At 38.4% G+C, this 72,089-nt stretch overlaps 1 protein-coding gene across 36 annotated transcripts; it reads left to right on the top strand.

Moving 5' to 3' along the window:
* Positions 1–18,391: 18,391 nt before the first annotated feature.
* On the top strand, positions 18,392–63,306 carry LOC306867529 (receptor-type tyrosine-protein phosphatase C-like). 36 transcript variants are annotated; one of them, XM_079413207.1, is made up of 40 exons: positions 18,438–18,591; positions 18,670–18,764; positions 27,940–27,960; positions 28,071–28,133; positions 28,862–28,918; positions 40,789–40,809; positions 40,931–40,993; positions 41,440–41,502; positions 42,669–42,782; positions 42,885–42,995; positions 43,074–43,130; positions 48,861–48,917; positions 49,020–49,130; positions 49,234–49,251; positions 49,362–49,598; positions 49,879–50,073; positions 50,605–50,715; positions 50,852–50,983; positions 53,981–54,118; positions 54,273–54,422; positions 54,675–54,883; positions 55,035–55,095; positions 55,530–55,632; positions 55,732–55,763; positions 55,846–55,949; positions 56,030–56,120; positions 56,225–56,292; positions 56,486–56,522; positions 56,744–56,841; positions 56,959–57,084; positions 57,156–57,313; positions 57,427–57,562; positions 58,870–59,016; positions 59,133–59,223; positions 59,381–59,511; positions 59,654–59,788; positions 60,598–60,720; positions 60,805–60,971; positions 61,060–61,195; positions 62,404–63,306. In XM_079413207.1, the coding sequence occupies exons 2-40, from the start codon at positions 18,710–18,712 to the stop codon at positions 62,701–62,703; spliced, it is 4,227 nt and encodes a 1,408-aa protein (XP_079269333.1). In that variant the 5' UTR covers positions 18,438–18,591; positions 18,670–18,709; the 3' UTR covers positions 62,704–63,306. The 36 variants fall into 36 exon arrangements, with proteins under 36 accessions (XP_079269348.1, XP_079269333.1, XP_079269366.1 ...); XM_079413240.1 differs by having other exon boundaries at positions 42,885–43,130; XM_079413239.1 differs by having other exon boundaries at positions 42,669–42,995; positions 43,080–43,130.
* The last annotated feature ends 8,783 nt before the right edge of the window (positions 63,307–72,089 follow it).

Raw genomic sequence — 72,089 nt, 5'->3', positions numbered from 1 at the left:
GAGATGAAGGATTGACTGACGATCAAACCTATATTCTCTCAATAACTGCGCATCATTCATAGTCTCCAATGGATCATTTCGATCATTAAAAATGCGCCTATAGGTACTTGTTCCTCTTCTATGAACATGAAATCAGCCATTGTGCTAGAGTAAAAGATGACTTAAGGGAGCTATTTTGGTCCCTTAATTTTTTAAGGTGAAACGGTTACTAAGGACTTTGTAGCAACGCATAACAGAACTTAAGGGGAACACTTAAGCAATTAAGGGAAATACTTAAGTGACAGCCTTAACTTCCCTTAAGTAAGCCCTTAGGTTTTTTTCTTGCAACCCATGTTTCACTAAGGGTACCCTTAACCTTATTATTAAGGGTTTTCTTATCTTAAGGGTTTTCATGCAACCGGGCCCTGAGTTCTATCCACGTACTGTCGCAGTGCGCGTACAGGACAGAGCAAAGCTAGGGCTGGGCCTGCCTCCTCCAGGGGAAGCGCTTGCAAGTTCACTACCTGGTCCCTGAAGGGAGTGTTAGAAACCTTAGGCACATAGCCGGGCCGGGGCCTCAGTGTTGCACTGGAGTCAGCCGGCCCAAACTCAAGGCACGATTCGTCGACCGAAAATGCCTGCACGTCCCCCACCCTCTTGATTGAGGCCAATGCAGTCAGGAGTAGGGTTTTCTTTGAGAGAAACTTAAACTCGACTGACTGCAAAGGCTCAAAGAGGGCAGTTTGTAGGGCTCTTAGGACCAATGCCAAATCCCAAGAGGGTAGGGAGGGAGGCCTAGGAGGATTTAACCTCCTGGCCCCCCTAAGAAGCCTGACAACCAGATCGTGCTCCCCCACCGACTTCCCCTCTACGGGGTCGTGGTGAGCGGAAATGGCAGCAACATAAACCTTAAGGGTGGAGGGAGACAGCCTACGCTCCAACCCTTGTTGCAAAAAGTAAAGCACGGCTCTGATCGAGCATCTCCGGGGGTCCTCATGGTGAGAGGAACACCAATCGATGAACAGGTTCCACTTTAGAGCATAGGCCCGTCTTGAATCTCCCATCCAGGGACCATACGTGGAGTTTCCACAGGTCCGGACGCGGGTTCCAGAGGGTGCCCCGTCTCTGAGAAAGCAGATCCTTCCTCAGTGGAATCGGCCAGGGAGGGGCTGTCGTGAGGAGCATGAGTTCCGGGAACCAGGTCCTGTTGGGCCAATGTGGAGCCACTGCTCCTCGTCCTCCCTGATCTTGCACAGTGTCTGTGCTAGTAGGTTCACTGGAGGGAACGCATATTTGTGCAGGCCCTGGGGCCAGCTGTGCGCCAGTGCATCCGTGCCGAGCGTTGCCTCGGTTAGGGAGTAGAACCACTGGCAGTGAGTGGTTTCCGAACCGACTCCCCTGGAAGTGCTGCTCGAGACAGCTCGTCGGCTGCCCGATTGAACACTCCTGGGATGTGGATGGCACAAAGGGACCTCAGTTGCTTCTGACTCCAGAGGAGGAGGTGGCGGGCGAGTTGCGACATGCGACGGGAGCGTAAACCGCCTTGCCGATTGATATATGCAATGGTCGCTGTGTTGTCCGTACGGACCAGAACGTCCTTGCCCCGAAGGCGCCCTCTGAGGCAGCTCAAGGCAAGGTGTACTGCCAGCAGCTCGAGGCAATTGATATGCCAATGCAGTTGGGGACCCATCCATACACCTGACACTGCGTGCCCGTTGTACGTGGCTCCCCAGCCGGTGGCCGAGGCATCCGTGAATACCACAGCATGCCTGGATACCTGCTCCAGAGGAATTCCTGCCCGAAGGAACGAGGGATCTGACCATGGGCTGAAGGTTTTGCGGCAGGCTGGCGTAATCTGAACCCGGTGAGTACCGCGTTTCCACGCCCACCTCGGGATTCGGCCATGGAGCCAGTGCTGAAGCGGTCTCATATGGAGCAGACCAAGCGGAACTATTGGCGCAGCTGCTGCCATATGCCCCAGGAGCCTCTGAAAGAGTTTCAGTGGGACCGCTGTCCTGCCTGATAAAGTCTTGAGGCAGTTCAGCAACGACTGAGCACGTTCCTGGGTGAGGCGTGCTGTCTGGTTGACCGAATCCAACTCCATGCCGATAAAAGAGATCCTCTGCGTTGGCACGAGTTTGCTCTTTTCCCAATTGACCCGAAGGCCCAACTGGCTGAGGTGCCTGAGCACCAGGTCCCTGTGTGCGCACAACTGCTCTCGAGACTGTGCAAGTATGAGTCAGTCATCGAGATAGCTGAGGATGCGCACACCCCGTTCTCTCAGGGGAACAAGGGCCGCCTCTGCGACCTTGGTGAAGACGCGAGGCGAAAGGGACAGCCCGAAGGGCAGGACCTTGTACTGATATGCCCGACACGCGAACCGCATGAATGGCCTGTGTCGCGGGAGAATCGAGACATGAAAGTACACGTCCTTCAGGTCGATCGCTGCAAACCAATCTAGGGGACGGATGCACCCGAAAATGCGTTTCTGCGTCAACATCTTGAATGGCATCTTGTGAAGTGCACGGTTCAAAACTCGCAGATCCAAGATCGGTCGTAACCCACCGCTTTTCTTGGGCACAATGAAGTAAGGGCTGTAAAACCCCGACCTCATATCGGCTGGAGGGACCGGCTCTATCGCGTCCTTCGCCAGCAGGACTGCGATTTCTGCATGCAAGACAGGGGCATAGACAGCCTTGACTGAAGTGAACTGCATGCCCCTGAACTTGGGCGGATGCCGGGCGAACTGAATCGCGTAGCCGAGTGTGATGGGACCATCAGGAGCCACCGAGACGGACTGGGGAGCGCTAGCCAGGCTCCGAGAGACCGTGCCAGCGGGGCCACAGACGTACCCACAGACGTGAGCTTTCCTGTAGCTCAAATAGTAGAGCATGGCGCTAGCAATGCCAAGGTCATGGGTTCGATTCCCAGGGAAAGCAAGAGCTGATAAAATGTAAAAACTGTAACTTGAATGCAATGTAAGTCGCTTTGGATAAAAGCGTCTGCTAAATGCATAAATGTAAATGTACCCGCGGAGGGACAGCGAGGTGGAACACAGGGACCCGCCCTGGGGCCTGTGATGGCCTGGCCTGTGACAGCAGGGGGTGGGGTCTAGGTGTGTAGTGTAACACTCACCTGATTCCTCCTTGTGCGGGAGGAAACACAAGAACCTGGCTTGAGGCTTGTGACAGCCCGGCGTTTGACGACTTGAAGCGGAGATTCGAGTGCTCCCGCCCTTACCTGGTTCCACGAATGGGCAGGGGGGGTGCTTTTGTGCAACCACCCGCTGCCTGGCGAGAGAGGACGAGGGAAGTGATCCCGTGATGCACGGTTCACCACTCTCCTCCTCTTGAGACCCAGAGATTGAGGATTGATTGCTCTTTTGATGTTTTGGGTACCGCTGGCTGCTGGGCCAGCGGCGGAACAAAAGCAAAACGAAACAAAAGATTCTCCACCCGGCCCTCCTCCAGCAAAGCTCTCGACAGCGTCGCCGAAGAGGCCGGTCTGTGACACGGGAGCATTCAGGAACTGTACCTTCTCCTGCTCCTTCATGTCAGCGAGACACAGCCAGAAATGACGCTCCTGGACCACTAGCGTGGACATCGCACGACCCAGAGACTGTGCGGTCACCTTCGTCGCTCGCATTTACAATTACACATCCACCACACGTGTGTGTTTGTGATGGGGATTTTAGTTACATTATTCCACCATTAAATGGTGACAAGAGAAAGCCTTAAAGGAACACTCCACTATTTTTGAAAATAGGATGGCTCGTTTTCCAACTCCCCAAGAGTTAAAGTGTTGAGTTTTATTGTTTTTGAATCCATTCAGCCGATCTCCGGGTCTGGCGGTAGCACGTTTAGCGCAGCTTAGCATAGATCATTGAATCTGATTAGACCGTTAGCATCTCGCTCAAAAATGACCAAAGAGTTTCGATATTTTTCCTATTTAAAACATTGTGTACTAAGACTGGAGGAAAATGAAAAGTTGCAATTTTCTAGGCCGATATGGTTAGGAACTATACTCTCATTCCGGCGTAATAATCAAGGAACTTTGCTGCCGTACCATGGGTGCAGCAGGTGCAATGATTGTTCCCTAGCTGGGGACGATTTTCAGGCACTGGTTAATATCATTTTATATTGAAAGAGGCTGAAACAAGGCTGTAAACAAGAAAGTTATTTTCATTTTCAACAACACCTTGTAAGACACAGCCAACAAATGCACCGAGCAGTGCTGTCATCGGAACTCACCCTTAACAGATAAAAGGATAGTACGACAAAGATATTCTCAGCGGACATTCCAACTAACGTTTTATGATGAATATGAGATTGAGCTGAAGAATGAATGCTGTATCCAGTGTAGGTAATCACACTTGCTCAGTCCATCTCTCATAATACCCTACTCTTTTAATGAAACAACTCAACATTCCTTCATTACTAGTTCTAAACTGATGCTTTCAAATTAGTAATGGTATACAAATTAGTATATATATATATGTATATGTAAGAGGAAAGTTTAAAACTGGTGGGCAATCTGTAAAATTTATCCAACTGGATAAATTACTGGCAGGTATAATTGAGAGCCGGCATCCCTTGGGGACCATAACAGATAATGACCATGACCATTTCCAGGAGGAAGACTCAAGCTACTTCCGGACTAAAGTGAAGCTTAAATTAAACCTACCATTATGTTGTACCCTAATATTGGGTTTCAAAGAAGGAGACAAAATAAGTCCTGAAGTAGCTGTAGTCTTCATCAATGAACTCATTAAACTCTTGACTAGACTAGGTCTAGGACTATTTAAAACCATGACAGAGAAAGCAGAATTCTGTTAATCTGGTTTTAAAGGTAAATTTAGTCCAGGATTTGACTTAAAGGGGTCATATAATGCCCATTTTCCACAAATTTATATTATTCTTCAGAGTCTTAAAAATTTCTCATTGGTAGTGTAAAAAACACCTTTTTTACCATGTCAAAAACCGCTCTTTTCAGAGCAAGCCGTATTGTGTTATTCTCCTTTAAATGTTAATGAGCTCTGCTGACTCCAAGCCGCTCTCTGAGGGATTGTTTACTTTAGCCGCATTCATCGTGAAACTTGCTAATTAGCACATTATTAGGAAAGGCGATTTGCAAGGATTAAAACCCTTATACTCACTTTTTCTGGTGGTGAAGCTGGATCGCGAATGATTCGCGCGAACATAGATGCATTTATGTAGATCGAGGGCGCGTTCCCTTCAGAACCAAATGCAATCCTCTTCAGCCGCTCAGATGTCGGGAGTAAATGACGACTGCTATGTTTATTATTATATCTAACAACAAAACACCTCAGTCGCATAGGAGTCATTCTTGTCTACATATGCTCCGGCGGTGAAACAACTGATGACAGCTCAATTGGATATATGCGCAGACTTCCGTATTCTGCTAACCTGGTCTCGTTGCTTCCGGTTCACGCATTTTGCATATGCCTCGTTAAATATGAAGCTGTTTTACTCAAGATGCCTTCAAAGTAGACACTAAAGATAATCATAACTAATGTCTATCACATATGTGGGTTGATTAATAAATGTTTTTTTATTTTTATTATTTTCACTAACATTTATATATAAGTCGAATAAAGTGTCAATAATAAAAACAGCTAGCTAATTTAACTGATTACCTTAAAAGTCCATTGATATCACTATTATTTAATACTGTTATTAATGCACTCTCCGAGAAGCGGAAGCGATGAGACCTGTTTTCCGGGTTTCATCATGTGACGTTCAACATTTACCGCATCAGGGTGGGTCTGAGGTAAGACACCAGTGCAGTCTGTGCTACAACACTATGTCAATCAAACTAAGGGCCTTCGTCCGTGTGACGTCACACAGAGATCGGCTCGATTTGAGAAAGGGGTAAAGATTTTAGTAGATTAAAAAAAAAAAACACTGGGTGGATTTTTATCATTATAGGGTGGTTGTGTACACACACTGCCAACACATTTCAGTTCAAACCACTTGTAAAAGTGCATGTATATGACCCCTTTAAGCTCTGTCCGGGAAACTGCCTACAAAAAGGCATAACTCAATTTTTATGAGATTAAAGTTTTAAATATAGGCCTGGTTTCAAAGACAGGGTTTAGACTAAACCAGGATTAAGTCATAGTTCAATTAGGAAATGTAAGTAATTGTTGTAAATATGTCTTAGTAAAAAAAAAAAAAACATTACTGGTGTGCATCTTGAGACAAAACAAAGGTACTGATATTTTTTTAGGATCGGTCAGTGCACATTTCTTTAGTCTGGGACTAAATTTAAGCCTTGTCTGTGAAACCAGGGGATTAAGTTTCAGGCTACAGTATATATGAAACTTAAACTGCCAGTAGGTGGCAGAAAATCTTAATAAGTGAATCATAGAATCATTCATTTAGCATTGTGTGGATCAGTTTGAAGGGGAAGAGGGAGAAGTCACCTCTGATTGGCATGACTGTGTGTAAAGTCATCAAACGTGCCAGATAACATTTCACTGAAATTGTAAATGATAAATTTAGATGAACCCCTCAAAACTGTATGACTTTCATGCATAAAACAAGGGAAGCTTTGTAGAATGATAAGCCATTTAAAATCTGAATCACTGTGTACTTTATTTGTATGAAAAAATTCATAGCATCTATCGGACAGTTCCAATAATTACCCTACCCCAGTGGCAGTTCTAGACCGCAATAATGGGGGGCCAGGAAGTTTTGTTTATGATCATTGGTATCATTGTCATGTATTTATAAAAGCTGTATTATGCAGTTTTTGTGTTTCCTTGGAACATCCCTGTTGCTCACTCTCTCAAATGTTTCTTGACCAATTTTAGAGTGGAGAAGCTCAGTTTACAAGAAGCTGTACTGATTGGAAATACAACAAAGATTTTGCCAGGTTTAACACATGCAACATCTAAAATAAGCAACAGCTGACATTTGGATAGTTTATTATTATTATTATTATTATTATTATTTATTACTATGTAAACATGACTGAAATTAAATATTTACGTCACCTGTATCTTTTATTTTTGGTACCTCTGATGAAGATGTGAAACTCTCTGAAGCACGTCTCGCTTTGAGTAATTTCCTCTTGACATAAAACTTTTAGCACACTTACTTTTTTTTATCATGGTCACCACAGGACAAACAGCGCATTGCATCCAAAATCGTTAAGTTCCAAGTCAAAGTCCAAGCAGGAGGAGGCTACTAAAAGGGCCTGGAGGTCTTCTATTCTCTTGATTGGTGTAAACGCTCAAAAGGAGCTTTCATTAAGGCTCCTAGGACCAATGATAGGAGGGAGCTCATGACTGCCAGATAGACCTCAGCTGTCTAGCACCTCACAAGAACCGAGACACCAAGGGGAGTATCACAACCTAAGCTCCATCCAGAGGAATATGGGTAGCAGAAATAGTGACAAATATACGTTCAAGGTAGTCGAAGCCAGCCCTACTGAGAGATATTCTTGAAGGAACTCCAACACTTGACCAACCAGACAGATAACTGGGTTCACCTGTCTACACCATATCATGAAAAGTTGCTACTTCAGGGCATACAACATCCTGATAGAAGGAGCTCTAGCACCGAGGATTGTCTTAGTATCTTTGTTCAAATACTATGTACTGGTATTCTTCAGGGGCCAGACCTAAAGCTTCCAGATCTCTGGAAAGGTTGAAATATCGTCCCCTGCACTTGACAGAGAAGATCTCTCCAGAGAAGTTCTCTCCAGACTGGGATTTTCCAGGAGATGCCATCCAAGAGAGACATTAGGTCCGGAAACCAAACCTGGGCCAGCCAGAATGGAGCTGCTAAGAGAAGGTGAAGTCAGTGCTGGCAATCCCTTGTTAAAACTGCTGGGAACCGAGCTATCGAAGGAGAGGCTTACAGGTAGCCACAGCCCGCCAAGGTGGTTGATATATGAAGTGTTGTCTGTCCTGACCAACATGTGGTAGTCCCTTAGCTGTGGAAGGCCATGTTTAAGGGCTAGAAACACTGCTTTCATCTTAAAGCAATTTATGTACCATGAAAGATGAGGGCTTTTCTAATGCCAGACCTCTGTTGAGGAACCCTGGCTTTTTCCAAAGGCATAGAGCATGTAGCTCTCAGCACATCTTATCAGTCTTATCATCTGGGAGACATGATTCAGAGGATGAAAACCTCTGCTTTTGAGCCAGAACTGAAAAGGTCTCATGTTAAGCAGACCCATGCTTGCTGCCAGCATGAGACCTAAAGGCCTCTGAAATGTCAAAACAGAAAGCTCCTGGCCTGGCTTGAAGTCTTTTACAGGCTTCAGAAATGAAATCACATGTGCAGGAGACAAATGTGCCCGTATCATGGCTGAATTCTGCATTACCCCAGAAAAACTTGATTGGGAGAATGACTATATAATTCAGTACACAGATGCCCTGGAGTCACAGAGGAGCCAGAGCAGCACCCATGCACTTGGCGAATGTGTGTGGGGACAAGACTAGGCTGAAAGGAAGAACTCGATATTGGTAAGCTTCTCACCCGAAAGCAAACCTGAGAAACTTTCTGTGTTCTGGCAGAATTTCAACGTGAATGTAGGCCTCCTTTAAGCCCGAAACACACTGCACATTTTTCGGCTGTCCCAGATGAAAGATTGGCATCGTGAAACAATCGTGCCAATTTCTGTGATCATGGCTCGTAATTGGTGATCCTACGTCACACAGTGAGACAGGTTAAAAAATGGCCGTTATCATGGTCTTGTGACCAAAGATAGCCTACGATAGTTCTGACTGTCAGAAATTTAGCATGATCATCACACACCCAGAGCAGTGGGCAGCCATTTATGCTGGAGCACCCAGGAAGCAATTGGGGGTTTGGTGCCTTACTCAAGGGCAACTCAGTCGGGGTATTGAAGGTGGAGAGAGCGCTGTACATTCACTCCCCCCACCTACAGTTCCTGCTGGCATTGAGACTCAAACTCGCAACCTTTGGATTACGAGTGCGGCTCTCTAACCATTAGGCCACGACTTGCCTTAAGAACTAGCTCTCCCCGTCGGGGAATCGAACCCCGGTCTTCTGCGTGACAGGTGGAGATACTATCCACTATACTAACGAGGAGTTGCGCCATGGCGCTAAAACTTAAAAGTGCTTACCTCAAGCTCTTATTCCTTCCTCTTTTTCAGCATGCATAAAAACTACAACTGCAGAAGTGTGATTCATCAAGCTCTTTTTGTTTACCACTAGCGCATACTGATGGCATTTTATTTTTCTATATAAACATGCATCATAGCCTATGAGTCACAAGGTGTCATCATTGTACATGAATGTCATACCCAAGTTTATTAGATCCATGTCGCACAGTGTGATCTGCAATGACCTTATAGGATTGCTAAAATCGTGCAGCTTGTAGAAGGCTTTTAGATGGGTCATCACATACTAATCCCTGAATTGAATTTATGACACTGATTCTTGATTCTGTATATGGTTCAGGCCCCTCAGATTGTCCTTTTTGGGTACAGTAAGGTACCAGCTGTAGAAATCTGCCTATCTCTCTGTGGTAGGGGTATATGTCCTATGCTTGAGAAATTTCCTGTCTCCTATCTGATGGACTTTGATTACTACGATGCCTCAGAAGAGGGGTGGACGGGAGGCTAACTAAATCCTGTAACCTTTTCTTATGGCCTTCAGGACCCACTGAGAGAGGCTGGACAGAATTTGCCACACTATCACAAAGTCTGACAAAGGAATCATCACACAATCTGGTTTTCTACATACAGCTGCTCAGTATCAGATCAAGAAAGCATGAGTTCATTGTTCTGGTCTAAAGAATTTCCGATCTGAAAAGTTTGCATCAAAATGTCAAAACCACCAAAAACCATCACTCAACCTGTTTTCGGATCCACCTGTGGTATTATTGTATATTCCAAAACTAGATATTTTGTTTTATTAATCAACCATAAATTGGCAAAGAGCATACTTTCAGTGTGCAGTGTAACTATGGGACATTAAATATCAGTGGTGTTAAAACTATTCTATATAACCATTTCTCCCTTGTACTGTATGTCATGATCACCAGATGATCTACAGCACGCAATCTTGGTTGTTTTTGTTAATCTATTTGAAGAAAGCACAAAGATCCGAAGATCGCTGGTGTGTCAGCGGCTGATGAAATCTCTATTTTTAAACTACGAAGCACTTAAGTATGTAAAAATGAGGAGGTGTGGCCTAAACGTGCTGCAGCTGTAGTATGAGCGGGAGGGGCAGGTCTGAAAAAACACAAAATTAAGCAAACTGTGCATTCTTCCTCTTTGCTCTGCTTCTCTATGGTGAAATCTTTGGATTTACACTGTGGAAAGTAAAAATGTTCAGATAAATGTTCAGCTATTGGTTCCCACAGGATCCCTTTATGTTGTCAGATTGAATGACTGATGATTGGTTTAATTTTATTTTATTTTATTTCATATGAGCTTCATTTCTTACCTACCAAAGACATCTGTCAGTTCCTGACAATGCAGCTGGCATAATTATGAGGTCATGTGGAGAATGGAGGTCATGACGGGGCGTAAAACATGCTGCGACGCCCCCCCACAACCTGAGCACCAAAAAGTCACAACAGCAATTCAGAAAACGTCTGTCAAAGAATATAATATAATATATATAATATATAGTATGAACAAAATATGTACATACCTCATGGAATAGTAAAGTGTCTATGGGCATGATTACGTTTCATCTACTGTTTTATGAATACTGTGAATTTGGACATACTAGTTCAAGTTCAAGTTCAAGTTCATTTATTTATAAAGCACATTTAAAAACAGCCACAAGACTAACCTACTGTAAGTGCTGTACATTAAAATCAAACCATAAATCAGAATCAGAATCAGAATCAGAATGAGCTTTATTGGCCAGGTATGTTTACACATACAAGGAATTTGTTGTAGTGCCAGAAGCTCCACAGGGCAACAGAAAGACAGCAACAGGACAGGACACAGGTAATAAAAACAAAATAACAAGAAATAGCCAATAACCAATATACAAAGCAGCAAAAAAACAAAACAATATATAATATAGACAACTATGTATGTACAGGTCAAGTATGTGCAAATTAGAAATGATAAAAATAAAAATAAAATAAGTGAGTGTGGTGAATGGATAATGTATTAGTTGTGTGTTCCACGTTTATTTTTGAGTGTTCCTGAGATGCATTGACTGAGGGAAGAATACATACAACTGAAAATACATACAACTGAAATAAAAAACATGAATTTAAAAACCAAAAGGAATGACAGATAAACATTCTGAAGACAGAGTAATAATTAAGACCATAATACAATGTAATAAGAATGGGATATTAGTAGGCCAGATCGAACAAGTATGTTTTTAAAAGTGACTTGAAAATGGATTGGGAAGGTGCCACTCTAATCTCAAGCGGCAGATTGTTCCATAACCGAGGCCCAACCACAGAAAAAGCTTGATCCCCTCCACGTTTAAGTCTAGACTGAGGAACTAAAAGGAGATTCTAATCACTGGATCTTAGACTTCTAGTGGGAGTATAAAAATGCAGCAGCTCTGACAAAGCTCTTACCTAGTTTGACAAAGAAGTTTCTGTCAGATAAAAATGACTGAATCCACTTAAGGACCGTACCTTTTAGGCCCACGTCTGACTCTAATCTAGATATCAAAATAGTGTGGTCCACAGTATCAAATTCTGCCGATAAATCTAAAAGAACCAGGACCACAGAATCACCACAGTCGGTAGCTAAAAGGATATCGTTTAACACTCTGGGAAGGCCGTTTCAGTACTATGAGCAGATTTAAAACCAGATGGAAAAATTTCAGTCATACAGTTAAGATTTAGAAAGAACTGCAGTTGGTCGAACATCATTTTTTCTAAAACCTTTGAAATAAATGGTAAAACAGAAATGGGACGGAAGTTAATCTTTAAATGAATGATTAATTGATTTAAATTAATCTTTAAATCTTTATATTAATGAATATATTAGTAATCGTCTTTATTATCAAAATGTAATCAATCATTTCGATTTTCCTTTTTTGCTGACATCACCCATTTCTCTTAATTTTCAAGTTCTCTCCTCCAATGACCTCCATTTGGATATGAAACAGCCACTTATCACAATCCAATCAAAAACCAGTAGATAGAATCATGTGTTGCCCTACTTTCTTTCTTCTTTTTTTAATATCTTGTTTCACTCAGAAATCATCTCTGTTAAATGTGTTGAGGACATGTTTTCACAGTGTCTACAACTGAATACAAACCCGTTTTCCTTACCACAATGGTTTGTGGGCAATATAAACCCATAAAACAAGAATGAATAAAAGTCCACAGCAAATACAGTAGTTTGCTATCCAGGCACCTCTGCCTTTGTTAAAAAAAGTGCTTAATTGTATTCAATGTGCGCATGTTGTCTACTTCAAATCTTGAAAGTACATATATTTTTTAAATTGTTATAGCAGATAAAGTAATAGTAATGAAATAAAAGGTCACTTAAGTGAACTTAAAATTGTATACTTTCATGATTTAAGTGCGCTTTTTAAAAAGAGCACTTTGTAATAATGTCAAATTAAAACTTGTACTTTAAAGTACATTTTAAGCCATTGGGATATAATAATCTTTTCTCATCCTTTAAAGAAGTGCATTGTATGTTGATGTGTTGGCTAACATACTAGAGCACATGTAAAGCACTTTTATTTTAACTGTAGTGTGTTATTCAGTATTACGTTTAAAGTGAATATATTTTAAATGTAGTAAATTGCAACTTCATCACACATGTGCAATTATAAATACAATAATTGTATATTATTTAATATTTGATTAATATTTAATATTTAATAAATGACATTTTAATTGTTCTAAATATTTTTAACTGTAATACATTTTTATTGAATTGCAATTAACACGCAGTTTAGTATCTGAAAGCATGCTATTTTCATACTATGATTTGAGCTGCATTATCCTTAATCGTGCATTCCATATAGCCAAGAATCGGGATGCAGCCATCGCTAGCACACGGCACTAGGCCCCTGACAAATTTATGTAAGCAGGTGGTACACCATCATGTGGACCAGTGCCAGACAGCCACAAAACATGAGAAATATGGTTGCAAGTGCAACAAAGAGATCTTTGAGGTCAGAGGACTGGTTCTGTCCTGTAGCAGTCCCTCGAAAGGTGCTGGAGTAGGTCGAAATGTCGGAGAAAAACGGAATGTAACCAGCAGGATTAATCAGTACATGTGTAGTTATTTCCTGTCCACACACAGGTAACAGCTTTCAGACCAGGTCATACAGAATACACCCAATCAAATCTGCATTTTGATCAAATGGTACTTAGCTTAGCATAATTTGTGCTAGCCTAGAATTGCAGAGTTCTTCTCATTTATTTATAAATTGAATATTAAGATTATTTCTGTCAACAAGGTACTTAAAATAAAGGGTCTAGATAATAAACTATAGTATGTAAAGTTGTACAGATGCTAAAACGTGTATTAGCGGTGATTGCTAAGGCTAGCCTCACTGTTACTGTTGTAATATGAGGTTAAAGATTTGAACTAAACGTTGTTGTGTAACTCATCCCACATTGTTTGCATCACAGACATAAATAAAACCTCAAATCATGCAGCTAATTGAGTAGAAATGCTAATACTTAGCAATCAGATTAGCTGTTGATAAAATAGCTAAAATACCCCACAATAACATGATTAACATTGTGCAGCTGTTTCAATGAATTTAATTTAGAGTCCGAACTTTACTTAGTGCCTGATTTAAAATCTCAAGAAATGTTGTTATGACCACCATGTCCTCTGAATTGTCATATGTACTAGTATATAACCAAAGCTGTAGACTGTGAAATTAAACATTTCAGATTCATTTAGATTCTTTAGCTTATGTTTTGCATACTGTTTGTTGTAATTTATCTTACCGCTAGCTGATTAGCCTGCTAGCTTAGCCTATATAGCATCCAAATAACGTAATTTGTATTTAAAAATGATATCTTGTGATGTTCAGTGTCATATTTTTATCCATGTTATTGTGTATAGTCTTTATTTCGTCAGGCATTAAGAGTGTACCTCAGGCATTAAAATTTTAGTGACCTAAATCTGCAAAACGCTGGTGAGTTTTGCCCATTCAACCACTCACATTTTCTTTCTAAATGTAAAAATATACTTTTGGCTTATTGTTACATAAACAAACAGTGAAAAAACAAATGATGCAAATGTTGCTGCATCTCAGCTGGGGAAAAAAAGAAGCTAAAACTAGCCTAAGCAGAGGTGTGTTTCCCAAAATCTAACTATGGTCGTTAGTTCCATTGAACTCTAACGGTAATGACGGAACTTGCGACCATAGTTACTTTTGGGAAACACAGCCCAGGTTGGCTGGTCTAAGCTGGAAGTAGCTGGATTTAGCTGGTCTCCCGGCATGGCCAAGCTGGTTTTACCTTGTTGGTCAGCTGGTCTCCCAGCCTGACCAGCTAATGAAATGGTCAAAACCCATCAAAAACCAGGCTAGAAGACCTGTTTTTTTTTTGGGGGGGGGGGGGGGGGGGGGTGGTTCAGGAGGGTCATCAGGCATTATAAGTTTTGTTATATCTCCTTGTGGAGTGAATTATACAGGGGAAACACTCCTCACATTTTCTTCCAAATTGTAATTTGGATTATTGTTGAATACACAATCAGTCAAAAATCAAATGACAGTGTTGAGGTGCTTGAATATGATGCTGTAATGTGCCACTTTTACATTGATTTTTAGCAAGTACACTTGTAGTGGGTCGAAAGGTATTTTTTTAAGTCTTTAATCTGCAGTACTGGAATTACTCATCGGCTATAGCAATTTGTACAAATGTGGGTGGAGTTTATGTGCCTGAATGTGCATTTGCTTGTGCAAAATTGCAAATGTGCATTTGAGTGAGAGAACACACTTCCGGAAGTGGTTGATTACCCTTTGAGCCAACTACCCACCACCTACTATTTTATTGTAATGTCTGTTTGTGGTTTTATACCTTGTTTTACACTTTAATAGCATGATTTTATTTCCCCATTTTAGCCAGTTTTGATGCATCTAATGTGAGGAAACCATTTAAAAACCCGAACCTCATCAAAGCAGATATATTTAGCCTGAGAACATTCTCACTAATACTTGCTATCATTGCCACAAGTTTCACAGGAAGCTGTTTTATAAACTCTGGCATGCATCTTCTGAACAGTGATGTGACTGACAAAAAAAAAAAAAATACAAAAATGACTAATTTTACTTACAGTTTCTCTTAAAGTGCTAAAGAGAAGTAAAGAAAAGAGGAATGTACATATGCATTTTGATTCACTATGTTTTGATACACAGGGATTTATAAGAATTCCCATCTTGAGTAATCAGCCTCTTTGAATTCTTGTCTTACTGTGTTATCTGTGTTCATACAGTCAGTAGATTGTCACTTTGAGTTTTCATCTTTGCACGCCTCTCTGTGCTACTTCCTCAAACAGGCGGGAAACCAAAAAAAGAGAGGAGAGAAAAAAGAACAAGCAAGGAAGTGGTCTCTTGCAGCACTGCCTACATGCAGAGTAGCTTGGAAAGTGAGAAATAGTCAAGAAACAAGTTTTGTAAGCCATGTGAGAGAAGAAAATGTTTGAGTTTTAACAGTCATTCATGTAAATTGAGGATGGAAAATCTATATCATAATGATACCGTTTCGTGTGTACGTGACCCATGTTTAAATCCAAAAAATGTCACTTCTCATGAGACATTCACATATTATAGATTAGTTTGGTCACATTAAGTAAGCAAATCAGTGCATAGAAGATATCAATCATGCAAAAGAGATCCTAAAATAAATAAAAAAATGTAAATATACATTAGCAGATACGTTTATACTATTATGGGATACAAAGCCAAACCCTTTGGCCATGGTTGTATTCACAATATGGCTTCTAGTAACATCGATTTTATAACATTATTACAATGTATGAAACCACTGAGGTCACAAAGTGACAGCAAATTGTTAAGAAAATGTAAACAGTCTTTCTTCTGTAAAATATATGTTAGTATTAGCGGTGTGTGGTGGACTTACGAAGCTTTGGAGTTTATTCATTTTTATATTTTCAGACCGTGAGTCAAATCCTCGCAGGCACAGAGGTGTAGTTTTAATTTTAAAGACTAGAGTGTTCGCCACCTTGCCCACAGATCTTTTCATAGTTTATAATTAATTTGTTTATATTCGCTCGACTCATTGAGGCTGATGCGGTATGTCGCCTCCTCACAATCTTGCCAAGCCTTAGAATATCATTGACAAAAAACACAACAACAAAATGTGTTTTTTAAACATCAACTGAGCTCATGTTTTGTTATATTTCTTGTTGTATTCTTGGCCCCTGTAATGCCCATTTTCTTATCCAAATTTTTTATGAGCCACCGCCCCTGTAGAAGATGGCCTATTCTGGTACATCATGGACACATTATGTATGTGTGTACGTATGTATGTATGTATGTATATATATATATATATATATATATATATGCATACAGTGTCTTGTGAAAGTATTCAAACTACTTAATTTTTTTTTCACGTTTTGTTATATAGAAGCCTTGTTAAACTGCTTTAAATGACTTTTTTCCACATCAATCTACACTCCATACACCATATTGACAAAGCAAATAACAGGTTTTTAACAACTTTGCCAAAAATATAAAAAAAAACAAAAAACAACTTAAATGACTGAGAAATAAGATTATCTGGTCTGATGAACCTCAATTCCAACCATCATGTTTGAAGGAAACCAGATCTGCTCATCACCTGCAGAGTACCATCACAAAAGTAAAGTGTGCTGGAAGCAGCCTCAATTTGTGGGGCTCTTTTTCACTGGCAGGGACTGAGGGACTCGTCAGAGTAGAAGAAAAAGTTCAATGCACCAAAATTTTGAGATAACATTAAAGTGATACTCCACCCCAAAATGAAAATTTTGTCATTAATTACTTACCCCCATGTCGTTCCAAACTCGTAAAAGCTTTGCTCGTCTTCGGAACACAATTTAAGATGTTTTGGAAAACCGGGAAAACCGGGAAGCTTGTGACTGTCCCATTGACTGCCAAGTAAATTGCACTGTCAAGGTCCATAAAATATGAAAAGCATCATCAGAATAGTCCATCTGCCTTCAGTGGTTCAATCTGAATTTAATTAAGTGAAGAGAACACTTTTCTGCGCAAAGAAAACAAAACAACGATTTTATTCAACAATTTATCTCCTCTGTGTCAGCGTAGCACCATTTTGGAGAATGTCCGCTGGACGCAAGCAGCGTGTCAGCCGCGCCACACAGATGGGCTGTTTTCATTCAATTCAAAGCGTAAACAAGCGCAGAAGACGTATCCTTGTGGCGCGGCTGACCCAGAAGAGCGTACGCTGCTTTTGTCCAGTGGATATTCTCAAAAATGGTGCTACGCTGAAGCAGAGGAGACAAATTGTTGAAGAAAATCGTTGTTTTGTTTTCTTTGCGCAGAAAAAATTTTCTCATCACTTCATTAAATTCTGATTAAACCACTGATGGCAGACTATTCTGACGATGCTTTTCATATTTTATGGACCTTGACAGTGCAATTTACGATGCAGTCAATGGGACAGTCAAAAGCCTCCCGGTTTTCATCCAAAATATCTTAAATTGTGTTCTGAGGACGAACGAAGCTTTTACTGGTTTGGGGTGGAGTATCCCTTTAAATGAAAACCCAGTCCAGGGCATTCAGAACCTCAGACGGGCAGAGGGTTTACCTTCCAACAGGACAATGACCCTAAGCACACAGCAAGAGTCGCTTATAGACAACTCTATGAATGTCCTTGAGAGGCCCAAACACAGCCTGAGCTTGAACCCAAACAAATATTTCTGGAGAAACCTGAAAATGTGCAACTGCCCTCATCCAACCCGGCAGAGATTGAGAGGTGAACAGGTGAGGTGAAGAATGGCAGATAATTGCCAAATGCTGATGAGCAAAGCTTGTCACATCATACCCAAAAAGATTTGAGGCTGTAAAGGTGCTTCAGCTAAGTAATGAGTTAAGGGTGTGAATACTTATGCAATGTACTTATTTCAGTTGTGACAGTTCTGTTTTTGCTTTGCCATTATGGTGTGTGGAGTGTAAATTCATGTCGAATAAAAGTAATTTAAAACAGTTTAACATAAGGCTGCAACATAACAAAACGTGAAAAAATGAAAGGGTTTGCATACTTTCGCAAGGCACTGGATATACATATATATAGTTCCTTGTGAAAGTATTGTAACACTTTTTGTGTCTTTGGCATTTGATTTGAAATGTTCACACATTCAAGTGGAGGTGATTTTAGTTTTAAATGTGCATCTTCTGAAGGTGCTGGTTTCACTATGGATGCAGGTTATCAAAAAAAAGCGAAAATTAGATCATTTTTTCTCATTTCCCATTTGAAGGACGACACAGTAGAAGGCGAGAGATGTGTGGCGTAGATGAAAATGCAACTTCCTGTAAAGAAAGGGCCTTAACGCAAAGCTGAAGAGGAGAGTGTCTCTGACACTGCTCTGCTGTCTCTAGACCCCCCAAAAAAACAGCTTAAGGATTTTTTTGAAGGTTAAATCTCACCGGCAACAGAACCGACTTATTAGACGCATGAGAGCACGTAAGATTACATGAACACAGAGCAAGAGAGACCAAAAAGGCAATACGCGTAACCCAGATCTGTGTCTGTTTCAAATAGGACATATGGTGTCTTAGAAGCGGCTTTTGAACTCTTGGATATGGCGAATTTTTTTGCGCTAGGACCCTTGGTTTTGGTCCTATGCTTGGTCTTATGTAAGTACCAAATTCTATATATTTTTTTTATATATATTTACAAGCAAATTTGCGATGGTATATGTATATATATTATCTTTTGTAATTATATTTACTGCTGTGTTTTGTATTATGTGGCATTTTGTGAATTAATTGTTTGCATAGATGGTCATTGTTGTGGTGTAGATAAGTTCATATTTTGGTCCAGTTTCTGTGTTGAGTGTTATTACATATCTCTCAATAGTAAATAGAGTTTATTGAAGCGTATTTATCATCACTAGTCGTAACACAAAATACTAACATAAAATGAATTAGTAAATGAGTGTTTCTTCGAATCTTGACAGGGATGTTGATGATAGTTAAATCTTAATGCATATATGCAGGGCAAACTTATTTTGGCTCCTGAGTCCTTAATTTTTTTTTTGTTAGAAATATTATTATTTTACTGAGAATCGCCACCGTTGTTCACCAAGAAGAAGTGGAATTCTCTTTAGATGGCCAAAGTGAGAAGTTGTTGCTTTGTACAAGATCGGAGTAAAGACAGAGCTAGCGAAATGTTGCAAAAGAACGCTTTGTAAAATGTGATTGTTTGAAAGTTTCTGTAGCGGGACACTTGCGAGAGGTGTGTTTGGTTCTAGTTTGTATTACCTGGTAAAGGAGCTGTCAGAGATCTGGCTGGATTGGGCATATCTCCTCAAACTCACTCGAGGTTCTGCTAGATTTGACCGGTGCGAAGGCCAAGCTGTTAGTCAATCAACCCTGCTTTCACATGACACATTCTGATGGATGCTGTTAAGGATCTCTTTGTTATTTAATAGAGTGCTATGTTCTGCTGTCTTAAAAGTAAAGGTTATCAGGTTCTTCTTGTGAAGAACCATTTTTGATGTTCTTGAGTTGAGTCCTTTGGAGTATTCTGGGAAAATTGCATCAGGTTATTGCATCAGTAACTGAAATTTTAATTTTTTGCATGTTTAGTAATATAATATAATATATTTTTATTTAATATATTTATATTTCAATGTAATACAGTATATGTACATTTTAGAATCGTATAATATATATTTTTTATATTTTCAGTTACATAGAATTTACTCATTTACATTTAAAATTCTGTTTATTATTTTTACTGCATAAAAACATGGAATTTAAATAGATAAATAAATAAATAATACAAGTGAATATAAATATAAAGGAAATATAACTTGTTAAAATTGTTCTGCCTTCTGGTTGGTCATCTATTGGTACATTTGCATGTACTGTAAATGAAAAGGTTGTTTTCTCCAGGGGCGGTGCCTCATCAAGGAAAAAAAAAAACACACACACACACAAAAAATGAAATGAGATGAATGAAAATGTAATGAAAAAAAAAATCAACCAAGAAGATTAGGTGCAAACATACAACGTGAAATGCTACAAATATACAAACGCTGTGCCAGAGTTAGCTAGATAGCTATTTTGCATCTGTAGATCATGGGCAGGATCATGTTACATACATTTCCAGTGAGCGAGAGAGAATAATAATAATAATATCATCACATGACAATATCACAAGTTACAATTTCAGTGATCGTAAAAATCAGTGATCAGATACATGATTTTTCATAAGACATTTTGAGTGCACGTTAGGCATTATATTATATTGTATTATTCATTTGAATGTCTTTTGAGTGTCACATTGCATGATACTCTTGAACACGATGCCTCGCTGCACAGGCCTCAGACCACTTCCTTTTGCCATTTTGAGCATCTGTAATTCTGCATTCTGTAAATTTGCCGGCTAAAATGGTGCTTGTGAGAGTCGCTGAAGAAGTGTCATGAGACTTGTTGCATCAAAATATTTTTTCACTATATTTAAAAGTGTTGTGGCTTGAGACCGGATGAGAATCCTTGTGACTGTACTGTAGATGCAAATCACATAGAAAAGGAAGAAAGGCATCGAAAGATCTCAAGAGTCAGTGATCATGGGAATATTCATGAAATCAACTTTTCAGGCTTATTTCAGTATCTTTGTTTGTCCGTATCTTTATTTAAAGGAAAGGCTCATCTGAAAATGAATATTTCTTCATTTACTCACTTTCATGTTGTTCCAAAACTGTACGACTTTATTTCATTTGTAGAGCGCAAAAGAAGCTATTTAAAAGAATGTTCATGCTGCACTTTTCCCTACTGTAAAAGTTCATGGTGACCAAAGGTTTTGAGCCTCAAAAATGACTAAATGTATCATAAAAGTAGTTCATATGGCCTCTGAAGTCAAAAAATATATTTGCGTGAGGAACAGGCCGAAATTTAAGTCTTAATTCATCATACAAATCTATCATATGACATTAGAAGACTAGGAATATACTGCATGTGGATTTGATTGTGCTTTTTTATCATTTGTGGCTCATGGAAACCAGCAGCATAAACATACAACATCTCCTTTTGTGGTCTACAAACAAAAAAGTAATAACATTTCTGTGATTTAACGATGACGCAAATGTCTTTTTTTGGAGTTGATGCTGTATGAAAATGTGTGTTTTAATTTTAAACATTGGTGGATGTTAGATATACATTTCAAAATATCAAAAATATGATTTAATATGACCAAATCAACTTGACTCAAATAGGTTACAGCGACTAAATTAATTTCAAGTGTGAAACCATGATCTCCTCAATGTATCAACTGCACAATGTGTGTGAAACCACTGAGGCTACAATTAAACAATTGTTTTAGCATTTCCTATAGTGTCTTGCATTAAAAGAACTCATAACTTGCCCGTTTCTAAAACTTTACACTTTATTACTCGGCACAACTTGGTTTTGTTACATTATTACATTTTTTACAGCATTTGTTGTACACACAATTAATATCAAGTCAAGTTTTGTGATTGGATTGATTGATGATTTCATGTCTGAATCTTAAGAATGAGCCATTTAAGTTACAAAGGCTGTAGGTACATGAACTCTGCGGTATATATCTAGGCCTATGTCGCATTGCGTTGACCCAGTGTGCATTATTTTCAGTTGTGGGCAACTGCTTTGGCTTCATTAGTTAAGAGACTGAAAGGAAGTGGCAGTTTTTACAAACTAACAATTACTCAAAAAAGAGAGAAGACTATAAAGTTGAATTAATTTAACTGCTGTATTTTTTTATTTTATTTTTACCTGTATGTTCCTTTAACTCGCTTTCGCACTATCTGCAAATCTTTGTGTGATTTTAAAGATGGTAGATACATGTTGCAACCTTGGTGTTGAAGTAAAAATAATGATTTAAATAGAAAGTTGAAGTCTGATATGTCAGGAAAGAACTAGTAAGGACTTACATGGTGTTTTCCTGTAGCTTCAAGGCCTTTGAATAGTTTTTAACGATTATTTTTGTTGTCTTTGGGATTTTGTGCTGCTTATTAATAGTTAGTAAGGTAGTTGTTTAGGTATTGGGGAGGATTAGAGATGTAGAATATGGTCAGGCAGAATATGTGCTTTATAAACAGCCAACATGTTAATAATATCCATGCTAATAAGCAACTAGTTAATAGTGATAATTGGTCCCTTTACGGGTTAAGTGTTACCAAAAATAACTTGTAATAATACTAATAATAGTAAATTTACTGCCTTAAAATGTTAAAGTAATGGTGCCAAAGTCAAATCTTGCAGTGTTTGATATACACTTGCAACCATTTGGAAGGAAGAAAATCAGGTTTAAACTCCAAAATTTATTATAAATGATAATATATTGTAACTAAATTGATTAAACCAAATAATGCTGAAAATATGTTCTGCTGGGGAAACAGTTTTTAAAATTTAAAGGAATTATTTGAACTTTTCTAGACTAAACATGAGCTTTAATTATTGTTTATGTTATGTTACATTGCATTATTATTGAAAATATGCAACATGCATTGTTTTAATTGTCAATGTTTGTGAATATAGCACAGTTTGGAGGATTAGATCAAACTTTAAAAGCAGGTTCAATATCAGCTTGCAGGAGATTGATGTTATATGTGAACCTCATTGCGATTAAGACTTTTGAAGAAGACTTTTTGCAGAATCTTTTGAAAGTGAATCTCTCAAAAAACGACAAGAAAACTACATCAAACTGGGCATTTAAAGTCACTTTTCTCATTCTGTCGTGTTCCATGTAATGGGTGGACCTGCTAAAACAGCTACGCTCAAGATGCATGCGCTTCAAGCTGTGAACCAAGTCGAGCAAAACCACATCCGGCAAAGAAAATAAGTGAAAAGTACTGTTACACTGAGCTAAAACTACAGTTATACCGCATTAAAAGTTAAATAAAGCTATTAGGAGATTTTCAGAATGATAAAAATAGTAAATCTTAGCTATCTTAGTGTCAAAATACCAAATCTTTCCACAAAATACTTTATCTTGACACTGCATTAGATTAGTAGTCTGACATTTTACAGTGTTCTAGTTGTAGTCGAAGCTCTCATGTAGAAGATTTAGAAGAGTTGCATAGATATAATTTGCATATCTATAGTCTGTAATCTATAATTATCTACCCCCACCCACAGGAGTACATTTGACCCCTCCCCCTTCCGCACACGTACAGTGAGTTATATGGCAGAACCACGTAAACGCAGCATATACTGAGTCGAACAAAAGAAAAGAAAGCGCCAGAGCCTTGAGAAGGGGGAAGGGTTTTGTCTAGCTACAGGAAGCTGTGGTTGAGAAACTGAAATAGTTTGTGTGCATGCTACGTTTCCATGGCAGCCAGGTCGCACCACATACAGACCACTGCTAGTAACTCCCTTCCCCTTTCTGGCCAAAGCTGGCAGTTTTTGCAAGGAGCCTGTGTTGAGTTTCAAAGAAAAGAGATGCGGAATATAACGAAAAGGTGTTTTTTTTTTAGTTTTTGCTAAATAATTTGTATTTAGCAAATTATAATTGTAAAATAATTGAAGAGATTGCCATTGCTACACTGTTTTTTTCTGTTTTTTTTTAGTAAGCAAAGCAATAAATAAAACTATTTTATAGGCTTTACAAGAGATTTTATAGGTTTTATAGGTTTTACAAGAAAATTCTAATTCAGAATTTTCGCAGGATAAAAAATAAATGCGACCTCATGTTGTGTCAGTTACGTTTACACACTACCTCCGAAACCTTCGTTCGTCATAAAAAAATTTGGATCGGGTTCAATTGTCTGTGTTTTCGTATTTGTAGCAAACATTTTGAGAGGTGTTTGTGCGTGACAAATTTTTAGGATGATGAATACGAAAAAACGCATACTCAATGTGCAAGGACCTTTACTTACTTTACTTGTCTTTATAATTATTTGTGAAATTTGCTAGCAATTTCTGAGTGAAAATTGTTTCTACACAGTTTTAAAGCACAAATATAAATAAATTCTATGAATTTTTAATATTCTGTAAATTCCCTATATCATCAAGGCATTATTTTCTGAAAGAATTTTGAGTATATGTTTCAAATGCAGTGCTGTATAGTGAAAATTAAAATCATGTTCTGTATTTCGACCTTTTATCATGTAAAACATTGGCTTCATCAAAAGATGAAAGTGTATGACATGCTACAAGAAGCTTCTTTGGTATTTTCCTGTAATCCTGTACTGGACCACCTAAAATGAGCTTGCTTTTCCCTTCAGTCACATATACCAATGAATGTAAAGCAGACATCAAACTCACACTCCTCCATTATTATACTCTCACACACACTCTGACCTCCAGCTTCCCATCATACTATGCTATGAGCACATTTCACCAGGGCCGCTTTATCGTAATGGGCAACATGGGCTGCAGCCCAGGGCCGCGAACACCCCGAGTAAATTGTCTTTTGCATTTTATACAGGGTTGCCAACCGTTCCGTATAATACGGAATCGTCTCGAATTTAAGGCATCAGTTGGTCCCGTATTTGCAGGCATACACCGTATGACCACCTAGACCATACAGATAACAAATAAATTATTCTTTTTCCATTGTTTGAATTGCGAACGTAGCCGCTCAAGGAAGGCTTTAAGACCAAGCGGAATCCTCTGCTGCCTAGTTGCTCCCACTTCACAGCCAGTGGGACTCGTGTTTTGATTTCTGCAAATCAGTTTGGTTCGAATGCAAAGACATGATTATTGATCATAAGCATGACATCCAGCAAGAAAACATACAATTTTGGGGGCCCCCCAAAGCTGCGTTAGTCCAGGGCCCCCGCAAAGGCTTAACGTGGCACTGCATGTCACTGATCAAGTGGTTAGATATTTCTTTAATATTTTTTCATTTTGTATGTTTTGTTTACTATTATTTATTTATTTATTTATTAAGAGAGCGGTAGAGTGAGGGACCCAAGCAAGAACTTTTTAGGCTACACCAGGCTTCACATTTAAGATCCTGTGATATAATTGTTGATAAAAAATAAAATAAAATAAAAAAAACAGATCCTGTGCTTTAAAAGTGTGTGACTTGCTAGAAAGATCTGCTTTGGTGTTTTGTATAAGTTTGTAGTTTTAGAGTACTTGTAGTTCAATCCTGTACTACTGGACCAACAAAAATGAACTTGCTTTTCCCTTCAGACACAGACTCAGGCCCCTCACTCTCACACATTCCTCCACAAGTCACAAAACCAAGTGAAACAAGTAATAGTTGTCCTCTTTTGACATGCACTCTTACAGCATTCAGTGACATAAGGATGGACGAGATGATGACAAGGAGTAATCTTATTCAAATCTGTTTTAAAACATGTAGCAAGTTCTTAGATTTTAGACATTTGTTGAAGATGTTTATATTATTTCAACAAAAAAAAGTAACTGAATATGTGAAGTAGCGACCATCAAGCACATCATTTAAAAATGTGTTTTTACTGTGTGTGTTTTACATATTTTAAAAATAATATATTTGTATTATTAGATATTGTAAAATATTTTAAACATATTAAACAAACATATTTGGATAATTTTATATATACATATATTTTTCAGTTTATACTTCCCATATATTTTATTGTTGACGTGAAAGTCGTCCTCTTTTGACATGCACTCTTGCAGCAGTCAGTGACAAGAAAGGATGTATGAGGTGATCAAAAGGAGAAATCTTGTTCAAATCTAGTTTAAAACATATGTGGCAAGTTCTTTGATGAAGACAGTTAAAAATGATTTCACAAATTTTTCAAACATATTTTGGGGATTTGGGCATATTTTTGGAGAGTTTATATGATATAAGTTTATATTACATAAGTTTTTATGAATAATTGTGTAATTATGAAAAATTGTTCATGAATATTGAGCAGTTTTTCAACTTTAACTTCTCATGTCTTTTATTATTGACATTGAAGGTTGTACACCCAATCAAACTTTATGGTGTTTTGGTGCAAATTCATCTGTCTTGGATGAATAAAAATATATCAATTTCATTAACATTTTACAATGATGTCCCATTAGTTAATGCATTAACTAATATTAACTACATTTGTTACAGTTTTTGAAGCATTTCAACAATACAATATTTAGAAGTATTTCTGTTTTTATTGCTAGTTCATGTAAACAACTAATATTAATAAATGGTAAGTATTAAATAGCATGTTATATAACATACACTTTTTAATAAATATATATAGCTCTTTTTGTGGTTAGTGCTGCATTTGGTTAGTTAATTTTTTGCATATAGACTGTTTTTGGATCCAGTTTAAACTCTATAATAATGTCAGTTAGGTGTCAATGCTGAACAATCCAACACCACCACACAACCCACTGCTCTTAAAAAAGTTAACCACAACAACAAGCATCACCACAGCAGACACACACTCCAGCATTACACAGTATCTCTCTCAATCAATCTGTCCCATTCATGCAAGTAGGGCTCGCTGCAGTCCACAAGATCCAGGGGGTGGGGTTGGATCCACATCTAGGGGGTGGAGATTGGTAGGTTTAGGGGTGGAGATGGGTGGGTTTAGGGATCAGGGGGTGGAGATGGGTAGGTTTAGGGGTAGAGATGGGTGGGTTTAGGGATCAGGGGGTGGAGATGGGTAGGTTTAGGGGTAGAGATGGGTGGGTTTAGGGATCAGGGGGTGGAGATGGGTAGGTTTAGGGGTAGAGATGGGTGGGTTTAGGGATCAGGGGGTGTAGATGGGTAGGTTTAGGGGTAGAGATGGGTGGGTTTAGGGATCAGTGGGTGGAGATGGGTAGGTTTAGGGGTAGAGATGGGTGGGTTTAGGGATCAGGGGGTGGAGATGGGTAGGTTTAGGGGTAGAGATGGGTGGGTTTAGGGATCAGGGGGTGGAGATGGGTAGGTTTAGGGGTAGAGATGGGTGGGTTTAGGGGTAGAGATGGGTGGGTTTAGGGATCAGGGGGTGGAGATGGGTAGGTTTAGGTAAATGTAAGTTGGGAGGAGTTGGATCTGGAGCCTGCCACGACCTCTGGATCTTGTGGGCTGCAGCGAGACGCTCCTCCATTCATGACCTCTGACCTCCATCCTCCCATCATGCTGCACTGCAAACTCTCCTTCAAAATCTCATCATTAGTGCTGTGCTCATGAGCAGTATTATATTTTTATAATGTTATTAATCTTAATATATTAGAAGTTTTTTCCTATCAAAATCTCCTACCTTTTCAATTTCTTCAACTTTTGACTTTTATCTTTTTGGCTGATGTCTTCACATGATAAATAGATATGGGTCACACATATGGGGAGCAAAATAATATTAGCCAATAGCCAAGGCATTATTTTAGATGGCTTTTGCAAATAATGCAAAAAAGTGAATGGCATTTCATGTTGACTTTAAAGTCTGTAAAGGTAAGTCCTTTTAAATGAATATGTGACCCCTATCCTGGGAACAGATGCCAACACACACACTGTATTTCCACACGCATCCCACAACAACACAGTTTAACCACACAGTCTGCATCAGAACCAGTAATGAAGCGCTTGGGTTACTTGTAGGTGAATAGATATGTATCATGTCTTCCAACAATCAGTCATATTCATTAGTTTTTTAAAACATTTGCATTATAGATCACATATCACATATCTGTTCTGAGAGCAGAAAAAAAAACATTGCTAAGTGCCAATAATAAAATTAATTTAGCCACATAATCATGTATAGTTAGGAGAGCAAAGTCTTTTAAAAGCAGGAGAAAACACTTCCTTTTGGTACAGAAACTGTTCACTTTGTTGAGTCTAATTCAGTGATAAAAGGTTCAGTTGCACAATGTAATTCTGATGAAGGTAATTAATGTGTTTTTTATCTCACACTTTCCACAGGTGCAAGAACAAATGGTTCAGGTAAGTGTTGCTCTGTTTCTGTTATGCTGTTCCTGATTCGAACATATGGGTCATAGAATATATATCAGTGAAAACATCAGCTTCTTCATGCTGTCAATCTATCATTACAGACACTCAAACAAATCCCTCCCCATCCAACACTTCCACAAGCACACCTGCAGTCATCATCAAAGGTAAAGCTGACATCAAACACACTCTCCTGCATTATTATACTCTCATGCACAATCTCTCACACTCTGACCTCCAGCTTCCCATCATGCCTTGCTGCGAGCATGTTACTCAGCAAGAAATGTTATTTGTTTGTTTGTTTGTTGAGACCCAAGCAAGCCCTTTAAGGCTAAACCAGGCATCACACAACATTTATTTTTGTTAATCAAAAAATCCAGTTCCTGTGCTGCAATAATAGTTATTTATATATTTTCAAGACGTAATATGTAGCTTTGTAACATTTTGGCATTTTCTCTTAATTTTTTATTTTTATTGCCATTTGTTGAAGCAGAGTTTGAACATTTAAAATCAACATGAAACCAAAATAGACGCTGTGTACTTTTTTAATACACAATCCTGGCCTTGTTACACACAATTTGTCAGTGCACGTTATTCTGTTGGGAAAGTACATGCCTTGATCATCTTTAATCGAATGTCATAACTTTTCCATCTCTTCAACTTTCGACTTTTCAGCTGATGTCATCTGCTGTAGGCATACAGGCAGCAAAATAATATTAATAAATAGCCAAGACATTATTTTAGGCTACTGTTGGAAGTAATACTGTACACACAATAAGAAAATATAATTTCTTGGCTGTACAGGTTGGTTTTGTATATACTGTAGTTGGTCTTCTATCAATTGTATATCCCATACAGTCTGGGCTACCTACAATATACTTGCATTTCCCTTTAGCATCAGGCCTCTCAACCACACTCATGGCTCCAGAAACCTCAAAATCACATGAGAAAGGTACTGATTATCCTCTTTTGAGATATTATCACAGTCAGTGCTTTATAGTCATTCACAAGTAAAGATTGTCAAGATGATTTTCTAAAATGTCCCATTAAAATCAAATTTTACAGTATTCTTATCATTTAATATGGCTAATGCTAATACATTATTTGCTCTTAAATATGAGTTAATTAAAATCAATTATAAATCATTTAGATTTTAAAAGTTCATTCATATTTATATTGAAGTAACTGACATCATATCTCTTAAAAAAGGTAACACTTTAGTATAGGGACCAATTCTCACTATTAAGTAGTTGCTTATTAGCATGTCTATTATTAACATATTGGCTGTTTATTAGTGCTTATAAAGCACACATTAATGATTATTCTGCACTATTATATTTTAGATTCCCTAATGCACCCCAAACCTAATGCGTATAAATAGCACGCCAAAATAAAAACAAAAACTTGTGGTATTGATACGCAAAAATAGACTTTGACATATATATGACACGCACGTGTTTGGCGTGCATATAATACGCAGTTCTCGCGTGCATATGATACTCATCTACCCCACAACCCTAACCCTACCCATCGCGTAGCATAAACACGCCAAAGTCCATTTTTGCGTATCAATACCACGAGTTTTCGTTTTTATTTGACGTACTATTTATATGCACCTTCATGAAATCGGGTAGCAGGACAACTACCATACAAACTATTAATAAACAGCAAATTAGGAGTTTACTGAGGCAGAAGTCATAGTTAATAGTTAGTTAATAGTGAGAATTAGTCCCTAAACTGAAGTGTGACCAAAAAGGGTTTAAAAGCTAAACATTTTTTTTTACAAAATACTCATTATCATATAGGGAGCACTTCTAATCAGAAAGAGACTGAGGCAAACACACCAATCTCACCCGCAAGCACCACTATACATCAACAAAACACAGACACCACAGGTAAAAGTGTATTTTACATTATATTTAATGTTTTTATTTCATATCTGTGATAAAAGTATAAGATATACATATGATTTGATCAAATACTCATCATATAGGGAGCACTTCTAATCAGAAAGAAAGTCAGACAAGAACATCAATCTCACCCGCAAGCACCACTATACATCAACAAAACACAGACACCACAGGTAAAAGTGTATTTTACATTATATTTAATGTTTTTATTTCATATCTGTGATAAAAGTATAAGATATACATATGATTTGATCAAATACTCATCATATAGGGAGCACTTCTAATCAGAAAGAAAGTCAGACAAGCACATCAATCTCACCCGCAAGCACCACTATACATCAACAAAACACAGACACCACAGGTAGAAGTGTATTTTACATTATATTTAATGTTTTTTTGTTTTTTTTGTGAATGTGAAAAAGTGTTAGATAAACATTTCACTTGATTAAATACTCGTAGGGAGCACTTCTAATCAGAAAGAAAGTCAGACAAGCACATCAATCTCACCCGCAAGCACCACTATACATCAACAAAACATAGACACTGCAGGTAAAAGTGTATTTTACATTATATTTAATGTTTTTATTTCATATCTGTGATAAAAGTTTAAGATATACATATGATTTGATCAAATACTCATCATATAGGGAGCACTTCTAATCAGAAAGAAACTCAGACAAGCACATCAATCTCACCCGCAAGCACCACTATACATCAACAAAACACAGACACCACAGGTAAAACGTCTCAGGTTACATATGTAACCATGGTTCCCTGAAGGGAACGAGACGCTGCGTCGAAAACGCATATGGGAACGCCTTCAGCGTGACCAGGCTCTGAATATGATGTGTAATCAGTCAAACAAGGGCGAGGCGTCACGGGCGGGGTGACGTCACGACCAGGAAGCATATAAGCACGTGCGGCGGAGCCGGCTTCAGCTTCAAGTCATGAAGCAAGCGCTGGCAGGGATGCCGGAAGTGTGGCAACGCGACGCAGCGTCTCGTTCCCTTCAGGGAACCATGGTTACATACGTAACCTGAGACGTTCCCTTCCAGGAACTTCGAGCTGCGTCGAAAACGCATATGGGAACGAGATACCAACGCCGCCAGACTGACAAGTCCCTGCCTGGTGTCAGGACGAAAGGACAGAGGAGCCGGGAGTGGCTCGGATGTCGAGGTCATAGAACCTAACGAAAGTCAGGGGCGTGGACCACCCAGCTGCGTTGCAGATGTCCTGCATGGAACACCTGCCCAGAAGGCCTCGGAGGCCGCCACACCTCGGGTTGAGTGCGCTCTGACTCCCACCGGCGGGGGAAGCTCAGAGGCCTCGTATGCCAAAGCCATGGCACCCACAATCCACCTACTAGGAGGAGGGCTTCGTAGCAGGAAGACCCCTCTTAGGCGGACCATAGCACACGGGCAGCTGGTCCGCTTTCTCCACAGGGAGGACCTGTGGATGTATGCGTCTAGTGCTCGCACTGGACACATACGGTTGTGCTTCTCCTGGTCTGGCTCCCCGAAGGGAGGAGGACAGAAGGCCTGCAGTACGACCGGCTGTGGAACGACCGATGGGACCTTCGGAACATACCCCACGCGGGGGTAGAGGAATACTTTCGCCGAACCGGGCGCAAAGTGAATAGAGGCCGTAGTCAGGGCCTGAAGGTCACTCACCCTCCTCAGAGAGGTGATAGCCAATAAGAAAACGGTCTTGATAGTGAGGAGTCTCTCAGTTATCTCCTGAATGGGCTCGAAAGGTGCATTGCACAGAGCCTCCAGAACCACAGCCAGATCCCACGTAGGGACGAGATCGTACCGGAGGCCTCAGCCTCAGCGCACCGCGGAGGAAACGTGTAACCAGGGGGTGTCTACCCACTGACTGGCCACTGGTAAGGGCGTGGTATGACGAAATAGCTGCCACGTAGACCTTAACAGTGTAATGGGTTACCCCTGCGGAGAAACGGGCCTGCAGGAACTCCAGTACTGCACCAACGGGGCAGTTGACTGGGTCGAGCTGGCGGTCCCCGCACCAAGAAGTGAAGAGCCTCCACTTCAAGGCGTACAGTTTCCTCGTAGAGGGAGCTCTGGATTGGAGGATGGTCTCGACAACCTCGGTTGACAGACCGGAAGCTATGAGCTGTGCCCCCTCAGGGGTCACACCAACAGCTTCCATCACTCCGGGCGAGGGTGCACCTCGGTGCCCCCGGCCTGTGAGAGGAGGTCCCTCCTGACGGGCACTTCCCACGGAGTGCCGTCGAGGAGAGATATCAGGTCCGAGAACCATACTCGGCCCGGCCAGAACGGTGCTACTAACAGTAGACTGACCTCGTCCCGGCGCACTCTCGCCAGAACTCCAGGGAGCAGAGCGATCGGGGGGGGAAGGCGTACAGACGGAGCCTCGGCCACGTCTGTACCATAGCGTCCAGTCCCGGAGGAGCTGGAGGGGTCAGCGAGAACCAGAGAGGACATTGTGCTGACTCTTGAGTCGCAAAGAGGTCCACCTGTGCCTGCCAAAAACCTTCCACATCTGCTTCACCCCTCAGGGTGAAGGATCCATACCCCGGGCCTCGGCCCCCATCTCGACAGGACGCCTGCTCCCACATAAAGATGCCCAGGAATGTGCACAGCTCTCAGTGATAGGAGCTTGCCCTGGGACCACACAAGGATCTGGTGTGCCAGCTTATACAAGGGGCACGACCGCAGACCTCCTTGGTGGTTGATGTAAGAGACCACTGCCGTGCTGTCGGTGCGCACCAGCACGTGGTGATCTCTCAGGTCTGGGAGGAAGTGCTTGAGTGCACGGAACACCGCTAACATCTCTAGCCGATTGATATGCCACGTCAGGTGGCAACCTCTCCACAGACCGCGGGCAGGGTGGCCACTCATGACCGCACCCCAACCGGTGAGGGAAGCGTCCGTCGCTAGCGAGACGCGGCGACAAGGAGCTCCCAACACCGTGCCCTGGGACAAGAACCAAGGATTCCTCCACATGTCGAAGGCACGGACACAACGGCGTGACACTTTGACAGCGCGGAGTGAGTTTCCCCTCAGGGAGACCCCCTTGGTCTTGAGCCACCACTGTAGGGGTCTCATGTACAGCAGGCCAGAAGGTATCACGCTGGACGCAGCTGCCATGAGCCCCAGCAGTCTCTGAAACTGCTTGACAGTGAGTGACTGGCCTTCTCGCACTCTCCTGACTGTAGTAAGGATCGACTCGATCCGAGCAGGGGACAATCGTGCCTGCATCGTGGTCGAATCCCACACCACTCCTAGATAAGTGATTCTCAGAACCGGAGAAAGCACACTTTTCTTGGCGTTCAGTCTCAACCCCAGTTCTTTCATGTGGGCGAGAACGACATCTCGATGCCGAACCGTCAACCGCTCTGATTGAGCGAGGATCAACCAATCGTCGATATAATTGAGTATGCGGATGCCCTGAAGCCGCAACGGGGCCAGTGCCGCATCCACACACTTGGTGAAAGTGCGGGGTGAAAGTGCTAGGCCGAAGGGAAGAACCCGATATTGGTACGCTTTGCCCCCAAAGGCGAACCTCAGGAACTTCCTGTGAGAAGGAAGGATGGAAACATGGAAATATGCGTCTTTGAAATCTATCGTGACAAACCAGTCCTCGGACCTGATTTGAGTCACGACCTGCTTGATAGTAAGCATCCTGAACTTCAGCTTTCTGACTGAGCGGTTCAGTAGACGCAGATCCAGTATGGGCCTCAGCCCTCCATCCTTCTTCGGAACAATGAAGTACCGGCTGTAGAAACCGGACTGGGTCTCGTGAGGAGGAACCAACTCGATGGCTTCCTTCCTCAGCAGAGTACCACTTCCTGTTCCAAAACCAGAGCCTGCCCGGGGCGGACCGCAGTCATAACAACCCCGCAGAACGGCGGGGGTGGCCCGCCGAACTGAATACGATAGCCTTTCGCTACGGTCTGCAGGACCCAAGGAGACACATTCGGCAGCCGCTGCCAGGCTGTCAAATGCTCTACTAAGGGAATCGGTCTCTCGAGACTGACCTCTGGAGCAGCCAGACCGCTGTCTTGAAGCGGTGCACCGGCCGGAGACGCGTAATCTGGCGGCTGAGGCGAGTTTCTCGGCTCCGCGCTGCCGGGCGGACAAACCTGAGAAATATACTCGCTGGGACGGCTGTGCCCTGGAACAGCGGCAGGGTCAGCAGACAAGTCCCTGGAGGGCACCGAGGGGAGACGGTCACCATGTGCCGCGGTGTAAGCCGCTCCACCCCAGTAGGGGTCGTCCTCCGTAGTCCTGGGGCTCACCCGTCAGGACCTCTGAACGAACCAGACCCTGCAAGGCAGGACCCAAAGAGACACATTCGGCAGCTCGCTGCCCAATGATCTTCTAAGGGAATCAGTCTCTCGAGACTGACCTCTGGGTTCAGAGAAGCGGCCAGACCGCTGTCTCGATGCGGCGCACCGGAATGAGACGCGTAATCTGGCGGCTGAGGCGAGTTTCTCGGCTCCGCGCTGCCGGGCGGACAAACCTGAGAAATATACTCGCTGGGACCGGCTGTGCCCTGGAACAGCGGCAGGGTCAGCAGACAAGTCCCTGGAGGGCACCGAGGTGAAGTGGTCACCGAGTGCGGCGGTGCAAGCCACTCCACCCCAGTAGGGGTCGCCCTCCGCGGTCCTGGGGCTCGCCCGTCAGGACCTTTTGCGCGAGGAGCTGGTATGCGGAGGAGGCTGCGCCCGCCCAGCGTGCATACCCTCTTTAGAGAGCGTGCACACCCTCTGCCCACCAAAGATGTTGTAAGCAGAGCAGGAGCCTTCAAAGGCGATGCCGTGGAGGGAGACAGATAGCTCGCAAGCGTCTGTTCAACCCGCGGCATCATCGCCGCATACCCGCGCTCATTCAGTTCCCGCGGGAACGACTGGCCGGGACGAAAAGATTTCACCCGCGATCTCGACACCTCGGTGAGGAGATCGGGGAAAACGGAAGGCTCCTGTGTAGAAGTAGCTCTCTGGGGCGAGAGAGGCGGCGAAACCTCGTCAACGCTCGTCACATCAACCTCCTCGGAGGACGCAGCGTCAAGCCTCGTCTCAGGGGAAGAGACCGCTTCCGAACCGAGAGACGGGGCGCCAGATCAGGCGCGGGAGGAGATAGGGACATGCCCGTCTGACTCTCGCCAGCCAGATCAGCCTTTTTCTCTTTTTTTTTTTCTCTCCGCAAGCCCCGCGAGCGCAGCCGCCGCTCTGCCTTTTTTTCTGATTTAAAGGCAGAAGCGGGACCGGCTTTATTCATTTTATGCTTGTGCAAACACTGCAGCTTACAAAGCTTTCGTAGTTTTATCATATTGGGGTGACAGAGGCGGCGAAACCTCGTGAACGCTTGTCACATCAACCTCCTCAGAGGAAGAGAGACGAAGCATTGAGCCCTCGTCTCGGGGGAAGAGACAGCTTCCACACCGAGAGACGGGGCGCCAGATCTGGCTGATACGGGAGGAGATAGGGACATGCCCGTCTCACACTCGCCAGCCAGATCAGCCTGCGAGCCCCACGAGTGCAGCCGCCGCTCTGCCTCGGCAGCAGCGGGACCGGCACCGCGTGGGGAGCTCGCGAAGGCTCCCTTCTCGAAGAGAGCCCTCCGGGTGCGGAGACCGATTTTGCGTGCTCCGCACCCAGGCAGACCACGCGCAAATCGTGTGTGTCCTCGCTCATGATATAGCGAGGGCAAGGATGCACACACGACTCAAAACATGGTCTGAAAGCTTCACCCCTGAGCTTGCCCTTGGCTTTGGCATGATACTGAATGCTTTCCACTTAAAACTAGGACAAACAACAGTAAATAAGACTGACACACACAGAGCGCTTCGCTGAATGACAAAAAGCTGAAGCCGGCTCCGCCGCACGTGCTTATATGCTTCCTGGTCGTGACGTCACCCCGCCCGTGACGCCTCGCCCTTGTTTGACTGATTACACATCATATTCAGAGCCTGGTCACGCTGAAGGCGTTCCCATATGCGTTTTCGACGCAGCTCGAAGTTCCTGGAAGGGAAGTGTATTTTACATTATATTTAATGTTTTTATTTCATATCTGTGATAAAAGTATAAGATATACATATGATTTGATCAAATACTCATCATATAGGGAGCACTTCTAATCAGAAAGAAACTCAGACAAGCACATCAATCTCACCCGCAAGCACCACTATACATCAACAAAACACAGACACCACAGGTAGAAGTGTATTTTACATTATATTTAATGTTTTTTTTTTTTTTTTGTGAATGTGAAAAAGTGTTAGATAAACATTTCACTTGATTAAATACTCATAGGGAGCACTTCTAATCAGAAAGAAAGTCAGACAAGCACATCAATCTCACCCGCAAGCACCACTATACATCAACAAAACACAGACACCACAGGTAGAAGTGTATTTTACATTATATTTGAAGTGCCCCTATTATGGGTAATGAAAGGTTCATGTTTTGGTTTTGGGAGTCCCCAACAACAGGCTGACATGCATGCAAGGTCAAAAAACACTTTCATTGTCTTATTATATGGATTTATTTATTTATTTTACCTTACTTCAGCGGTTCTCAATTCCAGTCCTCGCACCTCGGAGTAGGGAGCAATGGACACTGTGTAGGGACCATGTCAATCGGAACACAGTTCATGCACGGAGCTCACTTCTAACGAGCTGATTATCTAGAATTGAGAACCGCTGCCTAACTTGCTCAAGGACTCCTAAACCATTCGCTCAACAATTCATTTTTCCAAACCCCTCTTTTGATGACGATAATCTGCGGTGATTGGTCTCATTTTCATTTAATCTTGCCTGTAATGCCTGATAAAGCAGTGTTTGTGAGGGCAGTGCTGCTTTGTGTACAGCATTACCAGGGAAACTGCTATTTTTCCGCTCCAAAAGCAGCACCTAGTGGCAAAGAAGGAATTTGCATTTTCATTCAGACCAAAGCGAAAAGACCAACAAGTGGACGGGCAATATGCTAATGTTTCATGTTGATGTCAACACTTGCGTCCCAATGTGCATACGATCCACCCTATCTGCCCTAAATAGTATTGAAACTTTCTACTATCACATAGAATTTAGGCAACCTAGTCTCATAGCATTTACGTACCTGGGTGCACTTTTTAGCGAGACACAAAATACGTACCAATAACTCCATATTACTGCAGTTTCAGTTTCCTAAAGAAACAAACACTAGAGGCAGTAAAACTCTGACACCTTTTACTCCTTTTGACACAAATTTACAGAGTTAAAATCTGCATAAAAGGAAGTTGAAATGGCACGGTTGCATCAACAAATACGTTTTTATACCAGTTTTGCATTTGTTAACACTATCGGGTAGGTTTAGGGTTGAGTTTGGTGTAGGGCATATTTCCAACATGATAGAGCATTAACTTTTAGGGACAGACCCCGGATATTTGAATTCTGAACCGCCGCAGTACGTACCTGTAGCAACATAATAAAAACACAGCAATACGTACCTATATCAACATAATAAAAACACAGCAATACGTACCTATATCAACATAATAAAAACACAGCAATACGTACCTATATCAACATAATAAAAACACAGCAATACGTACCTATATCAACATAATAAAAACGTGCCAGGGTTCACGTATTTAATCTGTGTTTTAGCACCACTCAGTGGACATTTCTCTTTGAAACTGCGTCGAAACATGCAGTAAGGTACGCAAAATTGTGTCGCACAGAAAGTGCACTGTGGTACGTGTTTTTATGAGACCAGGTTGAATTTAGAATGTATTATGGATAGTATGCACATTGGGACGCAGGCAAAATGAAACGGATTGGGATTCATTGATCAACTGAAACCTGGTCTAAAGTCAATGGCGCAACATTTTTTTTGTTATTTAAAAAGCGGATTAGTAATATGCACGTATAACGCGTGTACACTCTGCTTATTACACACACAGGGACACGCAGCAGCACACAAACATGCCAAATATAAAAAATTACAAGGATTACAATGTAAAAGAATATATTGTGTAGGCTACATAAATATAAAAATGCCTACATGTCATAATCGATAGTCATTGCATGTATCAGAATTAGCCTACCTATTTGCTCGTGCACAAGCAGATCCGTTCTCTGGAGACGCGTTCAGTCTTTGCACTTGCAAATTCCACCGTTTAAATAGCGAATCCACCATGGCGCAAGCGCAACTCGCTCTTAAAGGGAATGAGAGATGAAACTCTGATTGGTTTATTGCAAATTATGCCCCAAAACACACCCATTAGTCATTAAGAGAATAGGGACAACCCATTTAGATCATGCGCCGAGTGCGCAGACAGATTTTCCTGTCGTTAAACTAGCAAAAGTATATTCGGACACACCCTAAGTGCACTTGCGCCATGTGCTTTAGACCATGCACTTAGATGGTTAAAATAGGGCCTAGTAACTTTATACACAGTGCACTTTCAGATTTAAAACTTTGCAGGATGTTTTCATTCACTTAGAGCTGTGCTACACACTGCATGAAAGGTCATTTTCAAAAATCCATAATAGGGGCACTTTAATGTTTTTTTTGTTTTTTGTTTTATAAATGTGAAAAAGTATAAGATAAACATTTAATTTGATCAAATACTTGTAGGGAGCAGTTCAAACCAGAAAGAAACTCAGACAAGCACATCAACCTCACCCACACGCACCACTATACAACAACAAAACACAGACACTGCAGGTAAAAGTGTATTTTACATCATATTTAATTAATTTTTTTTTTTTCATAAATGTGAAAAAGAATAAGAGAAACATTTAATTTGATCAAATACTCGTAGGGAGCACTTCTAATCAGAAAGAAAGTCAGACAAGCACATCAATCTCACCCGCAAGCACCACTATACAACAACAAAACACAGACACCACAGGTAAAAGTGTATTTTACATTATATTTAATGCTTTTTATCATTTATCAAATTAGCAGTTTTTCTTCAATCTATAACATGGAAATAAATGAACATATTGTTGAGCTTACACAGTTTATGGTAATAATTTAGAGGTCGACCGATAGTGGACCACAATGGCCGATACTTATTAATCAACCGATAGTTTTTAAAATGGATACTGAACGAAAGCTAAAATAGTGCTCTATTAAAAAACAAACAACAACAACAAAAACAGTATACTGAACCATATTTATTATACATTGATCGTTAAAGTTAGTTCATAGTTCATTAGCTAATGTTAAAGCAACTTCAAAATGTAAAAATGTATTAGTAAATGTTGAAATTAACACTCTAAATATCTACGCATAGCATTGAAATGACATACATATGGATATTAAATGTATACCCTCTCACTTTAATTGCTTCTATTCTAGAGCACTTGTGATTATCTAATCAAAATAACAAAATGTTTTAGCTGCACACCGGGAAAAAGTGCAGCGCTGCGTCTAGGAGAACTCAAATAGATGGTAACAATTGTGGCATTAAACATTTGGGTTGGTCTTGAGTGTTTTGGTCACATTGTTTTAACCGCTTGAGGTGCTGCTAATGTTTGCGTCCTCTCAGCCTTGATAGCAAACATACTTTTGTTCTTTCTCTACTAAACCAGCATCAAGTCAACAAATTAATTACTTAGTAATGATATGAAAGCATGTACTGTAGTATACAATATAAACAGGTTGATATATTTCCCGCTCTGTTCAGCGCACAGTGTCACTTGTCAAAACAAACAGCACTAGGCGTCAGTGACTCTGCAATTAGAGGACGCAGTTCTACTGTATAAGGATCTGATTTTTGCCGATAGTTCCAGAAGTCAACTATCAGTGACGATTGATCAGCAAAACCGATATATCGGTCGACCTCTAATAATAATAATACATTTTGTATTGCCTTCTTTTAACAATACAAAAAAATGGTACTATGATGGGTCATAGTGTGACATCCAACCTTCTCAAACAGGATTATACAAGGGCCCAATTTATATTAAGTGTAAATAACTACTATGTAGGCTACTTGCATTTAAATAAATCATTTGATACAATGCACTTATTGTATAATGCAGTACGTTTTACTTTCATTTCATTCCTGTAATCTTTAATTAATTCCTGTAATTACATTAAAAATACTGTGAAACCTGTTCCTAACCTGCCCTGTATCTCTCCCTGTATTTTTTTTTTTTTAATTTAAATACACGCCGGTAGTTAAAGACACCAAATGTAAAGTCGGACCAGATTAACATTTCATTTTATCAAATAACACTTATCTTTTAGGAAATGGTTCTGATTGTAAAAACCTGAAATGCACATCAATCTCACCCACACACACCACTTTGCAACAACAAAGCACCATCACCACTGCAGGTAACGCTGCTTTTAACATTAAATTTCTTGTTTACCAATATAGAATTTTCTTACTTTTTAGTTAAAAAAAAAAAATTAGAAAATAATCTGTGCTAAAATAATAATAATTTATTATTACTATTGTTGTTGTTGTTTTTATTTATTATTTTATTTTATTTATTTTTTATTTTAGAAGAAGAGTTAGCACAGTTAGCTTGTAGCATTTTTTTATGTAATCTGTAACAAACTGATTTTTTATTTTATATTTTAGTAACTCCACAAATAGATCTGGCCAAAATAAATGAGCATCATTGATCACAGCATCATTACTTCTGCCATTACTTTAGAGTATTTGTTGAAATAGCTGTTGCAATACTTAGCATGTTTCAGCAGTTTCTAAATGCATTGCTAAATGCCAAAAATACAATTAATCTAGATATATAATCATGCATAGTTAAGAAACCAAAGTCTTTTTAAAAAGCAGGAGAAAACGCTTCCTTTTGGCACAGAAGCAGTTCATTCTGTTGAGTCTCAGAAATAAATCAATGATTAAGCATTCAGTTGCACAATGTAATTCTGATAATTCATTTGTTTTTTATCTCACAATTTCCACAGATACAGATAAAAATGGTAAAGGTAAGTGTTGCTCTGTTTCTGTTATGCTGTTCCTGATTTGAACATATGGGTCAGAAAATAAATTTCAGTGAAAACTTAGCATGCGTAGATATTTCTTCATGCTGTCAATCTATCAATACAGACCCTCAAACAAATCTCTCCACATCCACCACTTTACCAAGCACACCTGCAGCCACCACTGAAGGTAAAGCTGACATCAAACACACTCTCCTGTATTGTTATACTTTCACACACAATCTCTCACACTCTGACCTCCAGCTTCCCATCATGCCATGCTGCACACAAATGTCACTGAGTACATTCAATGATATATATACATATATATATATATATATATATGTGTGTGTGTGTGTGTGTTGTTGTTGTTCTTTTCATATTAAAAATGTTTAGACAAGTTTCTAAAATAAAATAAACATATTTTGAAGGTAAACAGTTTTATACAGTGTATTTAAATATTAAAAATATCTCACAAATGTCAAACAGTTTTAATTCATAGTTGTATATTTTGGTGCAAATTCATCTGTAATCAAACATTGCTAATGGTCATACTCTTTATTGTTTAATACTAATTAATTATTAGTAACTTGATATGCTTTGATATTGTTTCATGGTGTCCATCCATTGTTACAGTCCCTCAGTCAGATCTCTCCAATCTCACCACTTCACCAAACACGCCTGCAAATGTCACTGAAGGTAAAGCTGACATCAAACTCACACTCCTGCATTATTCTCTCACAATCTGACCTCCATCCTCCCATCATGAGCACACCAGCTCTGAGCTTTTTTATTTTTTATTTTTTTAAGCGTGAGAGAGACCCAAACAAACAATTTCACATTTTAGACAACCTATGACACATGGAGAGCTGTAATATCTGACACATGAGTTATAGTGAGAGAGCTATCATTTAAATAAAGTCCCTCACACCTGTGTGCCAATCTACATTTCTTTTATATGACCGTTCATTTCCTTATAGTCACATAATCTGTTTTTCTGTTTAGCAGCAATAAACCATTCGTGCAACCACTGTATGGTACAGTGATCAACTAGGAAAATTGTTCCTAGAACTGTTTTAGACCGCAATATTGTTAATAATATAAAATTTTATTTTGTTAATCATAAAGAACGCTTTATCATGTGTTAAAATAATGTGTTAGTACCTGTAATAATACTAATAATGTTAATACCTGTTGCAGACTTGTTTACATTTTTACAATATATATATTTTTTAATTTGCAACATTTAAAGACATGAACATGAAATCAAATTGGATTTGATTTTTACTTATACATGTATATGGTGATATTTTGCACCATTTGTCAGACAAAAAATACATCTTTGTAACGTAACCCTAACCCTTTCATCAAAATGTTATAACCTATTTTTGTAATGGATACTTTTTTATAACCATTCACTGCACCACACCACAGTCTACATCTACATCAGGTAATGAAGCTTGTAGGTGAATATATAGTAGTCTTCCAACAATCATATATTCTGTACTGAACTAAATCTTTTTACAGTCTCATTTAAAAACACATGGCAAATTTGTACAAATGTAACGTTTATAGTTTGTTTTCACATTTTAAAAATAATAATAATTATAATTGAAGTGTACCATGAAGTATGTTAAGTACTATGCTAATAATTTGTTAATTTTAAAGTTCATTTGTAACATATTTTTATATATTTGTATTTAAACATTAAAAATATCTATGCTCACGCACTCCTAAACAAACTTCACTCTCACCAGGTCAAGGTAATGATTCGCCTCTTGAAATGCATTATTTCTATGTTAATTGAGCTTTGTAGTACATCTGTAGTCTGGTCAGTCATGTTTAACTCTTCTATTGTCAACTAGCAACTCAACCAGACACCACCTCACCACCAAACGCCACAATCACACCCCTTACCTCCACGCAACCCACCTCACCCTCACGCACTCCTACACAAACCCCACCATCACCAGGTCAAGGTAATGATTTGCTTCTTGAAGTGTGCTGTTTATTCATTCATTTAACTTTGCAGTACAGCTTTAGTCTGGTCAGCCAGTTTTCACTCTTTTATTGTCAACTAGCAACTCAACCAAGTGCAAGAAATGGCACCACCTCACCGCCAAACGCCACAATCACACCCCTCACCTCCACGCAACCCACCTCAACCTTAGACACATTCACCAGCATCACGGGTAACACCACAACATTTGTGCTCTCTGATAAAATTACTAATGTTTATTGGGACAAAATTAAACTTGCATTACCCTTAGAAACAGGCCCCTCAACCTCACGCACTCCTACACAAACTTCATTATCACCAGGTCAAGGTAATGATTCGCCTCTTGAAATGCATTATTTCTATGTTAATTGAGCTTTGTAGTACATCTGTCGTCTGGTCAGTCATGTTCATTTGAAGGTAAATTTGGTGAAAAAATTTGTGTCCATGACAGCTGAATTTGTAGTTGTAGAGAATAGCCACATGTGTATCAGTAAATTTGAAGCCACAGAAAAAAGTCGCAAACTTCTCTCCCACAAACACAACACAACAGTTAAACCTTCTCGAATCCTTCATTGCAGGAGTATAAATCCTATTCCACAAATCGCATTCAAGAAACTCGTACGCTCAAATGTTGTGCTACTATTGCTGCAGTGAATATGATGCAAACATATTCACACACCTGCATCAAAAAATGAGAATTCACGGACAAATTTTGTACATCCACAGATCAGTATTTGAATTCTTGCAATGAGATTTTCACACTTTAACACTATTTTTTTCCTTGGATGCTTTTTCTAGCACAAACACAAGTACATAACGGCAACAGCTTGAATCTGCTGCTACGAGCCTTAAATGCTGTTTTTCACCTGCAAATGACTAGTTTGGCACTCTCCCTTCTGCACCACATATCTGTGTGATAAATGGAGCAAAAGTGATTTGTGCATCTGTAGAGGCAACATCGAGCACTCTTTAGAGACCAGAGGATTTCAGCCAATCAGAAGAGCTAGTTTGGGCGCCTTTCAGCAGGGAGAGAAAAAAACTTCTTCCGGAGCGGAGAGCGGCAAACAATAAAGATTTTTTTCTTTCTTTTTCTGAAATCACTCACCGTTATACTGTACAGTATATTTCTTTATAGTTTAAATATTAAATGAGTTTAGCTCCAACCCTGATAAAACTCGCCTACCTGTAGCCTTCTAGTAGTCCTAATAAGTGTTGGGCACAGTTACTAGTAACTTAGTTACTGTAATAATATTACTTTTTGCAGTAACTAGTAGTGTAACTAATTACTAATAAGATTTCAGTGATAATATTACAGTTACTATCCATAAAACAGCTTAGTTACTTTTGATTCCTCAACCCCGCTGATTTAAAATCCAACAATCAAATAATTCCTAGATTTATTTTCATAATTTTCACGACTCGCACATGCATGTGATGTCCCAGTGCAGCAGGCAAGCTTGGAATATGGAAAAGCTTACATTCAGCAGATAGAAATATTGCATTATATTGATTTTGTCAGGAAAAAAGATGATCTGAACACTGTTGTGTAAGTTGTGGCTTTACATTACTCTGGCATTACATCCCACCCACATCCCTCTGATCAGCATGTGGAACATTATACTACTATAATTAAAAATCTTTTTGAAAAATCAAACCATTTCTTACAAACTTATGTGATTTGACAAAACACATAATGAAATGTATATGTAATGAAGAACTTCCAATTATCTTAAAGCTGCACATGACAGTTAATGAGTTCATTAATGAGACATTCAAGTAAAAGTGTTGTATTAATCACTATTGAGTATTTGTAATAACTTCTGACTGCGATCCAATGGGGATTTTGGTCAAAGATGAGGCAGAAATATATTGTTAGTAACATTCTAGAAGAATTTTATGTGGAAGATGCACAGTTACAACTTCTGTGGGGCGTGAAGAAAAAGTAATGTAACTAGTAGTGTAACTAATTACTGTTGCCAGAAAGTAATATGTAAAGTAACAATATTACTTTTGAAAGGAGTAACTAGTAATGAGTAATATATTACATTGAGTAACTAGCCCAACACTGGTCCTAATTAAGTTAACTGGTAGAGGTGTGTTTGATTAGGGTTAAAGCTAAACTGCAGGACAGTGCCCTCCAATACCAAGTTTGCCCATCCCTGCTTCAACTCACAAAGAGGCTTCATAAAAGTTACACCGTTACTTGCATAGATTATTATGAGAGTGTCATTTACAAGATGATTAAATATATTTGTTAATATATTTTAAGAATTATAAACAAATGTACAGTATAACAGTGAGTGATTTCAGAAAAAGAAAGAAAATGAACCTTTATTGGTATTTGCTGCTGTCCGCTCCGGAAGATGCTTGCAGCTTTTATTATTATTATTTTATTATTACCCCCTGCTCGTTCGGGTGCCAACGGATAGGCACCTAAACTGCACTGTAAAGAGATTGCTGTAAATTTTACAGTAGCTGAGCATATTATTACTGTATTCTCATTTAAAATATTATTCCTGTATTGTCAATATTAGTACTGTTCAGTTTATTTTCTTTTTTTTTACCAGTATAAAACAATCTAATTGCAGTACAACACTATATGCCATAATATTTTATAAATATCACAATAACTCATTAGCATTTGTCTTTATAATATTCTTTTTAATTGTTGAGCATGCTCTTTTTAAAAATACAAATGACAAATCTTCATCTCTAGCATGCTGTAGCTGAAAAAGGGCCTCACCGCAGTCCCCTGAGGACTGTATCTGCAGCATGGCAAAACAGACTTCACAGAAATAAAATACAGTAAAAATTTGTTTGTGTTGTTGTGTTAAATTTCAGTAATTTTGGCAAAGTTGACAAGCTCTCTGATGAGAAACACCACGAGGGGATTCAGGCTGATGCTTTGTCTTTGCGCACTCTTTCCAGAATTCCATCTGATCTGTGACTCTGAATGGCATTTGGTGCCACCAGGATTATTTCTCAGAATGAACCTGCAAGCACAAGAAAAAAGAAAATCAAATCAAAGAAGTGTTTACAGAATTTGCCCTAACTGCCAGATTTTGTGCTGTTTGCACTTTGAGATTAAATAAAAATACGATATACTCTCTGAACGCACCTACAAGGAAGGTGCATAATTAGTTGATAATCCATAACAAATCATTAAACTTATAATACATTCCTTATAATCCATTCCTGTAGGTCAAACAGTAGATCAAGGTCAAGTCAAGTCACCATTATTTTATATAGCACTTTTTACAATGCAGATTGTGTCAAAGCAGCTTTACAGTATTAAACAGGGAAATAGTGTGTCGAGATAGTGTGTCGTTCTCCTCTGGCCAGATGAACCAGCAGGTTGTTCCATGCGGCAGCAGAGTCAGATTGTGCAAAGGTCTCATCTGGTTCCTGTGGTCTTGTCCCAATGACCGTCTTGGAGACAGGGTCTTCACTCGGCATCAGTCTCTGGGGCTCATCTAGGTGTCCTGGCTGTAGAGGTCATCTCTAGGTCCAGATCCACCATCTGATCTGGATACAGTCTGGATCTGGGTGGCTACGGTGACCTCGGAATAAGAAGGAAACAGACTAATATTAGCTTAGATGCCATTCTCATAACAATGTAACAAGTACATCAGGTGTTTTGGGAAGTGTTCCCGGTTCCGGTTGACCTAATTAATGCAGCCTAACAATCCTTTAATGGATTTGAATTATAGAAATGTGATAGTGTATTATGTGTAAACCAGGTTAAAGAGATGGGTCTTTAATCTAGATTTAAACTGACAGAGTGTGTCTGCTTCCCGAACAGTGTTAGGTAGATTGTTCCAGAGTTTGGGCGCTAAATAGGAAAATGATCTCCCGCCTGCAGTTGATTTTGATATTCTAGGTATTATCAAATGGCCAGAGTTTTGAGATCGCAGCGAACGTGAAGGACTATAATGCGATAAGAGCTCACTCAAATACTCAGGTGCTAAACCATTCAGGGCCTTATAGGTAATTAGCAAGATCTTAAAATGTATACGATGTTTAATAGGGAGCCAGTGCAGTGTTGACAGAACCGGGCTAATATGGTCATACTTCCTGGTTCTAGTAAGAACTCTAGCTGCTGCATTTTGAACCAGCTGGAGTTTGTTTATTAAACGTGCAGAGCAACCACCCAATAAATAATTACAATAGTCTAGCCTCGAGGTCATGAATGCATGAATTAATGTTTCAAAATTTGAGATTGAGAGCATAGTGTTATATTGCTGAAATAATGGGGTTGATTCCCAGGGAATGGATAACGATTTAAAAACAAACAAAAAACCTAATTTACCAGTTGATGTTATCCCCGTTACAATGGCAATCACAAAAAAAAAAAAAAAAGCCTCCAACTGGAATGTATTGCAGAGGATATGATCCAGAGCACAAACTAGAAAATAATAATAATAAAAAAGCAGTAATTGAAAATACTGTTTGGGTAATGTGTATATAATGCAGCACAAGTGGTTTGGGATTAAAGCATCTGGCAAATGCAGGAATGTAAATATAATGTAAAATCAAATGTATTTTGAGTTACCTAATTTCAATAAAATGGACAGCTGGCCATATGATGGTTCTGCCCCTGATAGTCAGCATCCCTGTTTGTGCTCGGAGCAATCTCCTGTAACAGAGTCACAATCCTGTTAGTGTTATTGTAGTTTATGGTCAGAGAAAAAACTACCATACAATAACAGAATTTACAGATTATAATAAAATAAACAACATTCATAATATTTGTTAGCCAATCTTCCTATATATTGCTAGTCCGTTCCTATATAACATGTTCTGTGGGTTATTGAGCAGCAGCCAGTGTCTAATTCGGCTAATATAAGGCAGCTTACTCACCTGTTGTTAACACCTCTATTATTCAATCACAAGCAAAGACTCCATTACACCTCCGTTGCAGGTGACATTACCAATAGACTAAAACCTGAAAATAAAATACAAAAGATGTCCATAACAGTGGTGTGTCTTAACTCATTTCTTTACTATTTTCACGTTATCTTGCTGTTATGTGACGTCTGACATAACCTGCGATAAAAAGGCAGTGTAGAATTATTCTGCTTCCCTGATTAATTCCCTGATTGATTCGGTAAACTGACCTTATAACTTAACTTACCAGCTGATGTAATCACCGTAATGATGGTTTCAAAACACACCCCGACATTGCAGACGATAAGATCCACAAACTTGAACATAAAAAAAATGAAGAACTATAAAAAAAATAACAAAACCCGGATACAGTGTAGCTCTTCTGATTGGCTGAAATCCTCTGGTCTCTGAAGAGTGCTCGTGGTGTCTCTACAGATGCACAAATCACTTTTGCTCCATTTATCACACAGATATGTGGTGCAGAAGGGAGAAACTAGTCATTTGCAGGTGAAAAACAGCGTTAAGACTCGTAGCAGCAGATTCAAGCCGTTGCCGTTATGTACTTGTGTTTGTGCTAGAAAAAGCATCCAAGGAAAAAAAATAGTGTTAAAGTGTGAAAATCTCATTGCAAGAATTCAAATACTGATCTGTGGATGTACAAAATTTGTCCGTGACTTCACATTTTTTGATGCAGGTGTGTGAATGTGTTTGCATCATATTCACTGCAGCAATAGTAGCACAACATTTGAGCGTACGAGTTTCTTGAATGTGATTTGTGGAATAGGATTTGTGCTCCTGCAATGAAGGATTCGAGAAGGTTTATCTGTTGTGTTGTGTTTGTGGGAGAGAAGTTTGCAACTTTTGTCTGTGGCTTCAAATTTACTGATACACATGTGTGGCTATTCTCTACAACTACAAATTCTGCTGTCACTGACACTCAGCTGTTTTGCACCAAATTTACCTTCATATGTTTAACTCTTCTATTGTCAACTAGCAACTCAACCAGACACCACCTCACCACCAAACACCACAATCACACCCCTCACCTCCACACAACCCACCTCAATCTTACACACATTCACCAGCATCACGGGTAACACCACAACATTTGTGCTCTCTGATAAAATTACTAATGTTTATTGGGACAAATTTGAACTTGCATTTCCCTTAGAAACAGACCCCTCACCCTCACACACTCCTACACAAACCCCACCATCACCAGGTCAAGGTAATGATTTGCTTCTTGAAGTGTGTTGTTTATTCATTAATTTAACTTTGCAGTACAGCTTTAGTCTGGTCAGCCACTTTTAACTCTTCTATTGTCAACTAGCAACTCAACCAAGTGCAAGAAATGGCACCACCTCACCTCCAAACACCACCATCATACCTCTCACCTCCACGCAACCCACCTCAATCTTACACACATTCACCAGCATCACGGGTAACACCACAACATTTGTGCTCTCTGATAAAATTACTAATGTTTATTGGGACAAAATTGCTTAATTTATGATGATTAACTTTTAAATATGTGCTTTTCTCAGGTCCCGCTAAAGGCCGATGTGAGTATTTGTTTATATTGTGCCTGTTCTGTGAAGTCAACTTTGATTTTGTTGTTCAACACTGTTTGCTTCTTATGAATTTGTGAATGTTCATATGTACTTACTCTTAGGTCAGTACAGTCTTAAGAGTGAGAACAAAACCATAGCCCCTGTGGTGAAAATCAGCGGCTCTCAGGACCAAAGTCACACAATCAGGATAAATGATAAGCACAATGAGATCCGTGCTGAGAAAATATCAAACCAAACTGACTTTGAAATTCAGTTTAAATGGTTAAAACCATGCACTGTGTACACTGTCAGTGTGGATGACTGTAAACCCAGTGGAAACAACACCTTTACTTCCAGTGGTAAGAGTGAAAAAGAAGATTTTTGCATAAATTAAAAGATAGACTCAGATGGATCATATTTTACAGTGACCTCACACTTAAAAACATCCAGTTTGTTTACACTTAACAGATTGATATTTTATTACATAATACAATGATAGTCATTTTAAATGTAATTTTTACATCTCCAAATACTCTTTGGGAACTTAGAGAGCAATAACAATTCATATATATCATGTTTTTGAACTGTATTATGTTGAATAGATATTGTGATGTAATATGTCTCTTAATGTTTGCACAGAAAAAGGAGAAACTGTTCCAAATATTAATGCGACAAGAGTGACAGATAATGAAGTGTGTTTGAAAGGAGAATTCACTGGTATTCAATGGGATCTGACTGAATGTGTTGAAATAACGGAGGAAAACTCCTGCGCATCCACACACACCGTTGTACTGGACACATGTAACTACACAATGACTGTTGATCTGCCCCCAGGTTAGTATTTAATAAACTAAACAGATGTATCGTTATTCAGTTTAGTTTTCAATGTGAAAAACATGCTCAATTTTTACTGCTGTTTAATCACAAATGTCTGTAGAATAATGTTGAATATTTAAGCACAATCACACTCACATTGATGCTGTTGAATTAGCTCTTTCTTCAGTTCATGAGAGTGGATTTGAATTGGTCACAACACACAGGGGGTTCAATTGGAAATTTAATTGCAAAATGACTGTATTAAATATAATGATATACAGTACACAATTCTATAGATGGCATTTCAAACACTGATTATTCATATCTGTTTAATAACATATTTTGTGTATCATAACAAAATTAAAACAAACTTAAAGCAGTTTTCCACGAACGTTATCATTTTTATTTTACTTGAATTTTAGTTCTACATTTTGTGTACCTTAATTCAGATTCATTGTCATTTTTGATGTTTGTTGCTGACGTGTTTGTGTGATGTTACTTTAAGTTTGATCTGTATTTTTTTTAATGAACTGAATGTTTCTGTTTCAGTCAAACCAAACATAAACTTCAAAGAAACTATTCCCTCTCAGTTTGAATGGATGAATAAACCTGCACGATGTAATGATACGCTTATCATCATTTGCACCGATGACAAGAACAGTATGTAATAGAAATATTTTGATGGCACTGTGAATTCATATTCACATATTTTTATTATTGTAATCTAACTATATTTTCATCGATGATTAAACAGGCAAGCAGATGATGAATGTGTTTTATTTTCTCTATTCATCAGAAAACGGCACAAGTTATGGTATAAATGCTTCAGTGTCATTATTGCCAGACACAGAGTACACCTGCACTGGAGAATATCCTTACAAGAAACAACCCATTAAGGGTCCTGAAAAAGTCTTCAAAATAAACTGCGGTGAGTTAATTTCAGAAACAGACGGCACTGGTTCAGAGTTCTTCCTTCTTTTTCTCCTGCACTCCTGAGAATATTTACCAGTAATGTCATGTTTACATGTGGTTAAATGTACACAGTAGCGTGTTTAGGCACCACGCAACCCACGCAATTGCGTAATATAATATTTTATATAATTTACCGATGGGAATTGAGAACCGGCATTTTTTGGACCGGTGCGTAATTGGGTCAATACCGGACTACCGATAAGCTTGAGGACAAACAATACTGCTATCGATATGTGCGTTGTTTTAATGTACTTCTGTGTTAATGGAGAATTAGAAGCTGTTCTCATAAACCGATCTCAAGCTGTCTTCCGTCAGAGGTTTGGCACGACATGCAGCGGCACAGTCTCAAAATCTGTGCGCAAGTGAATACTTCTGCGTTCAAATGCACGCAATAGGCTAAAGCTTGCTGAAAACCCCCAGCAAACATAACCATGAATGTGTCTGCGGGAAATAGTAAGGAGATATTTGAATTATTTACTAATAAACTAATGTTTTCTGAGTCCTTGGACCGTGTCACAAGGATGAAGTTGCTGATCTTGACTCACCCTCTCCTCATTAGACGGGCATTTACAGAGAAATGCATCTTTATTGATTATGATTACGATTATAATAAAATAGTTTTTGTTTTCAACTTTTTTTATTTCGTTAAGTGATAATTTAAAGCTTTCTATAGCTAGATATATTTATCATGTCTGTGAGGCATGTATTCGCTCAGCTTCGGTTCATTTTTGTGAAGTGCTCCTGTTCAAGACGAGACGGCAGAAAGCACATCCTGTGTGTTTTCTTTGTTTTATAAAAGAACTACCTTTTGTTGGTATTGTGAGTGCACACAAATACAAGTAGACCCTTTACAGGTCCAAATGATGTATTACTCTTACCTTTAACAAAAAATAAATAAATAAATGATGGCGTAGGCTATTTTAATTTGTTTCCACTGAAAACAATCCAAGTGTTTGCTGGTGCCTCCATGTCCTGCAGAGCGCGCTTTAGCTTCCACTCTCCGCACAAACTGAGATAGGCTAGCGCACATTATTATTATAGCGCAGGTTTAATGTTTAAACATTGATATATACTTGAACTGTTTTAGTATATCTATAGATTTTATTTTAGGCAAGTCGTGATGATAAGAGAAGGCTAAATTGATCAAACATAGGCTATGATCAGCTCATGCAGCTGACCGCTTGGTCGTTACTTTAAAAAACAAAAACTTATAGGCTATTTAACAAACAAAAATGCTCCAAACGTTTTTCTAAATTAACTTAATAAAAAAACGAAACGAAATATAATAATTTTGCCATTACACACAAAACTGAACTATTTTAATAGCCGAAACAGTAGTATAAACTCTTTTAGGAGAAGGGGGAAAAAAAAGACGGGCTCGGGTCGGACTCGGGCCGGTAATTCTTATAAGCTGTTGTACGTGGGCCGGGCTAGGGCCTGAGTGTCTCGGGCCGGCCTAGGGCCTAAATTTGAGGCCCGTGCAGGGCTCTACTTCATATCACACCATCGCGTCTGCACTATAAACGAGCTGCACACTGCACGATTGACACAGGAATTGTCACAGTTAACCTGCATCATCACTAATGTTTATAATTTGCATTTCTTTTTGAAGTTTGCCAGTATTTAAACTATTCTGCACTCGTGCGCTCTCCAGTGTGCACTCTCAAAAATTGCCCCATTGTAAAAACAAAAATACATTGCATAATCAAACATTTTATTAAAATTTTTTTTGGGGGGGTGGGGGGATCCCCCCCTCCACCACTCAAAAAATATAAAATAAAATCCTCCCTCCCACAAGAATCATCTAAGAGGGGAATTCACCCCATTTTCAAAAATGAAACTCAGGACCTGAATGAATGTCTGTAAAAATCCTGATTGGAGAATCACTATAAATAAGTCTTCATGTTAAAAAGAAGCCTTTTTTATCATGCAGATAAAACAGAGATAAAAAAGTCCCACTAAAACATATCTCTGTTAAGAGAAATCACGCCCGCTCCCTGAGAAAGTCAATATTTTAATTTTCTTTAATAAAAACAGACGCCAGAATTCTCTTACATTCTGTTGTGCTCCTATGCACACGATGCTCATGTATGTTGTGCTATGGTATGCTGAGGAAATCTCTCTCTCTCTTTGAAGGCCTTTTTATTTGAAAAATATGCTTTATGTGCCTTTTTCTGTTTGCTTGGAGGCATTTGTAAACTGCAGTAATAAAATAACTTGAAATTTTCAACATCTTTTTACATCATTTATTTTTGCACCAAATTATAGAGAGTAGTACGGATAACTGTATTGATAAGTATCGTATCAGTATCGATAAAATGTAAATGATACCCATCCCTACCCCAGAATCGATCGCAAAATCCACCGAGGGGGGCCCCTCCGGGAACACTTGCTGAGGGCCCCCAAAATACTAAACATACCCCTGAATACAATATATTGACCCTAACAAGTATTTAGACCCTTAAGGTGCATTTAAAGCTATATGAATGTCTTTACATTAAATTATATAATACAATATTAAACAATGAAAAGGTTTTCATCATTATATCATAACATCTTTGGTTTCGTACTTTTAATTTGTCACAATTTATCAGTTCTACTCTTAGTGAATTTATTAGTGAATTTGAACTCAATTATTTTCATCAGGAAACTTATTTTATCACTTTGATTTCACTTAAACTTCAAGGCATCAATTAAACAAAGAATTATGATTTGAGTGTTTTTTTTGTGTTTTTTTCCTTTCTTAGATTTTAAAGATGTAATTATTTTTTAACAAAAGTTGATTAGTTATGTAAAGTTATCCCATACACTGATACGTGTGACTGAGGAATCCAAATAAGACCACTGTCATTCCTTTTTTTTTTTTTTTGAGTCATGGAGAGCCTTGAGCACAATTGTCTATTGTGAAAAACTGTTTTGCATTGTTTTTGATTTCTATTTTTCTTTCTTACAGATTGGCAAAAGAATGGGCGATTTCAGGACGAATCCAGCACCTCATTGGGAATCTCCTGGAATTCACTCGAGGGAGATCAATGCTCAGGGATTGAATGGGACAGTTATTCAGCCAGCTGCAGTGGTGAAAACAGTGGTCGTAAGAGCTCAAACTTTCCTGTTGTTTTACCAATACAGCATCATTGAAACTTATCATCTGCACATTTTCTGTAAACATACTCCAGGGTCTTTTATGATATTAGTAGAGGTAGTAGATGTTTAACGTCTTATTCAGGTATGTTTTGTCTCTTCAGATGGGAGCTGTACAAAACACAGTGGCACTAGTGCAGTCTGCAGTGTTACAGGATTATCGCCATATAAAACATATACATGCAGTATTAATGGAACAGTCAACCAAAAAAAATATGTAATTTACACCGGTGACCATACAACACTTTCTGACAGTAAGTAAGCTCCCAAAAAATCTCTTGTCTCTCTGCCATTCTTCGTTTTGCAGTTATTTTATGGATATTAAGATTTACCCCCAATGCATTTTCTATCTGTGTATTGTTAATACTTTTTACAGTCAATTAACACAATATCTAATCAGTTTACCTCTGAATGGAATTTTACTAAATGTTGCAATTAAATGCTAATTGTATGTAAATGATATGCCGTTGTGTCTAAAATATGTTTTGTTTCATTCTCTTTGATAGAGCCCATTTTCAACAAAGACATTAAAGTACATCACCCTATTCACAATTCTCTTGAAATAAAATGTGAAACAATGGATCTAGTCTGGAATGGAGGACAGGGAATATTCATAGCTGAAATCACATACAATGGAGAAACTATCCATAAAAACAACACCAACTGCTTGTTTACATTTTCAGATCTTTACTACCTTACAACATATGATATTAAGGTATGTGAATCCCACCTAATGTCTTTCAGCATCTGCCATTAATTAAAGCCAAAGAGTCACATGTGTTCACATTTATTTATATATTATATATATATATATATATATATATATATATATATATATATATTTCAATGTGTTCACTTTTTTTCAGATTACAGCCAAGAATAAGGAAGGATTTTCAGCTTTCATTACTTCTGAAGCGACTACTAAGTGTAAGATCAACATTTTGTCATTCTAGTCCAACTAGAGGAGATGATTTTCCCATTCAATTAAGTACTATCATTTTTACGTCTTAAATGTATCATCTTTCTCAAAGTGCTTTAAGGCTGCTCTCTGTAATTAATTTATTTATATATATATTTTTCTTTGTTTTACAATGGTCAATAATACATCAAACAAAACATTGGCCAGTATATAAAATATTGAGAAGTAAGCTCATTGCTCATGATTTATTGAAAAACATTATTGATAAAAAAAAAGTTTAGGCTACTGATATGAATACATCTTATCTCATTTGAGTGTACATGATTCTAAACAAAACTTTTTATTGAGGAAACAATTGTTGATTGCACCTTTGAATGAAAAAAAAAATACTGTAAGTGGTTTATTTAGCCTAATTTAATCTTTAAATATTTTACTTCCTCAGACAATGATAGGGCTGTTGTTGGATTCTTGGTGTTTCTAATCATTATGACATCGGCGGCGCTCCTCTTCGTGCTCTTTAAAATTTACCTTCTCAGAAGAAAGCGGTCAGTGTCACAGTTTCTCCCAGCTGCCTTCTGAACTCTGTTATCATGATGTTTTCTGTAAATGTTCATCAATGTTTCTGATGGGCTTTCTCACCACAGGACTGCTGAGGATGAAGAGATTCTTCTCACACGTATGTTATTCACTCCTATCAGTCAATTCAGTGCATTCCAAAAGTAAACTGCTTTCAGAGACTGATGTTTTATGTCCTCCAGCAGAACCACTGCGCAGAGTTGAGCCCATCTATGCCGACGGTTTAATAGATGCTTACAAGAGCAAGATCGCTGACGAGAACCGTCTGTTTATGGACGAGTTTCAGGTGATTCTCTATACCATAAATCTGCTGAACTTACTGTTTTAATATAATGAGAAATACATTCAGATTCTGCTTCTCCTCAGAGTATTCCCCGCATTTTCTCCAATTATACAATTAAAGAAGCGAAGAAACAGGAAAACCAGTCCAAGAACCGCTACGTTGACATTCTGCCTTGTAAATATCACTCCAGTTTTCACAAAGAAATCAGTATAAACAATTCCTTGTGTAGTTTTCATATTTCAACCAGAGAATTGATAATTTTGAACATGAATTCGCAGATGACTATAATCGGGTTACTCTCTCAACTGGAGGCGAAGACGAATACATCAATGCCAGCTTTATCGAAGTATGGCTCGTTTATCCTCTAGCTATATATAATGCTTGTTTACCTCAACTAATTTTAATGTAACTTTATTTAAATTAATGGACGTCATTTTTAAACACAATTTAAATATTATACTTAATATTTCAATTAAATAATATTTATTTCTATATTTAATAATTTTTTTGCATGTACTATAACTCTTTAACCCTTACAGGGATACCAAGAGCCAAAGAAATACATCGCAGCCCAAGGTAAAAATCATCTTATTAAATGGATGGTTATGATTCTAAATTGTGATTGGCTAAGCCACATTTAAAGCCACCAATGAATGCACACGTTTACCCAGCATTCTATATTACTGTTGCCTGATAACCATCAAAATTGCAGCAGAATTGTTTACACCAACAATTAAGGTTATTAAAAGTGACAATGAACTTTCTAGATTTAGATTTGTGTTGGACCTGTTTTCCAGGACCCAAGGATGAGACTGTTTGTGATTTCTGGCGAATGGTTTGGGAGCAAAAGTCATCCATTATTGTCATGGTCACCCGTTGTGAGGAAGGCAACAAGGTTGTGTTTGGTCCAGTGATCTTGTAGAATTATCTATAGTATTTATTCATGTTTTTTGACATTTTTATTAGTTATTTGTTAATTATCTCCACTGACTGTTGCTGTTTGTCCTCTCAGATCAAATGCGCTCAGTACTGGCCATCTCTGGACAGAGAGACTGAGATTTTTGACGATTTTGTGGTGAAAATCCGATCTGAGCAACACTGCCCTGATTATATCATTCGCCATCTGATCCTGACCAATGTAAGTGTGTGTGGTCCACTTATTCTTATGTTCTTCATTCCAATGGTTTTAACTTGTGTGTGTGTGTACAGAAGCGAGAGAAGGCCTCAGAAAGAGAAGTCACTCATATCCAGTTCATTAGCTGGCCTGACCATGGTGTGCCTGGAGACCCCTGTCTGCTTCTGAAGCTCAGGAGAAGAGTCAACTCCTTCAAGAACTTCTTCAGCGGCCCGATTGTGATCCACTGCAGGTAAGACAGGGCTGTAGAGATTATTATGTGCATTTGGTATCAAAAAAAGGCATTGACTAAAGGGTCATTTGGAGTGGATAAAGCTTTAATGTGATTGTTGTTGTCTTCGATAGTGCAGGGGTCGGCCGCACAGGAACATATATCGGCATAGATGCAATGATTGAATCTCTTGAGGCAGAGGGCAGAGTGGACATCTATGGATTCGTAGCAAAACTACGTCGCCAGCGTTGCCTCATGGTTCAAGTGGAGGTGATTTGATTTTATTCACTGATTTATTGGTAATAAATTTGGTATGTCACACCAGATTTTTAGAAGGTATTATTAAAAAGCCCAATTTGTTATACTCTTAACCATTTTCAAAATATTTTATTTATAATTAATGATTCTAATAATTTTGTTAACAACTTAAAATTATATTTGACAATTTATTTAAATATTTAAAATGCCCCTATTATGGATTTTTGAAAATGACCTTTCATGCAGTGTGTAACGCAGCTCTAAGTGAATGAAAGCATCCTGCAAAGTTTTACATCTGAAAGTGCACCGTGTATAAAGTGATTGTCGATTCTGAATCATTGAAACGCGTCATTATTAAAACGAATCCCAAGTCGTTTCATGTTGACGTCAAACCTGGGAAAACTTGATTTTCGCATTGGTCTGAATGAAAATGCAAATTCATTCTTTGCCACTAGGTGACACTTTTGGAGCGTTAAAAGCTCACAAATACTGCTTTAAATGAAATCGACCAATCACCGCAGATTAGCGTCATGCAAAGGCGGGGTTTGGAAAAATTAATCGTTGAGCGAATCGTTTGGGAGTCGTTGAGCAAAAAATAAATGCATATTATAAGAAAACGAAAGTGGTTTTTGTCCTTGCATGCATGTCAACCTGTTGTGTGGGACTCCCAAAACCAAAATATGAATCTTTCATAACCCATAATAGGGGCACTTTAAATATTTATTTAGTTATTTAACTTTGTCATTTATTTAATTAAAATGACCAATAATTGGTCATGGATTTTTTTGTCATTTAACATTCATAAACATTTTAAAAATACCTATGTGAAATTCCAATGTCAAACATTTTGTAGTATTTAGAATTTACATGTTTTTACATTTACATTTTGTGTATATATACATGTAAATTAAACCTATGGATGCTAAAAAAATATTTTCTTTAAATCTTAAATATAAATTTTAAAATCTTACTAAATATAAGTGTGAAATCTAATCATGAGCTAAATTTGCAAAAATCATATTTTGACATCCTTAAAATTTACATTTTAATTGAACGTTAATTTAACATTTTAACGTGTTTTTTTTTCATTTATTTTTATTTTTTTATTTTTTTTCAATATTGGGTATATTTTTTGTTCCTTGGTGTGACCAAATCTGGCCAAGTAACTATAGCACCCATTATTTTATTTCCAAAAACATCCTTTATTTTATACTTTAAAACTTTGGATAGTTTTGACTATAAATTCTGTTGTAACACCCTTTATTTTACATTTGTTGGATATGTTTATGCATATTTACCTGTGTTGTTGATTGTGACAGGCCCAGTACATACTGATCCACACTGCTCTGATTGAGCACAACCAGTTTGGAGAGACAGAGGTCTCACTGTCTGAATTCCACTCAGTCCTCAACACCCTCAGACAGAAAGATGGCAGTGACCCCAGTTTGCTGGAAATTGAGTTCGAGGTTTGTCCTCCCTCTTTGATTTCCAGCTGATTGTTTGTTAGGACACTGAAGTGTCCTGTACTGTGTGTATCTGACTGTTAATGCAGAACATTTTCCCATTGCTTTCCTTTATGAAGAGACTGCCCAAATTTAAATACTGGCGAACGTCCAACACAGGAAGCAGCGAGGACAACAAGAAGAAAAACCGCGACTCAACTGTTATTGCATGTCAGTGACCAACACCAACTTTATTAATCTGCAGATATTGGCTTCAAGTGCTTGTTACAAAACCACTGTATATACAGTATATAATATACAGACACAAATTTATTTATTCATTATACATAAGCATCAGATGAGTTACCAGTGAGCATTTCTGTTCCAGACGACTTTAATAGAGTCCTGTTTAGACTGGACATTGAGGGCAACCAGACCAGTGACCCTGAGGATGAGGACGAGTATTCATCAGACGAGGAAGAAGAATCTAATGAATACATCAACGCCTCATTCATTGATGTACAAAAACTTGATTCTCTTGAATTTATATTATCTAATATATTGTTGTTTTTAATACTGTTATTAGAGTGAATGAGAAATTGTTTAATTGATTAAAATATGTAAATATGAATCAAATATGCTTGTTATTGATTTCCAACAGGGCTACTGGTGTTACAAGAGTCTGATCGCAGCACAAGGGCCTTTACCACACACAACGGCAGAGTTCCTGCTCATGCTGTACCAGCAACAAACTAAAACACTGGTCATGCTCACAGACTTCCAAGAGGACGGCAAAGTACAACCTCCCACAATTACACAGAGAGAGAGAGATGCATAGACAGACATGCAGACATACAAGCAGTAAAACTAGATAGACAGACAGAAAGATGGAGAGATAGACAAACACACACATATGGACAGACAGACGGATAGACACATATAGACAGACAGACAGACAGACACATATAGACAGACAGACAGACAGACAGACAGACACATATAGACAGACAGACAGACACATATAGACAGACAGACGGATAGACACATATAGACAGACAGACAGACAGACACATATAGACAGACAGACAGACAGACACATATAGACAGACAGACAGACAGACACATATAGACAGACAGACAGACAGACAGACACATATATACAGGCAGAAAGATAGAGAGATAGACAGACACACACATATGGACAGACAGACAGACACATATAGACAGACAGACAGACAGACAGACAGATAGATAGATAGATAGATAGATAGATAGATAGATAGATAGATAGATAGATAGATAGATAGATAGATAGATAGATAGATAGATAGAGACAGACAGACAGAAAGATAGAGACAGACAGACAGACAGACAGACAGACAGACAGACAGACAGATAGATAGATAGATAGATAGATAGATAGATAGATAGATAGATAGATAGATAGATAGATAGATAGATAGATAGATAGATAGATAGATAGATAGATAGATAGATAGACAGACAGACAGACAGACAGACAGACAGACAGACAGACAGACAGACAAAGCAATTGACTGATCTCTGCCCAGTTTTTCAGGCCATATTTATTTTGTATTATTTCAGGATTATTGCTGTCAGTATTGGGGAGATGAAAAGAAAACGTTTGGAGACATGGAAATTGAGGTAAAAAAGACAGAAAGCTTCCCAACATATGTAAGACGGCATCTGCAAATACAGTCCACAAAGGTAAGCAGAGTCCTTCTCCTCAGCATGAATATCTGTGCCGTCATTATCTGCCAACATATGAATCCGTCTTGAATTCTGTAACAGAAGGAAGACGTCTTGGAGGTGGATCAGTACCAGTTCCTGAAATGGAGAGGCCATGAGCTTCCGGAGAACCCTCAGGAGTTGATAGAGATGATGAGGGTCATCAGAGAGAACGGCAATTATGACAACAGCAGAATGAACCGGAACGTCCCCATGGTGGTGCACTGCAAGTAAGTCCATCAGCACTTATTTACTTTTCCTGATGGAGATGGGTGGATGGTTTGTTGGATTTTAACCTTCCATAAACTTTCACTTCAGCAATGGATCATTGCGTACCGGAATCTTCTGTGCCTTATGGAACACCTTGGACAGCGCATACACAGAGAAGCTAGTGGACATCTTCGAAGTAGTCAAAAACTTGCGCAAGCAGAGATCGGGGATTGTGGAAACAATCGTAAGTTCTTGCTTTGTTTATAAAAACAATAGACCTTAGTCAGGTTAGATGCCATATTGAATTTAACGCAGGTGAAACAAGGCTGTGGGGGATACATTTTCAGATTTACAAATGGCACACACTGTATAAATATCCTAACTCATTTATTTTTCCTCAACTCACAACTTTCAAAATTGTTTTATGACGTTTTCGTCAGCTGAATTTCATCAGCTGAAAAATTGTAATGTTGTTAACAGTACAATCCATTGAACGAACTCAAATTCTATCCCTTACAGCCTTGTTTTCATTCCTGTCAAAAATTACATTTGGCACTACCCTGACTAAGATCTATAGAAGAATGGAAAAAAACTTAATCATCTTAATGTACATCTTAATCTTACAACTACTATATCTTACAAAAAAACAAAAACACTACATTTCTTGCAACTGTGACTTTATTTTTCATTAATGAGATAATTAATGAGATTTCATTAATGAGAAAAATACTGATCTGTACCATTTTGAAAATAAATAAAAAAAATAGTTTGGGATTTCCATTGTTATTGTATGATGTTTTATGACGCTTATCCTTTTCTATGATTCACACTATTCATATTTTAGCATGGACTAATTCAAACTGTATATCTTTGCTAAACCAGTCTTAAGTAGCACAGGTTTATTAGTAGCAATAGCCAACACATTGTATGGGTCAAAATGATAGATTTTTCTATTATGCCAGAAATTATTAGGATATAAAGATCATGTTCCATAAAGATATTTTGTACATTTCCTAAATATTTCAAAATTCACTTTTTGATTAATAATATGCATTACTATTTAGACAACTTTACAGGCGATTTTCTCAATATTTAATATAGTTTTTGTTTGTTTTTTTGCACCCTCAGATTTCAGATTTTCAAATAGTTGTATCTCAGCGAAATATTGTGCTATCCTAACAAACCATACATCAATGGAAAGCTTATTTATTCAGGTTTCATGTCTCAATTTCAATAAATTGACCCTTATGCTTGATTTTGTGGTCCACTGTCACAAATGTGAAATGTTGCACATAAAGGTGACTTTAAAGATGTTTTAACCCAAAATCAAGTGCAGTTTGTATATAGTTTGTAAATATATACCACATACAAGTTCATAAACAATCCATGAACAAATCACATTACTCTTTTGTTTCACGTTAAAATGCTAAAGTACTTCTAAACTCTTCACAGGAGCAGTACCAGTTCCTCTACAAGGCTCTAGAGGGCGCTTTCCCGGTGCAAAACGGCACAGTAAAGACGCCCCCTGCAAACGACACCACGCAGGTCATCAACGAAACCACGGCGCTTCTCGATGAGCCCAAAAGCAATTCCGCTGCTGAGCAGAAGGAGGCGGACGAGAGCAAAGCCGCAGAGAGCAGTGACAAGAGCAACTCTGGCAGCGTGCAGGAAGCCCAGGAGAGCAGCACCGCCGAGGCTCCACCAGCAGAGGGAGAGAAACCCAGCACCGAGGGCACCACCGTGGAGGTTTAAGCATTTTTGGGGCTAGAATGTTTTCGCTAATTTGACACCAAGTGTCAAGAAGAGATTTTTTAAAAATGCTTTTGATTTCTTGTTTTACAATTGAGTTTTTCTGTACATTAAATGAGAATTCAGGTTAGGATCGGACTGATCCATTAAAACGTACGTTTCTGCCTCAGGTTTGTGTTTTCTGTAAAATGATGCTGTTTGTGTGAAATCTGTGCATATTGATAATGTTTATTCACTTGTGTAAAGGATTTGCTTCATTATTTGATTTTTAGGCTATCAAATTGCGTTCTGAATGTATTGTAAAGACTTACAAACGATATTTCCTGGTTTTTATTGTTGTGTGTTTTTTTTGTTTGTTTGTTTAATTTGGGAACTGTATCAAAGCTCAACCTTATTGCATCTAAAATGTTTGATGGAAATGAGTGATTTTATGTTCGACCAAAATAAGATGACTTTGCACTAGCATACAGGCTGTCATCAAACTATCTTTCATTTCGTTTTTTTTTTTTTTTCTGTTTGTTTGTTTGTTTCCAGATTCGCTCAATACGTTTCATTTTAAGCAGATGTAACTTAACCAAAAAAGAATAAAGGTTAGCTTGAACAATACAGCTGTTGTGTTTTACCTCGCTATAAGCTTCAAACAGGTGAAATAAACACGAGCAAAAGCGTGCCACTCGTGTTGATCCAGGTCAGACCCTCTTTATGGTTTTGTTAACCCGTTTTGTCCTCGTCAGGTGCATGAACCTGGCCTAGAAAATGTAAATAATGTCAAACCAGAGGAATATGCCTAAAACGAGCATTTGTAATGCAAACATTAGCCACAAGATGACGCTTGCTAACAAAGAAGCGAACACAGAGACACGTCCAGCAAGCCAGTGTGTTTTTTGGTAGGCTATGAATATAAGAATAAGAATATAAAATCAAATTTACCTTTTTTTAATTCTTCTCTAGCCGTAAAGGTTTTCTGCCACCATGATGCGCGCGCATCCCGAATGTTTACAACCCTATAATTAGCATATAGACATACATTTTGAATTAACATTATGTTTGGGATGATAGACTGGTATAAGGAAATATGTCACTATAGAGGTAGGCTATATATAATAAAAATGTATAATTATGCATATAATTTCTAAATGCAGAAATGCAAGTGTATTTGATTTTATAATTAGTTTTAATAAAAATAAAGAGTTACCTACAACACAATCTTTGTGTCAAAAGTGTCAGGAGAGAAAAAAAAATATGTCAGAAGCTGTTTTATTGACTGAAATTATGGTTTGTTGGCTGAGGTCTCCAAAAAACTATTTGTCTCACTTAATTTCATTTTCCCCTTTAAGTCAGTAAAAGAAAATGGGGCATCGGTGGCCCTGCAGTGATTCAGGAGAGAGAAATAATTGTCTTCTCATAACACACTGAAATAAATAAATAAAAATATTTTTGAAATCATTATTTTAGGCCCAAATCCAGAGGCCAATTGTGGGTGAATCGTCAAAGGAGAATTTAAAGCTCACTATCTTTCTGTTTTCTATTGCTTAACCACTATAATTAAAAAAAAAAAAAATATATATATATATATATTTTTTTATAGTTAGGTTTGGAAATAAAAATGACAATGTATCAGAATGGCACTTTTCACTGAAATGATCTAATTATATCTGCAGTCATTTTGACCTTTTAACCGTAAATGTGTAATTGTGAAAGCATCATGAGGGGAACGCAAACGGCTTTTACTGTGAGCCCCGTCTGTATAGGTCAAAGAGGGAAATTCCCTTTAAATAAATCATCAGTGAATCTGTGGAGCAGTATTTGCATTCAGCTGTCACATGTAACTCCACCCAGCCATGCAATTATCATACCATCTTTCATGCAACATTTGTGATGGATGTTTCCCTCTTTCAACTTACTGTTGTGTATTTATGTGTGAAAGTATCAGAATCAGGCCTCCTTTCTCTACTGTATGTTGAATAGGTTATTTATGTGAAACTGCCCTTATACAATCTGTAATTAGTGTGTTGCTCTGTGATGGGTTTAGCCTCTAATTGAGCACTTCAAGCTCGCACTAAATATAGCAAATTAATTCAGAGATATTCAAATGTTCACTGCGGTTGCTGGTAATGCATGTTAACATGCTATTGGCCATGCTGCGTATCTGTAAATGCCATAAAATGCATGAAATATGGGCGCAGGACTTAAAATTTTCATTTAATGCATTTAGCAGATGCTTTTATCCACATTTTTACTTACAAGTTTGTATTCGCTTTTATGAGGACTTTGGGGGGGGGGGGGGGGGGGGGGCTACATTTGTAACAAAATAGTTTTGTTTTAAATGTACGCAAAATTTATACAGGACATTAAGGAGATTTTGTTTTTGGTCTATAATCTCAAAGTCATTACAATATTTATGTGTCATTTTTGTGTTTGCTAAACACCTTTATTTTTGTTTGTTTGTTTTGGATGGTCTGTCTTTTGTTTGTTTTTATTTTGTTTTGTTAGTCTGTAGGTGGATGAAACACAAATATGAACTTCAGAAACAAACGTTTTGACTGATAAAAACCAAAAAGTTTAAAGAAAAACAAAGCTTATTTTTATGCCACTAGTGAACTTGTTCAAACATGTTTCCCAAACATTTGCTATTGGTCAAAAAAAGTTTTTAAAAGATGTAGCCCCGCCCCCAAACTCATGCTATTGACAGAAAGCTGCCTTTGAGTTTAATGATACACATGAACTAGATTGTTTTTGCTCATTTGTTTGCTTGTTTGTTCATTATTATTATTATTATTTGCTTTTACTTTTATAATTTTTTACATTATACTTTTTTTTTAACAATATAACTTATATTTGTTGTTGTTGCTGTTGTTTAATGAAAACAACTCATACTCATGTTGCCCACATTAGTGTTGCTCTATCACAAAATGTTTTATTCCAAACTGCAAATATAAGAAAATATTTATGGTTTACATGTACAAACAATATTTGTATGATTTATACAATAGGTTACACAATGAGATTTTGACTTTGGCATAAAAAACATTTATAAACAATTATGCAGATTTTTTTTCAATTGCTAGCAAACCATTTATTTTTTCTGTGATTGTTTTAGGGTAGGTAGTTTTTGTTCATTCAGCAGATTGTTTAGTTTTGTGAGTATGTGGTACAAACAGCTCAAATTCACTTTAGAAACAAAAGTTTTGATTGAAAACAAAAAAGTGTAATGATAAACACAACTTGTTTTATTGCACTAGTGTAAACAATCCAGTGTTTAAAGATAGTTGTTTTCAAACAAAGATTTCTGCTTCTCAAAAATATCCACATTCACTACTGGTCGAAAAAAAAAATGGTAGTCACACCTCCAAACTCATGCTATTGGCAGAGATCTACAATAACAAGCTACAACTAGACTGTTTTTATTTAATTTATTTATACATTTTATTTTTCTTTAGTGCAAGTGCTACCTAGTATCTTTTAGATAGTCAAACATTTTGAATCAGAATCAGAATGAGCTTTATTGGCCAAGTATGTTTACACATATGAGGAATTTGTTATAGTGACAGAAGCTCCACAGTGCAACAGAAAGACAGCAACAGGACAGGACACGGTCCTGTTATTTGAATGTGAATGTGTGTTATTCCAAATATAACCACTTAAACCAGCCAGGGACATGCATTATACTCTTTGGACATATTTGGACAAAAATTCATTCATTGATGGATCTATGACTATAAATGTCCTGACACACATGTGGCTCATCCCGTGGAGTCATTCCGCTTCGGTTTCTGGTGAGACATTGAGACCGATTCAGACGACCAGGCCTCAGGTGGCACTCAGCTCCACAGCTGGAGACCCATAACATCAATAACGGCATCTGACTGTGGAGATGATGAGCAGTTCTGGGTCTGAGGGTCTGCACTTGCTCCTCATTTTACCATCGATGAATGAAGTGACCCGAGAAGCCAGTGTAACTCTGTTTCCATTGAGAGACGGCATGATGCAGCTCGCTATGAGTTTGTTTTGGGGGCTCTGAGTGAGGTGTGCACGTGACCGCCCGAGACAGCCCAGCCCCAGACTGAGTATTCTAATGCAAACAAGGTCTCTCAGCACACAAAGAGGCTACATATCTCATACAAAAGATGTGTTGAGCCCGGACACAACCCACACAGTGTCCAATGTCCTCATACAGTCATGTTTTGTTTCTCTTTCGCGGTCTGTATGAGTCTTGAGTGGTACAGGCCTAGAACAATGAGGAATTCACACACAAACACACACATGATGTGTGAATCCAAGATGAAGTTTTCAACGTCCTTTCATATTTGTTTACATTTGATGTTGTATTAGTTATTTAGGCACATAAATGCATCCCACATTGACAATACAATTTATCAATTTATCAAAGCTAAATCTAATTTTTATTATGTATTTGTTACTTGCAACATTTCAGCATGTTTTTTTTGGACATTTGTTTTGGGTATAACATGCAAATATCATGGTAAATTAATATGGCACCCATTCAGTACTACTGTATATAAAAAGTATCATGGTAAAATCATGGCATTTTGATGAAGTACCATGGCGTACTGTGCAAATACTATGGTATATGAATATGGCACATTTATGGCATATTTAGTGTGTATAAAAGTGCTATAGTATACGTTTCATAGTACATAGCCCATATAAACATGATACAGTATCAGATAGTAATATCATGTTCATTTGTGTGGTAATATCATAAACCATGATGCTGAAATGCATGTATGGTAAAATCATGGTGACTGTGTTGTTTTGGACACAATAACATGGAAACACCATTATTTTTTTGGACATATTTTGTTTTGTGGTAATGTGGAGTATCATGTAAACAACATTTACCATGATTGACAGCCATTTATTTTATTTTATTCTATTTTATAAATGAATAATAATAAAAATAAATACTTATTTTATTTTATTCCATTATTTATCACTACCATTAATATTTGCAGATATGTAAAGTACTTTTCCTTAAAGTATTTTCTAGGATATTTGGATTTATTTGCTTTTACATGTATAATAGAATCTCTAAACAAATTCTGTGCGTTTTTGTGCTCATATGTGGCAAACCAATTACACAGTGTTCATATTATAGTGATATTAAAATAATATTGAATAATACTCTGTAAAGGTTCAAATGAACAAACAGAATATGAAATAATAATAATACAAAAATTCATTCATTCATTCATTCAAACACATTAATTCAATAATTATAAATAACAATAATTGTTTACAATAATAACAACAATTATTATCATTATTATTATTATTAGTGTTATTATTGCATAAGATGTAATATAATATAATATAAAGACGTGTTACACAATAGTGTAATCATTTTTGTTATGTTCTGGGCCTTATAGCCTGCATACAAGACCTTTTGAATTGAGAGTGGCTCACAGGACACGGTGGCAGTAAATGATACATGTGCTGGACTAATTCATGATTGTATGTGTAGTGAATGGGTGTGCCTGGCAGGGCCACTGTCCCAAATAACTGTGACGCTCTATTGCATGCCTCATTGTTGCACGATAACACAGAACCGTGACGACAGACGCCCCCGCCCCCTGAAACACCAATCAGATTCCCCGTTTCCAGCATATAATTCCCCATGTAGGGGCCATTTATGAGGCATTATGGGAGCACTTTAAAATCTCATTAGATGGGACAGCTGCACTTCGATACTGCATGCTGCTTTAGCCATTTCTATTATTGCTGCTGGGGATAGCACTACCCCCTCTGTTTTGAGATGAACCCCATTTAGGGAGCTTAAATGAAGCTAATTGTAAACTAAGTCAAGAGTGTGCGTCTTTGCAGGCGACATGATACATAGTAAAAACTGTAATGCTGCAGGCAGAAACAAGGCAGTAAAAAATGATTTATCTGAAGTGTTTGTGCATGTACAGTGTGGAAAGGGATGAGATGAAAAATATATTACTAAAGTCATCAGTAGCATATGAATAAACATGGTTTCTTTGAATAATTAGCACAATTATTGTGAATCAAGCGCTCGTCAATTCACTGGTGGCTTCATAATCTAATATTATGAACACATTTGCTAAAAGCAATCCAAAATGACGTAGGAAACAGTAAAATAACAAACATTTTGTATTTTCTCATGCTTTCATGAAATTCTCTCATTTCTTATGAAATGTGCTTCTTTAATTTTCTAATAATCTAAATTGCACTGTAAAACCTGAAAATGTGTAATTACTTTAAGAAATTATTTTTACCTGATCTGACTGTTCAGTATAGCCAGATTGATTCTTTCACATTAAATAATATGTAAAACAGAGTAAAAACAGTTTTACAATATTTTTACCACATTTAGATCATATGAAGTACACTTTTATGTTAGCTGACAACACATTTTAACAGTCAGACAGATGCAGCACCTAAAATGACAAAAGAATAATTATTTTTATTTATTTTATTTTATTTTTTGCATGAAAGGAGTGCTATTTGTGTCCAAAATAACAGATTTTTTTAATGAATTAGTAATTTAATATTTTTTATTATTTTAAAATATATGTAATAAAATGTTATTGTTGTATATACAGTATGTATTATATTTTAAAACTACACATATTTTATAACAGATATTTGTAAAGGAGAACATTTTGACATGTTTGTATTGCCAATCATAAAAAATATATATATTTGAAATATTGATAAATTTATTAATACTACATGACATGATAAAAATGTATTCAATTTTCCTAATCACACCAGATCCATTTAGGATTAACACATAATAATCTGAATGAGTCTGTGAGTCACAACACTTATTTTTCTCAAAATAATAGTGCACTGTAACTTTATATAATCATAAAACCTCCTGCTCAAGAGGAAATGACATCACCCAAGTCTTCAGAAGAGCCATGTTTAAAACTTGGTAAATTCTGACTAACATTCATAATATGTTAGTTTATCATGCTTGATAAGATTTGCCACAAAAAATTAACACAGTGTTTTGTACTATTTACAGAAAAGTCATATTGTTGCTAACGCTAATGCTAGGAAGATAAGCCTATAATGAAGTAAAGCAACATTTTCTTTTGAAATGGAAGATTCACTTGCAAATAAATGCTGCAGTGTTTTTTATTCAATCTATTATGCGGTTTGTGACGAGATGGGAGAAGTATTGTCGATATGCGTTTAGATAAAGTCTGAGGTTGCATTTTTGTAAAAATAGTGTGTATTCCACATGATATTAAAAAGGTACATTTTCTTTAACATTTCAATACAACAACATAATGGCCCTCCTTTCAGCGAATGACTTTAGTGTTTTCCTTAAAGCTGCAGTCCATAACTTGTTTTGGTTAAAAATGATCCGAAATCAAAATTTGAGCAAGTACATAATCTTCAAAACCATAAATCTTCAAAACTATCGCCTTACTTTAACCCTATTCACAGAGGTTAGCTTTTTTGATTTGAGTGGTACAGGTAGGTTTTCGCGGTAAATTCAAGCATGGCACTGCGTCATTACGTCATGTCTGTGAACATAAAGAAGTCCCGGCTAGTAGGCTATCGCATGTGAGGATCCTGCAGGTGATGGATGGTTTATAACCTTTTCTCACATTTGCTGGAATAATTCAATTCCATTTTGATGGCGGATTGTAAACCAGAAAGAATTATGTGTTTATGAAACACATGAGATTGAAATTAAATTATATTCCAGTTTTAAATATGCTTCTGATTACAGATAGCCTGGGATTACACAAGATTTGTATTTTAAAGAAAACAAAGAATTTCTTAATATGAAATTCGAATGGCATGACAATTAGAGATTAGACTGTACAGAAATTGAAATCTACACGCCAATACACACTATACCAATAGTCACGCAATGTTGATGTTGTTAACATTAATAATTTGAGAATAAAGTATAACAGTAATAATAATTTGCAGGATTTTATGTGATATGAGCTAACCGATCTTTAGATTAAATCACCATTGGTAGCACGATTTATGGTAGTGTTTCTTTCCTCAGTTGGTCAGAACAAACAATAGTTCAGATGGCAATATATGGTGAAAATTCATATTTGGGTCATATATTCCAAGACGTAGGCTAGAATCTGTGATTGCGAAGTACTGTAAATATCCACACCGGTGCAGTGACCGACTGTCACGCATATTCTTCAAAACATTAGATTCATCTGCGCTGGAGCCGTGCCGACTCACCACCCCACGCAAGCAAAATAATTCAGCAAAAAGCTGCAATTCCAGGTTTTCAAACAGAGATGGCGACAAAGAGGCAAAACTTACGGACTGCAGCTTTAATCGTTAAATTAAAATATAATGCTTTTACATATAGGTCTGAAGGAATGTCAAGTGTATTGTATAATACATTAATTGGTTTTGTGAAGAACAAACCCTCAAAGAGTGCTGTGGGTGTGTTAGGAAAGACACGCGCTCCAGACGGAGGTGAGCACACTGGTGTTCTCTGTTCACACCTGATATTTTTGGAACTCTCTTATTCCAAATCATGAGGGGAAAAAGGAGGAGGAAAAAAAATTGTCAATGTTTATGTGGAAAGCTCAGCGCTCAGATTCGCCTGCCATCTGAAGCCAGTGAGAGAGAAGAATTTGGCGGAGAGTATTTTTAAACCCCAGAGAAACCTCAAAGGCTGTACTTAGAGGGGGTCAGGCAAGGCAAGATGGAGGCACGCCATACAAAAACCTCCCAGGCAGATGGGTCTTTCAGAGCCGGTCTGCTACTGAAGTCACTGCCAGGCCTACCTGTGAACCTTTACTTCTCTTTTTCTACAATATTCTTCTTAAAAAATCATTATTTCTGAACAAACAGGCCCAAGTATAATTTTTACCTTTCTGAATAGTGGCAGATTTAGTCAAGGTCACATACGGAACAAAACGGGTTTGATTTGATCAAAGGGCGACACATATGTAATAAGGATTATCTGAGATATACTGTGATCGCTGCTGCAGCATGAGACACGTTTAGGATATTGGAGCAGATGTTCTCATAACGTCACATCAGATCATTCCCTCTCAAGCGCAGACATGAGGAAGAGAGAGAGAGAGAGAGAGAGGAGTGACACGACTGCTGTTAGAGAGCAGCTACAATGCTTTTTTAAAGCTATTTCTATGCGTTCAGTCAACAAATTTAAATTGGCACAGTTTACTTTCATAACACACATTTCTGGTCTTACTGATGATGATAAACATTCATTGCATTCAAATGTTTAATAACGTCATTAGGGCTGGATATTGATAGACATTTCCTGATTCAACTCTTGATTCAGTTCTGAAGCTCTTGATTTTGATTCATTTGTTACAATCTGATTGACAAGCTCTCTAAACCTTCTATAACAAACTTAATATTGAGTAACTTACATTTCT

This window comes from Barbus barbus, assembly GCF_936440315.1.
Source record: "Barbus barbus genome assembly, chromosome: 49".
NCBI classification, from domain to species: domain Eukaryota; kingdom Metazoa; phylum Chordata; class Actinopteri; order Cypriniformes; family Cyprinidae; genus Barbus; species Barbus barbus.
Note: the sequence above shows the minus strand (reverse complement) of the source record. Positions and strands in the feature narration are given on the sequence as shown.

What these genes read in the sequence shown, in the direction of transcription:
- LOC306867529 (XM_079413206.1), top strand. Translation starts at nt 18,710, where the DNA reads ATGGCGAATTTTTTTGCGCTAGGACCCTTGGTTTTGGTCCTATGCTTG. An exon ending in CCCACCATCACCAGGTCAAG is followed by an intron (nt 48,918 to 49,019) that starts GTAATGATTTGC and finishes ATTGTCAACTAG; the next exon opens with CAACTCAACCAAGTGCAAGA. An exon ending in TTGCACCGATGACAAGAACA is followed by an intron (nt 50,716 to 50,851) that starts GTATGTAATAGA and finishes TCTATTCATCAG; the next exon opens with AAAACGGCACAAGTTATGGT.